This window comes from Cantharellus anzutake, assembly GCF_015039405.1.
Source record: "Cantharellus anzutake strain C23 chromosome Unknown EI90scaffold_64, whole genome shotgun sequence".
Taxonomy (NCBI): domain Eukaryota; kingdom Fungi; phylum Basidiomycota; class Agaricomycetes; order Cantharellales; family Hydnaceae; genus Cantharellus; species Cantharellus anzutake.
In genome coordinates, this window is record NW_024067014.1 from 273,414 (window position 1) to 341,352 (window position 67,939).

General features: G+C 48.6%; 11 protein-coding genes across 11 annotated transcripts; 6 read left to right on the top strand and 5 right to left on the bottom strand.

Moving 5' to 3' along the window:
• Positions 1-1,099: 1,099 nt before the first annotated feature.
• On the top strand, positions 1,100-2,187 carry EI90DRAFT_2935459 (uncharacterized protein; the record flags this gene model as incomplete). The annotated part of the gene is made up of 3 exons (XM_039055140.1): positions 1,100-1,449; positions 1,491-1,737; positions 1,792-2,187. The coding sequence occupies 3 exons, from the start codon at positions 1,100-1,102 to the stop codon at positions 2,185-2,187; spliced, it is 993 nt and encodes a 330-aa protein (XP_038911273.1).
• Positions 2,188-20,539: 18,352 nt separating this feature from the next.
• Positions 20,540-21,989, bottom strand: EI90DRAFT_3130265 (PLC-like phosphodiesterase; the record flags this gene model as incomplete). Its single annotated transcript, XM_039064287.1, has 7 exons — positions 20,540-20,675; positions 20,733-20,787; positions 20,850-21,116; positions 21,226-21,385; positions 21,453-21,667; positions 21,794-21,815; positions 21,873-21,989. 7 exons carry the CDS (start codon positions 21,987-21,989, stop codon positions 20,540-20,542), a joined length of 972 nt encoding a protein of 323 aa, XP_038911274.1.
• Positions 21,990-22,640: 651 nt separating this feature from the next.
• EI90DRAFT_2375177 (FAD binding domain-containing protein) lies at positions 22,641-25,220 on the bottom strand. Its single transcript, XM_039052948.1, has 10 exons — positions 25,021-25,220; positions 24,901-24,966; positions 24,719-24,844; positions 24,567-24,646; positions 24,341-24,508; positions 23,907-24,258; positions 23,778-23,853; positions 23,414-23,727; positions 22,738-23,354; positions 22,641-22,714 (listed from the first exon to the last, which is right to left on the bottom strand). Exons 1-9 carry the CDS (start codon positions 25,082-25,084, stop codon positions 22,774-22,776), a joined length of 1,827 nt encoding a protein of 608 aa, XP_038911275.1. The 5' UTR covers positions 25,085-25,220; the 3' UTR covers positions 22,641-22,714; positions 22,738-22,773.
• A 1,259-nt stretch (positions 25,221-26,479) lies between these two features.
• Positions 26,480-28,983, top strand: EI90DRAFT_3130267 (Pyoverdine/dityrosine biosynthesis protein-domain-containing protein; the record flags this gene model as incomplete). Its single annotated transcript, XM_039064288.1, has 9 exons — positions 26,480-26,835; positions 26,895-26,980; positions 27,069-27,487; positions 27,542-27,667; positions 27,724-28,076; positions 28,136-28,197; positions 28,252-28,652; positions 28,712-28,855; positions 28,918-28,983. The coding sequence occupies 9 exons, from the start codon at positions 26,480-26,482 to the stop codon at positions 28,981-28,983; spliced, it is 2,013 nt and encodes a 670-aa protein (XP_038911276.1).
• A 1,768-nt stretch (positions 28,984-30,751) lies between these two features.
• EI90DRAFT_2375451 (FAD-binding monooxygenase) lies at positions 30,752-32,033 on the bottom strand. The gene is made up of 6 exons (XM_039052949.1): positions 31,729-32,033; positions 31,610-31,675; positions 31,428-31,553; positions 31,277-31,356; positions 31,050-31,217; positions 30,752-30,967 (listed from the first exon to the last, which is right to left on the bottom strand). The coding sequence occupies exons 1-6, from the start codon at positions 31,790-31,792 to the stop codon at positions 30,812-30,814; spliced, it is 660 nt and encodes a 219-aa protein (XP_038911277.1). The 5' UTR covers positions 31,793-32,033; the 3' UTR covers positions 30,752-30,811.
• Positions 32,034-33,286: 1,253 nt separating this feature from the next.
• Positions 33,287-35,618, top strand: EI90DRAFT_3130269 (Pyoverdine/dityrosine biosynthesis protein-domain-containing protein; the record flags this gene model as incomplete). Its single annotated transcript, XM_039064289.1, has 9 exons — positions 33,287-33,474; positions 33,539-33,624; positions 33,683-34,128; positions 34,177-34,302; positions 34,359-34,711; positions 34,771-34,832; positions 34,887-35,250; positions 35,323-35,491; positions 35,553-35,618. 9 exons carry the CDS (start codon positions 33,287-33,289, stop codon positions 35,616-35,618), a joined length of 1,860 nt encoding a protein of 619 aa, XP_038911278.1.
• A 148-nt stretch (positions 35,619-35,766) lies between these two features.
• On the top strand, positions 35,767-37,539 carry EI90DRAFT_2375914 (uncharacterized protein). Its single transcript, XM_039052950.1, has 4 exons — positions 35,767-36,051; positions 36,114-36,902; positions 36,975-37,416; positions 37,474-37,539. The coding sequence occupies exons 1-3, from the start codon at positions 35,947-35,949 to the stop codon at positions 37,386-37,388; spliced, it is 1,308 nt and encodes a 435-aa protein (XP_038911279.1). The 5' UTR covers positions 35,767-35,946; the 3' UTR covers positions 37,389-37,416; positions 37,474-37,539.
• On the top strand, positions 37,261-39,287 carry EI90DRAFT_3076608 (uncharacterized protein). Its single transcript, XM_039061662.1, has 7 exons — positions 37,261-37,384; positions 37,466-37,718; positions 37,791-38,213; positions 38,285-38,501; positions 38,559-38,647; positions 38,712-38,829; positions 38,900-39,287. The coding sequence occupies exons 1-7, from the start codon at positions 37,341-37,343 to the stop codon at positions 39,268-39,270; spliced, it is 1,515 nt and encodes a 504-aa protein (XP_038911280.1). The 5' UTR covers positions 37,261-37,340; the 3' UTR covers positions 39,271-39,287.
• EI90DRAFT_3076610 (uncharacterized protein) lies at positions 39,188-39,917 on the bottom strand (the record flags this gene model as incomplete). Its single annotated transcript, XM_039061663.1, has 1 exon — positions 39,188-39,917. A coding segment is annotated over one exon (243 nt), but the record flags the coding sequence as incomplete, so codon positions are not given.
• Positions 39,918-40,201: 284 nt separating this feature from the next.
• Positions 40,202-44,020, top strand: EI90DRAFT_2977393 (HORMA domain-containing protein). The gene is made up of 17 exons (XM_039055910.1): positions 40,202-40,370; positions 40,439-40,554; positions 40,620-40,735; positions 40,791-40,810; positions 40,859-41,045; positions 41,098-41,149; positions 41,212-41,351; positions 41,405-41,439; positions 41,493-41,892; positions 41,958-42,527; positions 42,583-42,642; positions 42,665-42,668; positions 42,755-42,899; positions 42,965-43,038; positions 43,090-43,140; positions 43,196-43,398; positions 43,448-44,020. The coding sequence occupies exons 1-17, from the start codon at positions 40,261-40,263 to the stop codon at positions 43,778-43,780; spliced, it is 2,616 nt and encodes an 871-aa protein (XP_038911282.1). The 5' UTR covers positions 40,202-40,260; the 3' UTR covers positions 43,781-44,020.
• EI90DRAFT_3146942 (acyl-CoA dehydrogenase NM domain-like protein) lies at positions 43,991-45,932 on the bottom strand (the record flags this gene model as incomplete). The annotated part of the gene is made up of 12 exons (XM_039065481.1): positions 43,991-44,115; positions 44,173-44,266; positions 44,314-44,396; positions 44,457-44,560; positions 44,627-44,717; positions 44,775-44,829; positions 44,897-45,038; positions 45,094-45,337; positions 45,407-45,475; positions 45,549-45,585; positions 45,643-45,726; positions 45,801-45,932. The coding sequence occupies 12 exons, from the start codon at positions 45,930-45,932 to the stop codon at positions 43,991-43,993; spliced, it is 1,260 nt and encodes a 419-aa protein (XP_038911283.1).
• Positions 45,933-67,939: the final 22,007 nt, after the last annotated feature.

Here is a 67,939-nt window from a genome sequence, read left to right on the forward strand (position 1 = left end):
CAGATCTGAGTCGGACTATTTCCAGACCCTCTCAGACATCAACTCTCTCCAAGGCAATGCCAGAGGTGTGAAGTCCAGACTTGCCAATATCCAACAACAGTCCGGTATAAATGGGAACTGCATACTCATGGAACTCCCATCTATCTCAATTACTTGTTCTTTCCCCCATGACTGGATGCATCTCTGCCTAGAAAATCATGCAAAAAATCTCGTTGCACCTTGGCAAGGTAAATATAAAGGTTTGGATGAGGGGAAGGAAAGCTATCAGATTTCCGAAGCTGTCTGGGAAAAAATCAGGCAAGAAACTGTTCAAGCTGGGACACAATACCCTCATCCTTTGGGTGCTGCACCCCAAATATCTGGACAGAAAAGCACAATTTCACAGCTGAAGATTGGGATTTCTGGATGATTCACATAGCACCATACATTCTCAGGGATCAGTTTAACCGCCTCAAGTATTACAAGCATTTCATGAAATTTAACTTGATCCTTAAACAGACAATCCAGTGTTCTTTCATGGAGCAGGATCTGGGGGAGCTTGAGGAAGACATTGTTGAGTATGTGAAAGAATATGAAAGATGAATCCTGTCAGGGCCTGGCCCTCGTTCCACGACGGGCCCAGGGGGGTCCTCCTAGTCGCTGGGGTGTCTAGTCCCAGTCCAAGATCTTCGAACTCACCGAGGGGGCTAGCCCCAGCCTTCACAGGAAATGAGTTGCTGCGCATTTAGGGAGAAGGTAGTTACACTTGCCTTCACAGGAAATGAGTTGAGAAGAAGGGTAACCTTCTCAACCTCCTGTGAAGCCGCTACAAATGGGAGTCGGGAACTATACAGTTTTCGGCTCTTTGCCGACTTTCCATAATTGGCACCCCCCCGTGGGAAGATTCTGGGCGAGCTGCTCACCCAGAAAGTTCCCACGGTTGTGGCTGTGATGGTTTCTGGGCGAGTAACTCGCCCAGAACATTCCCACGGGTCTGCATGCATGCGGGATTGTGGAACAGTGAAGGGAAAAATAGGAGAAAATGGGGGGAGGGTACCTGAGGGTGTGTGGGGTCAGGGGCTGTGCCCTGACAAATCCCTTTTGCTGCTTGAGTTTGTGCATGGAACAATACATTAAGTTTTCTAGCATTTACTACCAATTTTCAGTTCAGCGTTTGCCTGCATGCCCCCTCACTGTCCATGCACTTCTTCATATCCCATACAACATTCGAAACAATGGGCCACCATGTAACAATTGGACCTTTATCATGGAGCATTGGTGTGGCTCGCTTTTACCCAGCATCAAGTCTCAAAAGCAACCTTTTATATGTCTCACACTAAGGCAGTATCACACAGCACAGTTATTTGAGGTTGTAAACCACTACAATGTAACTCAGCTGATGCCACTGAGACATGACATGAATGTCCCTTCATGGCATGAGAAACTATTTTTGAAGTCAGCTTGTGCACTGTTTTTTGATTGTCCAGTCACTTTAGCTAATGTTTTTGCAGATCTTATCTCTTTTTTTTACGCAGGGCTGTCGAACAGAAACATATTCCTGACATGACCATTCAAAAGAAAATCGCTAAACACATGAAGACCTCTTTCGGTGGCTCGATCGGAGCCTGGTTGGACATCCTCCCACAAATAATGGAACACTGGGCAAAAGTTCACATTGGAAATGGGGGTGATCTTATTCAAGGGAGCATTGCACAGATGAGCAGCAAGCAGGGTCTCCACAATGCATCTTTTGTCCATGTGAGTGGCCACAACTTTAGTTCACAGAACTCAAGGGACTATTTTGCTTGAAAGTATGAGCTAAACACCGACTCAAATGCCCACTGTCCACAAGCCAAAGAAGATTTTGTCCGTACCATCTACTATGGGCATCTTGAGTATATCCTTCAGTGCACCCTCCCACCAAACCCAATATCCAAAAATACCAAGCCTGAAACCGTTCTTTTAGGCATCTTGACCACTTGCAACACTCAGCAATGCGATGCGACACTGAGGCTGACTTATTTCAAGACCATGATGTTGTACATCGAAATTGTGGACTTAGCTGCAATCTGCACAGTCATTGGGCGCATTCAAACTGGTACCACAGATCCTTGGTGGGCGATAGTTGATCAAAGTGGTTCCTGGGCTCACACCGTCTTTACAGATGACTTGCTAACTGCAGATGCAGTCCAGCAAGTTGACCTTTAAAAGGAGCAACTTGTGCAACTCTCAGTAACTTGCAAAAAGTGTAATGGTGGTTCATGAACTGTCATGGAAGTCATGACATTTCATGAATGGGCACCAAACTTCATGAAGCAGCATGAAGTGTCATACACAGTCATGCTGGTTCATGACAAACCATCATGAAATTTCATGAGGAGTCATGAACCTGCATGGGGGGTCATGATTGCTCATGACTTAAGTGGTTCTTCCAGGCAGGTTTTGAGTGGTTACATGCCTGTCTATGAAGTGTCATGAAGTGTCCTGAGCCTTCATGGGGCTTCATAAAGGATCATGGACCCTCATGGACCCTCATGGACCTTCATGAATCACTGTGAGTCTTCCCAAGAATCATTGTGATTGATCATAAATTAGGATTCTTGGTACAACAATGACAATTGGGGGCATAATGGTTAATTACATGTTACCCTTAAGTTGAAAGTGATATGAAAGCGTCATACAAGAAAGTCATGAATACCATCTGTCAGAGTGTGCATGTGCAGAGGTGTGGGTGGAAGCAAGTGGTGTGTCTGGAAGTGCTGTTTAGTGTTGGTGGAATGGGATTGCAGCCTCAGCAACTCAAGGGGAGTGCTGTGCCCTGAGCTTGACATCTGGGGGAGATCCCTTATTTGTGGAGCAGGGACTTATGGTGGACTTCAAGTAAACTCGGATGGAGCAGACCTGTTGGAGATAGGGCAAAACTCAGTGGGGACAGACTCAGAGGGGGGAGCCCCCTTTTTGCAGAAGTTGAGACTCTGTCCAGACAGGGGGGGTTGCTCTAGTTGATTTCAGACTAAGGTCCCTCAAAGTATTTACAAGGTATCAATAAGCATGGGAAGGGCCAGTTGGTCCAGTGCAGAAATGAGTGGGGATTGTTAAATTGAATCAAGGACAAGAACCCAGGTAATGGGAAGTGAAGAATGAATAAGTAAACAAATGAGTGGTGAGGGTTATCAGTGTGGGAAGAACAACTGAATGGGACTGACAACCTAGGTGCCAAGATAAAGTGGATCAAGTGCCAATATTGGTGCGTTAGGGTGAATGAATAGATAAATGTATTAGGTACTTAGCAAGAAATGAATCCATCTGTTACCACTCTCTCACTTCCCCACCACCTATCTTTCCCTGTCAGTCCTCTCCATAATTTGTCACTCAGCAGTGCCAATAGTTGACCCCATCCATGATCCCACATCGGCACCTTCTCCCTTCCCATCACCACTCTAACTTTCCTGATCACTTGGCTACATGCTATTCATTTATTTCCGAGCACCCACATGTCCTGTTCCTGCCCATTCACTTAACTTTAGTGGCACCTTTGATCTGTCCCTATATTGACACTTGATCTGTGTCAGGGCACACACCCTGACTAGCCCGGACCCGGACTCATGTCCGGACCTGCTACACTTCCTGTGCACATTCCCGTGCCACATGCTCCATGCACTGCATGCTCTGGCCCTGGATCCTGCCTTCATGTGACTTTGGATATTCCTGGAAGTTTTCCTGATATGGTGGCCACTGTGGGAAGATGAGAAGTTAGCTTCCTTCTCATCTCCTTACCCACAGTAGTTGTGCCCTGGATAGGGCTGGTTACACCAGAGACTGTGGACCATAGGGGAGGGTCATGGGGACCTGGGCGTCCCCTGACAATCTGCTACTATATTGGCACCCAGGTTGTCAGTTCTCTCAGGTTGCCTCCCTACTTTGCCTCTTTGTTTAATTGTTCATTCCACTCTCATTCATTCTCTCACTCTCTGTCTCCTTGGTTCTCATCCCTCATTTAGTTTGTTGTGTTCACCACTCTGCCTCCAGTTCAGGCACCAGACTGACTGGCCCCTCTTCTGTTCTCCCTTTCATATTTATGCATTGTAGATGACTTCATCTTCACTTGAGCCTACATCACTGCAAGGTTCCCTTCACTACACCTGAAATACAGGATAGCCTAGAGTGTGTGGCACAATGCTTCCACTGAGTTGTTGAAACCAACATCCCAACCCCCTGACACCCTGAAATGGAGTAACCTATCAGCTAAGTGATCACTCACACCACCATACTCTGCTCCACTTCCCATGAATACCTGTCAGGGCACACCTGCCTGACCTGGGTCCACCTGGACCCACCTGGCCACACCACACCTGCTCCCCGCTGTCCATCCCTCTCCTTTCTCCCTCCTCCCTCTCTCCCTCTTTCTTTTCTCTCTTTCTTCTCCTTTCTTTATTTCATTCTTCTCATCTCTCTCTTCCTTCTATCTACATGGACCACTTTCCTTTGTATCAATGTACTATTGACCCATCCAGCCCACACACCCCAGATGGCTTCCCGCTGCACCCAGCACACACACACACTCTTGGGATCCCCCACAGGGACACCCGGATGGCTGTGGCTGCCTCCAAGGATGATGTGGCACTTGTCATGTGACTCAAGCCACATGTACATAAATGTACCTGAAGTGGGAACTGAAGAACTTCTTCTCACATTCTCCACTTCAGTCTGAGTGGCCAGGGACTGCTGTCCCCTTCCAGACCTGCCAGTATGCATGCCTGGTTCACACCCTGCGAGGGCCCCTCTGCCGGGCAATACATCCGGACCCCCTCTACCCTGGACACGTCCCTGACAATACCCCCAAACACCATTTCTGACACCAAGCAGCAAAGGTGGCTGGAGGAAAAGCAGAGTTCAGTGCAAGTGCCAACACAAGTCCATGAGTTGGAGGTTGATCAATCAGTGCTGTCACAAATAAGGTCTGTGACATGACATGTTCATAAGTGCTTGTGACATCTCATGCATATTCATGCATGCTGATGACTCACCATACATCTCATGGAGCATTATGAATGTCCATGATGCATCATAGGACATTATAGCATTTTACATGCTCATCACAGAATTCCATCAGCACCACCCTTCTGCTCCTGCCCCTCCCTGCGTCTTTTTGAGCAGTTCTGGATGGACATCTGCAGGCAAAGATCAAAATAAACATATGACACTCCATGACACTCCATGAACTTCCATGGGGCATCATGTCATATTGTGTCACCAGCAGTCATGAACCTTGTCAGCACATGATGGTTCATGATGGTTCATGAAATTTGGTGACAGTTCATGACAATTTGTCACAAACTGTCATGAAATCCAAAATTTTCAATGTAAAAAATGTCTGATTCAATTGAATTGTCATGATGACATGTCATGACTGCTCATGATTTCATGATGCAGGATTACACTTTTGGAGAGTACCTCACAACTCTGCAGATGCACACTTAGGTGGAATCAATTATTTCCATGTTTGAAAGCTTGGCACAGGTGTAGATACTGAACACAAATCATATTCAGCTCCCATATATAAGCACTCGTGGTATGACATGTCTGAGTCTGCATAAGATAAAATCCTGCTTTCTCAGCATCTGGCACCCTCCATGAAATGACGTGATTAAAATCCCACTCCTTTCAGCCACTGCCAAGCCAGATGTGAAATGACATGATAACTGAGAAAATCCTATTCACAAAAATCCTACAGTGGAGGAGGATTTTTCATGAAATCCCGCCCCATTATGTGACAAAATGCCGGAATTATTTTTCTCAGTGCATGACACAATTGCCACATATGAAACAACCAGTACATGCCCTTGTCTCTGCCATAACAAATTCATGTGTGTACGTTCACATTCCTGCCTCTTTGGTAGACTAAAAGTATTAGAATTAAGACTATGTTGTGTTAGACTCAGACTCGAATAAGAGTTCTGAGGGAGAAAGTCTAAGAAATTCCTCCCTTATATACATGACATTCCTGAGTGGCAACGTCTTCATACAAAGGGAGTTTTAAGTTGAATAAGAAAGGGCAAAACGCCCCCAACACCTCATAGCACCCCAGAATAACCACTATGAATAACTGCCACACAACTTCCCAATGTAAACAAAGTTGGTGTTCTAATACGCCCACTCAACGATGATTAACATCGATAACACCCATGTCCTTCATAAATTTGTCATGTTTGGCCAGCACGAGTCCCTTAGTGAGAACGTTGGCCACCTGATCACCTGTTGGAACATAATCGAGCTCGACATCGCCATTACTGATGCATTCATGGATAAAGTGTTGCCTAATGCATATGTGTTTAGTACAAGCGTGGAAGGTGGGATTGGCAGCTAAGGCAAGAGTGCCTTGGTTGTCACCGAGAATAGTGTGTGGGATGGAAGGTGGACTGAGGACATCACCAAGGAATTGTTGTATCCATATGGCCTCTTTAGACACGTGTGTCAATGCCATGTATTCTCCCTCCATACTCAAAAGTGCTTGCTTCTTCAAGCTCCATGAGACAGCGGCTCCTGTGATCTTGAAAACAAATCCAGAAATAGATTGATGATTGCATGGGTTGCCAGCCCAATCGGAGTTGGAGTACCCTGTGAAGTCATTGTTGCATGTTTTACCGTTGTAAACCAACTTGTAGTTCTGTGAGTGATTCAGGTACCGGAAGATGCGGTTGATGGCAACAAGGTGATCCTTTCCAGGATTCACAGAATACTGACTAAGAGCACCCACTGCATATGCAATGTCGGGATGCATACCTAACATGGCATACATTACACTGCTGATACAAGATTGATAATCGCCAATATTGACTTCGGGTGCATCGAGTCGGGGTAGCTTAAAATTGGACGCAATTGGAGTCGAAATAGGGCGAGAATTAGTGAAATTAAAACAAGAGAGGATGTCTTTAACATAGCATGACTGGGAGATATAGATTAAGTGCCGCGGTCAATCGTGAGTGATCTCAAGTCCTAAAAACCAGTTGATCTCACCAAGGTCCTTCATATTGAATGCCTTCATGAGTTGGGCCTTTTTGTGGCTGAGTAGTTTGAGGCTGTTAGACAGAATCATGAGATCATCAATGTAGAGCGCGATGATACAGAAGATCTTCCCCTTCCCATGCTGAACAAACACAGCATGATCAGAGTCACATTGGAGAAACCTGAGTTTCCCAAACTCCTCTTTCGCCTTCTTGTACCAGGCTCTGGAAGCCTGCTTCAGCCCATACAAACTTTTCTCTAACTTCCAAATCTTGTCGTCCTTCCCATAATTGGCGCAGCCCGCTGGTGGCTTCATATAGATAGTGTGTTCTAGGTCGCCATTCAAGAACACGGTTTTAACATCCATCTGATGGACTTCGAGATCGAGCTGTGCAGCAATAGCAAGTAGAATCTGGATTGAGACCCATTTGACAACAGGTGTGAATGTCTCATTGTAGTCGATGTGATAAACTTGACCAAAACCTTTGGCCACAATCCTAGCTTTATAGTGCTGTAGGCGGGCACAGCCGGTACCATGCAAACAAGCCGATTATCGCGATTCTACCACCCACATCAAGCACCCCACTCCCGAAACACATCTACCACTGTTCCAGATACCCCTTCCATGTTTCCCATATTTCTTCCGATTTTTTCAAACCATTCCTGACCATGCACAACCATCAGTTTCCAAATTGGGCAACTGTCACCCGCATATTCCGCCACTTCCTCCATATCTCCATCAATTCTCCACCGATCCGGACGAATTTGGTATCGTTGGAAAGCCCTTGTCAACACGAGTCTAACGATGTTACGAGCGACGGATTTGGTTCAGCGGTTGAGGCGATCGCCATGGTTCTTTATTTCCTTAACAACATCAATATTTCTTTGATATTGCTTTTTTCTTAAGTGTTCCTTGTGGATCTGTTTCCGTCCTAAACCCGTCGGATCATTCGGATTTCCACGTATTTCTTTCATATTTATAGTTACCCTCTTTCCTGTATTTACAAAAAGGACTCCCCCAACAGAGAGAGGTGCTCCCCAACAAGAACATGAAGTTTTAGCAGACATTACCAGCGCCCAGAGTGGCGAATACGAAGCCAAAGAGGCTCAAGACATAGTGCAGGGACAGAGTTCCCATTAGTTTGATTATCAGTGAGATTTACGAGATTATCATTTTTATCACATCGCACCCGGACCATTTCTCCCCCCCCCTTCCTCTTCATCTGAACCTCCCCTGAGCATTCCCAACTCTGTGGCCCCCTCTCTTTCTTGTTAGGGTGGTAGATCCCCTGCCCCCTTACAGTGCTTGATCGTTCCATCAGCCTTTTTCTTTAACACAAATACCCAACAACACCCGACAATCTTACAAACCTCAACCTCATCAGTTTTAACTGGAACGTACATCTGGGTTTCTTTGAGGGATAGTAGTTCATCTTGACAGGCTTCAAGCCATGCATCGGAGTCGGGCCTGTTCATGGCATCATTATAGGTGAGTGGCACTTTGGTTTGTGCTACATGAGCATGTTCGACACCCACTGGTTGGGTGTCTACAGGCTGATTGGCCCGATTGTAGGAAGTGACAAAATACCGGTCATTGTCATCTTGGATTCACATATGCTGTAACAGGGATTTGCTGGTGTACCATAAACAAGCCAAATCCTGCAATTCTACCACCCTTAGCCAATGTTCCCTCCTACACATTTCTTATTTTTCCTGATTTTTCTGACTCCATTTCTGCCTGATGTTTCCCCTTCTTATTGTTCTTTCTTTATTTGTCATTACCAGACTCTTCCGTGATACCGTGACCAGCTGTATAGTTAGCTAGACAGTGAGGAGTAGCAGAATCCACTCCGAGTTAACAAACCTGTGTGTGCAACCACTCCAACCCTCCCCCTCTCTTCTGTCTCGAGTCTAGTGGTGATAGACCCATTACAATGCCGTTCACATGTTGATTGTCAGGGAGCTTCTGGGATGACCTTGTCCTCCGCTGTAGGAGAAATAATATTCAAAGAATAAAACAATGATCTATCAGAATAGTCAACGAACAGGTGACAAGTTCAGACGTTTAACAGATCTCATGATCTTTATGAGACTGGACAGACATTAGATCATTATAAATTATCTACACCCATGTAGCATGAGATTTAATCTACTACAATCATGCCTAGAACTTGGCATAGGTGTAATATTCAAAGAATATATCCCTACAACAAGAAAATAGCACATAGACGGCAGAATAAGAAGGAACATTGGGAAAGAAATGTGAATATCTCGGGAACCAGTAAACCTTTGACTGTAATCTTTTTACCATCTGAAAGGACTGTTTCCTAACTTTATCCACGGTTTTGTTTCATTCTAAAAGCTTCAAAACTGACGGAGATATTGCTCAAATGGCGAAACACCTTATAATTCATATATATTTATTTGCTAATTCTTACAAAAAGTAATGTGACTCAAGGGAAATATATTGGCGCCCGGAAGTCTGGCGGACCGAATACCATATGATAGAGTATTCCCCGGCATGGGCGGACAGTTTTTGATCGCATCAGAAGAGGAGAAAATGCTAAAAAACCGGATCTTGTATATTTTCCCATGATTCATCAAAACTTTTTGATTTTAAGCTCAAATAAATCGGAACAAAGGAATGATTGATGATCTGGATCTCGGATCATAAGCATGAAGTGATTCAGAAGTCCGCGGATCAGTTAATTAATTGGGAAGGCTCTAGAACATTAGTAATGATGCGGCTTCACAAAAAGGGGTCAATTAGAGAACAGTCTAGAAAGTTCCTTTATAGCCGAGTCATTTCTAAAGATAACCGTTCGTAATTAAGGCGGTGTAGAGCATAGCTTTAGCGCTACAAGATCCCGCTAAGATTGGCCCAAAAGACAAAGAAATGAATTACTTATTGCTGAGTCATGTCCTAAGTCCATTATTAAGCTTACACAGCCCAAGCCCCTATATCATTCTAGAACTATCTATAATACAAATGTAGCACATGTAACTAGTGCGAGGCGTGGGAGTAGAGAGGCCTTTGAAAAGCATAAAAGGCCGCCGCTTCTGCCCCCTCTCAAACCTCAGGTAGAAATAAAAGTTTAATTCTCCTCACCAGTGGTTGGTTCATTTGCTCCAAAAGATAAAAGCAAATATTAGTTGTTAGCTAATATAAAACTAACACATCACTCTAAGCGTGAGTTAGGGTCAGTTAGACACAGCTGAACAAAAGTGTCATAGTGAGAATTAGTGAGAATTTGGTGGAGGGACTTCTTAATTGAATAATCTCTCAGCAATATTTGGTTATCACACCACAGGAGAAAAGTGAGCGATCCTGAACCTGCTAGATAACTAGCACGCACTCTAAGCGATAGAAAGAGCAGTTTGGTCACTCCTGTATTGAGTAACATTTATTGCAGAATTATTTTATTAGTAGTTTTCCTTCAGTAAATTATCAGGAAAATCACGTCCTACTGAAAAGTGGTATATCTAGGTGTAATATTGACTAGAAATCATAGTAAAGTCAATATAGAATTTTATCCATAGACGATCTATACGTCAGGTGAGATCGTTGGGGGGTGTTTATTGTTGTTTAGACAGTGAACAATCATATATTTGGCAACCAAAACACGGTCAGTACACAAATCAGCACAAACTCTAATATCGTTATTGGACATAGGAAACTGGTTACATAAGGTGATCCAGCTCCACTCCTTCACCGCATCTTTCCCTAAGAGTTCATCACCCTGTCCACCATCCCCAACTTCCTCCCCACCAAATACCAATCTCCCTGAGGTAATGTGAGAATTCATTTGAGAAATACTCACCACCACTGTCAGTGCGCAGGATTTTTAGTTTCTTCCCTGACTGCTGTTTGGCTTGGGCCAAGAAATCTTTGAATGTTTCGAGCGCATCACTTTTCTTTTTGATCAGGTAGACAGTCAGGTATCAGGAGTGGTCATCAATGAAGGTGATGAAGTACCGATATCTTTCGCGAGTCACAGTTTGGACTTCGCAAACATCAGAGAACACGCATTCAAGAATTTCGTTTGAATGGGTGAGTGTCTGTTTGGGAATGGGGGAACGTGTGTGTCCTGAGGCCTCACATTCTTTGCAGTAGATTGAACCTCCCTTCCCATCTCCAACTACTTCCATACCTGTGGCCATCCTGCTACGGACCATCTTCAGTATTGACTGTGTCAAGATGTGTCCTAAGCAGGCTTGCCAGACATCGAGAGATGCCATCGCTGTTGTTGTTCTAGCAACCAGCATGGTATCAACATTCCTGTCCCCAAGGGATTTGGTGATGAAAGGGGATTCCAATCTGGCCACAATGCAAGGCAATCGGTAGAGACCACCAGAAGCTTTGGCAATACTGAGTAGTTCGTTATTTGGGTTGAGAATTCAGCAATTATTGGTGGAGAACTGTACTTGAGCTCCAACGGATGTCAAATGTGTTACAGATAGGAGGTTAGTGCCGATCTTGGGACAGTAGAGTACATTACTGATGATGACATGGTGATCATCAGTTCCATTGTTTAGGATGACTTCGATTTGCCCCTGGTGTCATATCCCGGAATCCCGACCCCGCTCACTCCCACCACACCACACCTTCCTAACAACTTCACCATCCCCTACACCATAACTCCCCACTCCCCAAGTCACCTTCCTTCTTAACTGTCTCAGCTCCGGCCTGTTTGTAGCACACCAAACCTTGGCCACTCCCATCCTGGAAGCTTGGTCCTGAGTCGGCACATTCAGAGACTCCGGATTTGCTCCGATATCCCGATGGACCTCCAACATCCCATGACATACCCCTAAACCATTCCCCCACCCATTTCATTTATTGGAGTCACCCAACATCCCTCAGATATGTAACTCCACCTTCGGAGCTACCTGCATCCTTCAGTGACCCCACTCACATCATCACTTACTAGTCACCTTCCATTTATAGCACAACTATCCTCTTCTTCCCATTCAGTCAGCTAACCCCCTCTTACCCATTTCTCGTTCCCATTCACCCTCCGGCCTCCTACTCTGCCCTCCTTGACCCAACACCCCAGTTCCCCATTAAGGATATTGTTCGGGACCTTTCGGTACCTCTCAGTATCTTTCAGCACCTTTCAGTGTTTCCTATTATCGTTCAGACTTTGACTAAAGTCCTTTCCTTTCCTCCATATAAATACCTGTAGATTAGAACCTGTAGTTCCCCAGTTCTAATCTCAACTAAAATGTTACCCAAAGTCCCTCTGAAGTGAATCTCGACCCCTTTCTACAAGATACCTCAGACACATGAAATACAAGGACTAACTGAGACGTAACAGAGGCACAGCGCTCCCTCCGAGTCGCTGAGGCCACATCCTTCTTAGAGCCTCTTGTACCATCCAGCAGAACCAGGCCTCCTGGAGAAGCTTCGGTCCACTACCGGAGCTCTCAGATCCCCTCTAGTTGAGCCCCGCCTGCATTTGGACTCATGCATTTTCCCCTACGATCCAGGTTTTTGACACCTGGCCAGTAGCGAAGAGAGTGTGCTTGTCACCTAAGTAGATGGGACAGCATCAGCAAAAGTCCATTATGCTCTGGAGCATCAAGAGTGGCTGGAGCATGTGGGAGACAAAACAGCAGATTGGGCACTCCTGGAGCCAATAGTGTTCTCCTGGGAGGGGGTTCAGGAGTGGCTGGGAGTGGTGAGGAGTATGTAATGTGCCAGGAGCAGTGGGAGGAAAATTTTGGTCTCTAAAAAGTTGAAAAAAAAAATTTAGGGAAAAATCAAAAAAAATTCAGGAACTATAGTGCCTTTAAAGTGCTTTCAGGACATATAATTATTTGCAAAATTGAGGAAGAAATGATGGAGAAAAATGGAAAATACTTTTGGAGACCCAAGAAATAATGAGAACTGAATTGATGGGAAAGTCTGAAAATTGAATAGGAAAGTGAGGGGAAGCCTTGTAAGCATTGTTATTTTCTGCTGTTCTGATTTTTCCTGATTGTTCTTGGTCTCACTCCCAGCTGCTCCTGGACCCTCCCAGGAGCTTTCAGGAGCTTCCAGGAGTATTGAGGAGCAGCTGGGAATGAGACCAAGAAGAATCGGGAAAAATCAGAACAGCAGAAAATAACAATGCTACAAGGCTTCCCCTCACTTTCCTATTCAATTTTCAGACTTTCCCATCAATTCAGTTCTTGGGTCTCCAAAAGTATTTTCCATTAGCTGCTCCTGGACCCTCCCAGGAGCTTCCAGGAGTATCCAGGAGTATCCAGTAGCAGCTGGGAGTGAGACCAAGAACAATCAGGAAAAATTAGAACAGCAGAAAATAACAATGCTACAAGGCTTCCCCTCACTTCCCTATTCAATTTTCAGACTTTCCCATCAATTCAGTTCTCATTATTTCTCGGGTCTCTGAAAGTATTTTCCATTTTTCTCCATCATTTCTTCCTCGATTTTGCAAATAATTATATATCCTGAAAGCACTTCAAAGGCACTACAGTTCCTGAATTTTTTTTGATTTTTTCCCTAATTATTTTTTTCAACTTTTTAGAAGTCCCTATTTTTCAAATTTTCCTCATTTCCCTCTATATCCCCCCCTCATTCTCCCCCTCATTTCCCCCCCTCATTCTCCCCCATTTCCCCCTCCCCCATATTCTGCCAGCCTGAAAGTGATTAAGTTGCCAGATTAATCATATATCAGGCCATAAATTTTGATTGTGTATTGGTGAGTCTCAGTGTCCTTGATATATAGTATAGTGTTTGGTCTAAATGTTAAGCAGTGTTTTGTTGTGTTAGTCTTGTGGTAGGAGGGGATCTTCCCTCTTTTTTTCCTTTTCATTTTCAAATGCTCCAGGAGCTCCCAGAAGCTTCTCACCCCTATACACTTTGAAGCATTTAAATTGTATTTACTGGATATGTTTGTGCACAAAGCAATGCTCCAGGCCCTCCTGGGAGTGCCCTGGAGTACCTAGCCAACTCCGGAGGAAATGGGCTGTTCCTGGACCGGCCATTTCGCACTGAGACGTAAGTTCCTGTCTCCCTTAATGCTGATAATTCTTCCACACAAGCCTCGAGCCATGAACCCGCGTCGTGACAGTCCATCGCCTGTTTGTAAGTCCATGGTATTTCCACATTCGCGTTTAACACCCAACTAACGCCCACTGTTTCAGGGGCTCTCGTCGAACGATTGTAAGAAGAAATGGAGTATCGAGCATTGTCGTCAGGGATGGGGGCACGATGGATACGTCCTGAGCATTGTGGTTCAGGGGGCCTGGATTCAGGTTTAACAGGTATGTCTCCTCCATCTACCTTCTCCTCGTCATCGCTCTCACTTCCCCTTTCCTCTCGATCTTCGTGATCACCATCACCATCACCGTCACCATCTTCATCTCTCATTTCCCTAACCTCTCCTTCATCACTCTTCGCAGGGACAACAACGTGCGTTGGGGAATCTTGTGATTCAACCTCGATCGTCACCCACTCACATTCTCCATCCATTCCCTCAAAGAAGTGAACGTCCCTGGACTCGTGGAGTTTACGAGTCTTGGGATCAAAGACAACAAAGGCCTTCTTGCCTTGCGCCATGCCAAGATGAATTCCAAGAATCAAACGATTATCGAGTTTTCGACGAAGATCACGGTGGATGTGGAGGGTGGCTTTACAGCCAAAGGTACATATCATGGTGACACTTGGCTTATTGCCAGTGTACCGTTCGTAGGGGGAGAGATCGTGAGGAAGTGCAGAGTGGGGGGATACGTTTTTGATTAGTGCCACATGTCGCAGCGCATACGGCCAAGCAGTGCGGTCGACTTTCGACTCGAGCATAGCGATAGTCATGGTGACTAGAGTCTGGTTGACTCTTTCAGCTACGCCATTCTCCTGTGGTGTTCACGGATTTGTACGCTCATGAACGATTCCGATTCCTTTTAGATACGACGAGAACTCATCCGAGAAATATTCGCCACCACCATCAGTATGGAGGATCTTGAGTTTAGACCCTGTCTGGTGTTCCGCTTCGGCAAGATACTCTTTGAATTGGTCGAGCGCATCGGACTTCTTCTTCATCGGGTAAACGGTAAGATAGCGGCTGAAGTCGTCAACGAAGGTGATGAAATACTTAAAACCTTCTCGCGTTACAGTTTTGGTCTCGCATACGTTGGAGAAAACTCTGCCAAGGACTTGATCGGCACGAGTATGAGTTTCGGAGGGGATAGGATTACAATGGTGTGAGGACACCTCGCATTCTGCGCAATATTTTGGTTCGTCCTGCATTTCACTCCCAATCAGATCCATGCCCTTTACCATCCCACTTCTGATCATTTTGAGGATAGATTCCTTCAAGATATGACCAAGGCGTTTGTGCCACACATCCAATGATGCGCTGGCGGTAATCGATCGTGCGATATTGGAGGAGTAGGAGTTGGCGGCGTGGGAGGAGGTGATATAAGCCTTCTCCAAGGCTATGACCGTAACAGGTAATCGGTACAAACCGTTCTCAGCATTGGCAACAGCAATGAGCTGGTCCGCTGAGTCAAAGATCTCACACTTTCCGCTTAGGAACGTTGCATATGCGCCAGATGAATTGAGTTGGATGATGGATAAAAGGTTATGGGCGATCTTCGGGCAATAGAGGATGTTGCGAATGATGGTGTTTCCAGGTGAGTTTCCAGTAAGAAAAGTCACTTTCACCTGTCCAATGCCCGGCGCTAAAATTACCTTTTTGTTACCTAGGACGATTTTTCAAGGAGGATCAAGGGGACGGTAGGAGATGAACCACTCACGATTACCACATAAGTGCATGGTGGCTCCAGAATCGACTATCCACTCAGAGCGTCAACATTCATTACCAGTGAGTGTTGCACTTAGTAAGTCTGAAGCTCCGGTGACTAAGATTTTGTCTTTTTCATCAGGAGAGGTTGCGACTTTGGCCAACTCCTTCGGTGTCATTGACTTTGACTTGCCCTTCCCCCTTCTGCGTCTCGATCTCTTCCCTTCTGACCCTCCACCTTCCGACCAACATTGTTCTATCGTATGACCTAGTGCTCCACACTTAGGATTCGAGCAACGAACCACCGGTTTGGAAGTATTCGTTGTTGAGCCACTCGACTTTTTCTTTTCACGACGGCCAGACTTTCCACCGTTGGTGAACATGGCGGCGATCTCAGGGTCGTTGTTCCTGAGTTTCTCTTCTTGGAGTATGTGTCAGATTAGGCTTGTGGAGGTTACGGTGTTGACATCGTCGACGTGGACGATGACATAGGTCTTAATGGCATGATACGTAGCGGGGAGTGCTTTGGCAAGAGCTATGACAAAGTCACCTTCATCAACCTTCCAGCCCATTTCGGATAGTTGGGCGCGGAGTTGTCGCATTTCATTGATCTGTGGCTCCAGCGGCTTAGAGTCATCCATGTGGAAAGCATACAGATCACCATGGATAATCATGGCATCGTGTGCACCACGACCGTTGTAGTGATTAGAAAGGAGTTTCCATGCTTCGCAAGCATGGGGAGCTTCATCAATTAGCATGATAGGTTCATCACCTATATAGCACTTGATATACGTTAATGCCTTCATATCCTTCTTCAACCAGTCCGTGAGGTCTTGGCCTGTTTGCGTTGGCATGGCAACGCCGCCTGTTGACGTGTCTTGCACGACCTCCCAAACCTCTCCTATCTGAAGTATCGACTTCATCCTAGATGCCCACGTACGGTAATTCTTGCCCTCATTGTCTAAGACTTTAATGGGGAACCGGGAGCTGTCTGGGGAGATGGTTGTTGTTGAGGAACTAGCGGCTGCACTAGTGGTTGCAGTGGTGTTGGACATTGGGAAGGAAGGGGATATGGAGTTCACAAGGTAGGACGAAGTTCAGAGTGAATGGGGCTCATAACCTATAAGACGAAATGTCGGACTAGCGATGTTGTCGCTCAGTCCGCTATGCGTGAACTGAGGAGAAGTCATAAGGTCCAAAAATTGGTGTTTTATAGTCAGGCGCTATCAATGTGCACTGACTTTAGTAACAACTGATCCAAAAAAGGGAAACAAAGTAGATCTTAGCGCCGCAAGACTCAACATCAACAATGTGAGTTGGCCTCAGCGTATGCTTGTATCCCAAGAAATTTAACAGTCAACCCACATTATCTTTGCACAGTTGTGTTTATCGACAAGGGAAAGAGGTGTGTCATCAAGAGTAAGTCCTATTTGTGTTAGCGCAGTGTCATTCTTCTTATCCCACTCTATAGCGGCAGGATTGAGTGTTTTCGTGTCATTTTCGCCAACATCAGGAGTAGGGGGAATATGAGTGGAGGGACAGATGGAGGATAATGAATGAGGGTTGACAACTCCCCAAAGTCCTCGATCTTTGAGGACCATTTGGCAATGCACGGACCACATACGATAGTTACGACCATCATTATTTAGCTTTTCTATGCAGTAAAGACTTTTGGAAGAAGTATCGGTGGAAGTGGTAGCGGCCATGTCTAGTCTCATAACCTATTAGAATTAAGACTATGTCGCGTTAGACTCAGACTCGAATAAGAGTTCTGAGGGAGAAAGTCTAAGAAATTCCTCCCTTATATACACGACATTCCTGAGTGGCAACATCTTCGTACAAAGGGAGTTTTAAGTTGAATAAGAAAGGGCAAAACGCCCCCAACGCCTCATAGCGCCCCAGAATAACCGCTACGAATAACCGCCACACAACTTCCCGATGTAAACAAAGTTGGTGTTCTAATAAAAAGACCATTGCGGTAAGGCCGGTGACAAAACTAGCACGTTCCTGTGACGATCGTTCTATCAATCAACGCTTAAGACAACTTCATTCTCAGCTATCTTGTTTAGAGCATCCACCATGTGGCATTCATCTTTCGTCAGTGAGGCAGTCCCATAGACTCAATATCCTGTCTCATTGCCGTTCGAACTCTGGACTTGAGCTTGAGGAGAATTATTCTGGCACTTACACATGCAGCCAATATTGTCATCTGGAGCACCGGCGAGCTAGCGTTGGTGTAGAAACCGCATCCCCATGCATACAGAATTAACACATCATATCAATATGGGCATCGACAGCATGGATTCCGATCCTCGTCCACAGTTATGTAGTACCGCCCATCGATCGAGCACTATGGTTCATCAGTGCAATATCCAAATACAGTATACTTGTACTTCGCCAAGTCAGAATGGGTAGAAGAATCATATGAGTATATCCCCGCGTCCTCTGGAGCCGATCTTCATAGGAATAAATGGAGATCAGTATGACCAACTTCTCTGGAGGGCATTCCAAAGACCATGCGCTCAGATTGTAGGCCTCTTACTCTTAACGTTGCCGACACCAGAAAAGTAACAGTCGCGATCTGGGTTTCCGCGACCCACGCAGTAGCTTTGATTCCCCGAAGGTGAAGTCAAATATTATCTATCGTTCACGCGCTCACGCGAGGCCAACGCTTGGCGAGAAGCGGTGATAGTCTTGCATCCGTCTCGCCAGGCTGACATCGCGTACTATGCAAGTACCAGGAATAATGCCCCAACACGCCTCGCCGGTTACGGAAAACGTCATAAGTACTCGGTATCAAAGTTTCATGTTTTGATCGATCAACACCATACCACTTGGGACAGTTGCTCTCGGTCCTTTAGACAACCAGTATGCACACACGATCCACCCGATGGGATACTAGCTCGCGATCGCTAGATTCCTCTGGCACAGCGCAATCCAAATGCACTCCATGCGCTTGCAGTCGAGGACAAGTACGTATTGGATCACTAGATGATCGGGTGCCACCGGAAGCAAACAGGAGTTCGTTGCGGGGGTGGCGCAAGGATATGATGCAAAGCACTAGCTCCAAAAAACCAACACGATGTCTATGCTTACAAAGATTAGCGCCGCTGATTAACCCTTCGCACCAATGTCATAACTGTATAAATAACGAGTGATGTCACAACGCGGCGCGGATTCCCTGTGCGTTCATATACTTTATTTGAGCCCTTGTTGCTTTTGGCAGCTTTCATGAGATGAAAGAACGTGCGCAATGACACACCATTGACTTTATCATTCCCATAACGTTCCCCTATACCAAGCTAGGCTTCTAGAGCCAGTCAGCTGTCAAAGTCATCATGACCCTAGCTTGGCCCTTACACCCTTTGTTCACCCTATGATGGTTTATTACTTCCCTTCCGCACGCGGTGGCCCCGGGGACATCAGCTGAGATATGCTGCGCAGCACCAGTACTAGTCACAGCGTGGTAGAATTAAGGGTTGCTCACGTGACGATTAACCATTCCCCACCCGCGACCCCAGTTGCGTCACAAACGTGCTAAGTGCAATATCCAAGCATCACGAGTTAGTTCCCTGAATCCTGAACGTCCTCACGCTACAGCATCATGTGCAATTTCCATTATACTCAAACCCTTGTCAAGTTCACGGGGCTTTCCCAGTTTCCCCGCACTACTTGCTATTCACGTTCCGAACACTCTAGCATGATCACATCAAATATGGTCTGCTATAGATCCCTGACCTGACTTTGAGCGGAATTAATGAAGTGATAACGATGTCTTCGACTTGATTATTACTTTGCATCCACAACATTGATTGTCGTATCGATAGCCGGAAACGATTAAGGAAGGGCGGGGCATCTTCTGATTAGATTTTAAGGGTGGGTATATACGTAGATTACAACAAGTCTATAAACAAATTAAAAGTAGGTGTAAGCTACCAGTGCTGCCCCAAAACAATCTAACCATCCATCTGATCTATCGGTCCATCCAGAATCGAATTCAAACCAATTAGAGAACCTGCTGTACTAAACTGGTTTAAGTGTCAACACAGAGAAGAAACGTCCTAGGGCCCCCTACGCTCTACTCCATCATGCATGTAACTGAAAGACCGGAACAGGAAAACGTTTTGAACGGGAGGAGGGCATCTGTGTTCGCGTCCGCGTCCGCGATGCGTGGACACACATCCTGTTGCGCGGACGTCACGCAAGCATCATGGTGCAGAACCTCGTTGTCAACGCACGGCATCAGCAACAATCCCTGCACCATTGCGAATGCATGCCGCACGCGAGCCACTTGTAACATCCAATCTCCGTGTACAACGCGCGAGCGATTAATCCCACGATCCTTGTTGGTCAGACCCAACGAAATAAACACCCCCTAGTACTATAACGAAACAAGGGTATTACTACGTATGGGAGTAACACGAGGGAGAAAAACGGAGAAATTCCAACGAAAACGTTCGGCCGAGGGGGAAGAACGATCGTGGAAAATCCGTGCGAGAGTTATGTGAGGGCCGAGAAGAGAGTTACGGGTTATGGTTTGTTGACGTTCGAAGCTCGGAGGTTTCGGATCGAGGTTGTCGTTACGTTGTTGCCGTGTAGGCATTTGGTAACGGTAATCCACAGGCAAAAGAAAACATGAACATCAGGAAGAGAGTTGGAAAGCAGAAGTCAGAGGGAAAATGATTTGTTCTACATAATGAGAAACGACTTGAACGTCTTTTTTTTTCAATTAACTTCCCTTCTACCAACGAAGCAAAGTAGGAGGGGTTCGTTACGCCACTAAATGAGGGAAAACGGGCGAAAACTCTTCACTCCTGCTTCGAAATTAAAGTTCTGCGTGGTGGAGTAATGCTGTTACTGAGATAGGGCTTGAGTGGTCCTCCAAGACGCTCGAGTGTCCTCCATTTTATTAAACGGTAAACGTAATGGGCAAAGGTGTAATATCTAGTACCCGCACTCGTTCAGGTTCTGAGAATGAGAAAAGGAACAGAAGGGACGTACGTCCAGTTTTTCCAGGCGAACCAAGGATCGATAGGTTGCAATGTATGGTTCGATTCTAAATCCGACCTCTGTTAGCCCAAAAAATCCCATGGGGAAAGCCCGACGACAGGCACAAACCTTCCATTTCTTTCCTAAACGCCAAATACTCGATGGGCTTGTCCGTCATGACAACATTCACACCCCACCCTGCACTCTCAACCCACTCCTCCTGTCGATTCAACGTCCAGGTATAGACTTCTTTCTTCGCATCCTTGCACTGTCTAAGGAAGGATTGACCGGTGGACGTAGCAAGAATTGGATATGCGATCGAAAATGCGTGACAGTTATCCCAGAAGGTAGGGTTCGACGCGAGGGTAATCTCTATTCCGATGTAGCATCGCTTCACTGGTTTTGCGAATAAGTTTTCCAAGGGTTCGATGTGAGAGTGGGAACGAAGTCAGCATGAGCACGTGGGAGGAATTCTACAATTGAATGGTCCAATTTAGGTACGTACGCTGTGGAAGGTTTCTGACTGCATGTTGCATGAAAGCGGGATGCCAAATACCAAGGACGATGCGTGGGCCGATATTCTGTTCCCAGTCGACATAACGGGAGAAAGTCTTGCGCATGAGAGTGAAAAGCCTCTCTGGCGGATTATTGGCTTTGAGATCAAGCTTGAAAAAAAAAGCAGTTGAACGCCTGTTTTGGAAATAATCATTTTTGATAGGATGAAAAACTCACATGCAAAGTGATGTGCCGGTTTTCGGGCTTGACAAGCCACTCGATAGTTTCGTCAAAGGTTGGAAGTTGCTGTTCGGGCAACTTGTTCGTTTTCAGAAACTCGATGTTTCCCTTGTAAGGTTGCGCATTGATACTTCCTTTTCCTCCTTGAGTCGTTCTCCCAAGCTCAGGGTCGTGGAACATCAGGAGGTAATCATCTGATGTGATGTGCACGTCTGTTGTTGTTTGAGACAACCACAAGGGAGAGGGAGCCGGTTCACACCGGAATGGCAAGACGGAACAAGCGGGTAGTTAGGGCCGGTGTAAGAAAAAATTCTCAAGGCAATGTTTCAGATACGCACCAGTCTCAATGCCGTCCGCGCCCTAGTATGCGTAGGATCTGTTGAGAAAGAGAGGAGGAAGAGAATATATCGAGCATACCGCTCGGGCAGCAGATTCGAACGATGCCAGAGTATTCTCGGGGAAATCGGCCTTTATCGTACGAAAACGGAGATGACGTCGGGATTTGGCGGTTACAGTGAGTGATGTGAAGGACATCAGAGACACAATTTGAACGAATTGCGACGCGTAGCAGGAAGTAAAAGGAATGCCACCAGCAGTTAGCAAAAACCCTTTAACGGTGAAGGAAAAGTTAAAAGGCGAGGAACACGTACGCTCGCGCCTCTATGGCCCCAGCAGAGTGGAAGTTTGGGCTGTGCGACGACCATGTTTACGTTTCGATGGGGTGTGAATGCTGAAGCGCGACGAGGAAGATGATAATGAAGAAAGAGATTCTGAAAAGTGAGAAGGGGGAGAAAAAGGCTAGGAGTGAGAGGAATATAAGGGAAATGGGCGCGTGCCAAAGAAATCATTTATGCAGTCATAAATTGAAGGTGAATGATCGGCTTTATATATACATACTGGAGTTGGCCGAATATATTGTGTCCATCGATGATTGATGATGCTTTGGCGCAAGGGCGGCTTGTGAATATATGGGGCGGCAACAAGTACATGCGGGAGTCGCCCGAGGAATATTAGTTTTGCACAGCAATGGACCTAGGCGCCCCCTTACGAGCAAGCGAGGGCTTGCGCAAGTTGGCGGGCAAGGTTGTGAAACACATGGCAGCCATTAAGGCAGGTTACCAGCCTCTATTAGTAGAGAGGCAGCCATCTCGATCACCGAATGCCTATTACGGCCATCCTCGTGATCTGGCGCAGCGTCTAATTAAATTGATTAAATTACCAAAATATTTACGTTGCAATGACCGTCAAAGATTCCAGGTCTATTCCAATAGAGGGTGGTAACCTCACAGTGCTCAAGCCTTTTGTCCGGAACCCCGCTTTATAGCCCGGCAAAATACCCGCTTACCCCCTCAAACGACCACGCGGTTGTGCCCACAGCCTCGGCAAACCCAACATACGAATCAGGCCGAAGAATGACGACCAACCCCTCTTTACCTTCGGCACCTATCTCGTCTAGCCCCATCGCGTCAGCATAAAGCGCCCGTCCAGACACTGTGCCTATCTTGGAGTCGGGTATTGGCGTATCGACATAATGGACGATTGGCAACGAATCTGCCCCGGTAGCGGCGGTATCGAATGGGCGTTGAGGGATGGATGGTGATGAGGAATGTATGATGCGTATCCTCACTATGGGCTTGAGCGGTCCCGGAATCACCTCCATCAGGGATGAAATAATGCGCGTCGCGCCAACAATTTCGGATGAAGGGAAGAACACAAGGATATCAAATCTCCCGTCGTAATCTAATTCAGTATACAATCTCGTTGGCTTGCTGTCAACAGTGAGTGGCGTAAGGTGGAAGTCGAATCCGCGGTAGCCAACCAGAGGGGCACCATACTCTGGCGAGATGAATGCGCTGGATGCCAGGGCAGCGGTCTGGTCTGCATAGGAAATCCCCATCCCTGTTATAAAAAGTAAGCAATAGGGTTTATCAATTTAGTTCCATGGACTCATTGCAAACCTGTGATGAATCTCGAATTTAGTTTGACAAGTCCAACGTAGTAGTTTGAATGATCCCATAACTGGTGCAGCTGTTCTTCGTCGGGTGTGACATCACGTTGGGCCCCAATAACCAGCTGTCTCTGTTGCGAATATTTGGTGGCCCTCACGAGAGCTCCGGCGGTCTCAATCACAGTTTTGGCAACGGGTCGGCGTTCATTCTCGTAAGACTTGAGAACATTTTCGGAACCGGCACGCTTCGCATGCAAATTGATTTTCCATATGAGATTGAACGCGTCGGAAAGACCAGTATTAAGTCCCTGACCACCATTAACACTGCAGGAACGGAATGAGTTCAACGGAGAAAGAAGCAATCCGTGACCTACGAATGGACGTGACATGCATCGCCAGCGAGAAAGACCCTTTGGCGGATCGAGAACTTCGACGCTAGGCGCTCGCGAACTGGAAGCGAGCGCTCAGTGTACAGCCTCCGAAATATATTTACTGTAACTCACCAGTGAACTGACTGTTCCATTCCAGATCCACGAACTTGAAGGGATGAGGCGCCACGGCTCTCCGGATCTTCTCGATTGCCTCCTCGACTTCAAACACCTTGCGATCCATTCGCACATAGTACCTATCAATCTTGCCCTCGCGAGGTATTCTCGCTACGTCGCTTGTATCCACTTGGAAGTTGATAATTTCTGATTCACGAGGGAACGTTGTATCGACTTCGCCATCGAGAACGGCCCACGTCATCTCGGTGTCATCACCGATAGGCTCGAAGATAAAATGCTCAGGGAAAGACTTGCGAACCAGGGAATGGGATCCATCTGCTCCGATGAGATACTTTGCTCGTACCAAGGACTGTTGGTGTAGATTCGGCGCAATGCGAGCGGCCATGTAAATGAAATTATAAACCGGAACGCATGGAGCTGCTGCCACCGACCTCTATTCCTGTTTTTGACAGAAGTTTGGCCCATGTTAGTCGAGCGCTTGGACCGTCATCAAGCCCCACTTCAAGCACGGTGACGCCACGCTCAACGGGTCTCCCAACTGCTGTGAGATTCCTGTCAAGAATTTCCTCGAGGTAAGGTTGACCAAGCATGAGAAAGTGCTAAAATGGCCCAAGTCTGAATTTGAATTAGACGAAACATCAAATACAGGCAGCTCACTTGGTGCTCAGACCCTCGAAGCGCTTTCCACCATGCATTCTGCCTAGAAGTAAATTCGCCATTCTTCCACGTGGAGCTCGCTGATTACACAACAAGGCAATAGAGGGAATTGAGGATCGACATATGGCAAGCTAACCGGCAGGACAACCTACTGCTACAGTGGAGACCCTTGGCGTGCAATTCCTCGAATATGCCATAACCAAGCAGTTCAAGTAGTTGCAAAGTCCGAGCATTCATAGCATCCGCTCGACCCAATTTGAGAGGGCCATCAGACTTGTCTGTGTGTTGTTGCGGATGATTATTAGCGAAACGGTATTGAGATAGTTGCGCTCACCGACTGTTACGCAAGACAAACCAACCTTGTGAGCAAGGAGAGCAGATGCCAGGCCAACGGGGCCAGCTTGAGGGAAAAGACGTTACTCCTTGAACCGGTCAGAGGGATAGCAATACAAACCTCCAATAACAAGAACATCTACCTCAATAACGGTAGTCCGTGAATGGCGGTTAAGGTCAATCATCCTTCTCGTCCGGGCCCTCGAGCAGCCGAGCTCATGTCTTATAACTCTGAATGTTCACGATAAATTGTACGAGCAATTCAATCCTCGGACGATGCTGAAAGCTGAGCTATCGACATGCACTGAAAGGACACTTAATGATTCGGAAGAGTATGAGTCCTAATGACAGGAGCTCGAGATCCAGCCGGAGCGGGTCTTCGGATTATTATGAATAACCTTGATGATTCATGATAGCAGTGAGGGGATTTCGGAAAGCACGGACCATTGCGCATGCAGTCAGGATGCAGTTGGATAGTGAACTGTGAGTAGAACGAGCGCTTGAGTCCGTACACTGATGGTTAGGTGCGAAGGACATGGAGTGCGACGGGAAATCAGCCGTTTGGTCACTCCGAGTGTGTGTGACGTCGCGGGCAGCCAGATGCCGAGTGGGAGCGCTTGGGCATGAAGCAGTAATGGATTGGCAAGAAGCAAATTCATATGCTATACATGAGCATGGTTCTCGTCCTTGATGGACGGACGCCCCTAAAGAGAGGCTGGTCACCTGCCTAGGACGGACGCGCCTAGCGGGGACGGGATCGACTTTACAGCGAAGAACTCACAACACATCATATTCATTTTGCTTGAGATGTCGAAAAGAAGCTCCGCACCCATTCAGTTCGGCCAACTCCGACCGAGTGTCAAATTCACGCTCACTCTTTTGGAAAGTGATCCCAAACACTTGAAGGTCCTCCACTAAGTATTCAGGTTACAGGCTCCTGCCCCGGTTGCCCCCTTTGCTATTCATGTACTCTGACCCTATCCTCCAATCTTGACTCTGCCAGCGCACTGCCACGCCACACAAAACAGCTGATGCCCATACAATGGGCTAAGTAATCCATATTGCGATTGCACCAGCTGGCTCCCTTTCGGATAATGACACTTTGCTCCGGTTCCCTCTGCCTCTGTGATGAATGAGGACACAAAACATGATAACCCAGGAATTTTAACGTTTGTCCAAGCCACGGCTAGAGTGAATATGTATCCCTCTTGACCAAGCGTCTGGCGTTTGTTATAATAGGAGAGCTATCGGCGTCCATTGGATGGAAATAAACCAATTGCACTTCAATCGAAAAAGGTGGGAGAGCAGGTCGTCGCCGTGATAAACGGTGTTACCGTCACTTTTCCAAATTAAGTAGTCAACGTCTGGCTTCATCTCCATGTTCCAGTCAAATCCCGAATCATGTTTGGCCCCGTTTCCTTACGAGCTGAATGGATCATACAATGAGACGAACATGTATCAAAGCGGCTCTCCCTGATGAGATGGTCCGCTCAAGTGCCAAACGGAAAAGTATTATTTCCTGACTAGTATATATCCCTCGTCGAAGGGATTGGATTTGGGGCACTATAGGATATTCCCCAATGATTCCATCCACCGTTACATCCCACTCGGCTACCCTCAATGTTCCACCCAAACCAAGCATCCCACTTGCAGCTCAAGTTTCTAAGAAACTCTTAGCTCCCTCCGCACCCCGTCCTCAAACCACTCCCCAACTTGTGGATGCACTTGTCGCTAGAATTGTTGATTACATGCTCTTCAGCAAGGACGATCTGTTCGAAACTTCTGGGCGAGCGTTTCTTACGGAACGAGTCCGTTGGCATGTGGATCGTAACATTCAGATTCAGCTGGCCTTGCCTGCGTTTCCATTCAAAAGCCCCAGCAAGGATAAAGTCCTTGGTACTCTTCCTGATATGGCAGAAGAGATCGTTCTCCGCAGGTGAGTAGCATTTATTCAATAAGCTCTGAGTGCCCGTTTGGCTAATTTGGAGCCTCCAGATTGGAAGACCTTTGCCGATCGCTTGAAGATCTATATCCACCTGGTGCACAGCTCCACATCGTATCGGACGGCATTGTATATGGAGGTGCGTAAGATGTTCTTCCACACTTCGGGTTCTTGTGGATTTGTGGACCTTTGCTGAGGGTACCCATCTGCATTTCCCCGTTCTGCAGAACTCCTAAGGGTCCCAGAAACGACTGTCTATCAATATAATGCTGCGCTACGTTCGCTTGTCTCTTCTCTTGCTCTCACGCACATCTCCTTCGTCCGTGTGCGCGATCTACTTCAAGAGGGTTTCAATGCAACTACATATTCTCGCCATGACATTCCCGAGGAGGAGTACGTCCTCTCTTCTCGCGCAACCCGCGAGGCTTTCCTCGCAACCGAAATCGGCAGTTATGACGTCCAGAAACAGATTAGCAATGATGAAGGCGCGTTAAGGACCTATCGAGGATACTTAAAATTTCTGAAGGCGGATTTGAGTGGGGTTCATTTGCATTGCGATAAGGCTGACTGCAAAAAGACCCTCTCTAAGCGAGGGCGGGAGTGTGCAATCAGTGCCATCGCTAAGGCAATGATGCGGAATGGCGCCGTAAGTCGCATTGCTTATGTGTTTGTGCCGCCTTTCTGATTCTACGTAACACAGCTGTTTTCCGCTATTGTTGCGAAGGCTTTCCCCGATGCCGTTCGACTCAGCATTCATCCTCACCAAAATGCTGGTCCTAAGTTCGCCCTCAAAGTTTTCCCGAATGTTGATCTCGTTTGCACTCCGGTAAATCATTATGCTCCACCTTCTGTCCGCGTGCGCGCTCACCTCATAACTTGTAGTGGCACAATGTTGTGGTCGAAAACGCAGATGGCTCCATCACTATTGCGCATCGGCACACAGTCGATACTTCAAAGTGTGCTCTTATCTACCGGCATGGTCGCCCCTATCATTTCCGTGAGATTGACGATGACATGGACTGGGGGAATTCGAATATTTCTTTCGAAAAGCTGCATCCATTTGGGATGAAGGTCATTGCGACTGAAGTTGATGGAAAGAAGTGGCGATGGAAAGACGTCCCCATGGCCAAAGTCAGGAGGCTTACAGGGAAGCATTCACTTTTGATATTCAAGGGTTTTGAAGGCGTTGATAAAACCGACTACACTGTGAAAGCGAGGGAGATGGGGGAGATAGCGTGAGTCGTTCCCGTTTTGCTTATCTTGGCTGCTGAGTTATATCTCAATTTTTTTCAAGGCCCTGGGTTTTTGGCGAAGTTCTCGAAGTGAAGGAAAATCCTAATTTCGATTTGAACAACGGTATCATCGTGTGATCTTCGCTTTTGAGGGACAATGCATAATGATCATTTCTAGTTCTCACATCGGAGGCGATGCCAATGCATTTTGACGGCATTTTCAAGACGAAGCGGCTTGCTGATGGAACAGTTGTTCCGGATCCTCCAACCTTCCAAATGTTCCAATGTCTCGAGGCACCCCTATCATACACTGGGGCCAAGGACTCACCCTTGGATATTGGTGGCCGCACCCTGTTCGCTAATACGGCGAACATCTTTGCCGAATCGCTTTCCCACTCACCATATGCAGCTGATGTGAAGAGCCGTATGTGGACCATATTTACGCCTCCCAATAAGAATTATGGTGGAGACGAGATCAAGGTGCCATTGCTGCAGAAAAACCCCTTGACGGGTCATCAGGTCTTGTCGTGGCATGAACCATGGCGAGTATATCTTATTAGCGTCACTCTTCACCTCGCAGTTTGTTGATTCCCTTGATGTTGCCTTTCCGCAGGCCCCAAGAGATCACTGCCTTCAAGCTGGCGGCTGTGAACATCATTGGTGTATCACCCGAGCGCTCCACGGAAATTAGCAACCGTGTCACTGAGCTGTTATATGACCGCCGATATTGCTACGAGCATACGTGGGAGCGAGGCGATTTTCTAATTGCTGACAATGTTGAGGTGCGGAAGGGATGGTTTGTCCTGATGTTGGTGGGGACTGACCATCTTCTCTTCCTTCACAGCTGATACACGCTCGCACTGCTTTCAAGCCTGGCAAGCGAGAGCTATGGAGAATCCATGTTAATTAACTGTTAACTTCCTAGACCCAAATGGAAATTTACCACCCTACGAGCAATAGATTGTGTTTTCCATTGCTGTATGTAACCCCCAGGTGAATTGAATTTGGTTTGTCCCGGAATCACGTGGTACATGTATCTTTCGGGAAACGGAGTTAGCCGAAGATATTGAACTCTAATCGTTTGCTCACTTCATTCTGATTCTATCTCTACCTGGACTTCTACTCAGTCCTTTGGGATAACCCTGAATTTCATCTAGCTGAGCAATGCTTGCGACTCTGTAAGCAACGTCGTGGGGTAACGAACTAGCAACGAACTGTGGCCGCTGTCCTCTCGTGGACACTGGAGAACGCGTCAACAAGCAGTGACGGTGCCTCTCAGTAGGGCCGGATCAAGTACCAAGCACGGCAGGGAGTTAGCCTGAAGAGAGATTGGTACCAGCAAGTGGCAACCCACCGGTGTCATGTTTTTTTCATACGTCAGAACAGGCGCAGAGCTAAATGCTCAGCGTTGGTTTGCCTTCCAATAGAGGACCTGCCTTCACGTCTCATGGCTTAACGCGAAACTCGAGGAAATTCTGTAGCACAGTGCATGGGACGGTGCAAACGTCGGTCACCTCTTAAAAAAAAGTGTCTCGAATTGAACAGGCGGCTCACGATTAGGACAGACCCCCGGTCTTATCGTTCCTTCGCATCAATGAATATATCAGCTCTCGAAGCATGAGGCGAGAGTGTATCACAATTCTCCATAACAATAGCCTATTGCTTATATTCACCTTTTCATGCACCCTAGCGCGGCTGCAGGCGCGAATATTCGCGCGATTTATGTAGTCTCTTAGAGACTCCATTTCCATGCTTTCAGTTATTAGTGATCTGTTCGCCCTTGGGCCGTCTCGCTCTGTTTCCATTGCGCCCGCATCGAAAAGATGAACATGATGCAAATGTAAAATCCTCAACTTGAGCATTACGTATGACTGTAATGGATTCTGACGACCAGTGGGGAAGCGAACATGCTTAATGAAGAGTCGGCACCGATAATATCACAAGTTTCTGGGGAATTCCTCCAATCATTACTTCCAACCTAAATGTGAGCCTGGACCTCGCTCAAGGGGGCCGGCCGGTTTGCGGCGTTCTAAAGAGGACCAACCGCAAGGCATTGTTGCAGACCGACACATGTTCGTCTGCAACAATTCTTTGGTAGCTGTTTGCCCGCAGAGTTGGTCTCCCCATCTGGTGCTAAATTGACACAGAATCCACATCGCGGTTGGGGGGTTTATTTGGTTATTTATGAATCACATCCAACATCATCTCGCCGTTGATATCTTTTCTTTGCTGGATAATGGGTTTCCCCCCAACAACACTCCCGGAGGACCACTAGCAGCGAAAAGGCTCGTATTAAGGCGCAAGCAATGCATTATAAGCCCTTCCTGAGGATCGTTTTTCTGGACTTATATTATGGACCGCTCAAACCTTAGGAGTCGACATATCCGTAGCTCTTTGCACCGTAGCAGCTACAAAATGTACACCAAGTCCCCAACCTCGTCTAACAGCTTCCCGAAAATTCTTTCCGCATCACAGCCGCAAAGCTACCACCACAGACTTCGAGAGTTTTTTTTTTCCTTCAGGCACTATGATACCGCATATCACTTGAAACGTTCGTGCTAACGCTAGTCGCTTCAGCAGGTGGTTCACTTCCACGACACAATCGCCTTATATGAACAAACCAGTACATGCCCGCGTCTCCGCAATAACTGCGATCCACATAGTACCTATCAATCTTGCCCTCGCGAGGCATTCTTGCTACGTCGCTTGTATCCACTTGGAAGTTGATAATTTCTGATTCACGAGGGAGTTGTATCGACTTCGCCATCGAGAACGGCCCACGTCATCTCGGTGCCATCACCGATAGGCTCGAGGATAAAATGCTCAGGGAAAGACTTGCGAACTAGGGAATGGGATCCATCTGCTCCGATGAGATACTTTGCTCGTACCAAGGACTGTTGGTGTAGATTCGGTGCAATGCGAGTGACCATGTAAATGCAATTATAAACCGGAACGCATGGAGCTGGTGCCACCGACCTCTATTCCTGTTTTTGACAAAAGCTTGGCCCATGTTAGTCGAGCGCTTGGATCGTCATCAAGCCCCACTTCAAGCACAGTGACGCCACGCTCAACGGGTTTCCCAACTGCTGTGAGATTCCTGTCAAGAATTTCCTCGAGGTAAGGTTGACCAAGCACGAGAAGGTGCTAAAAATGTCTTCAGTCTAAATTTGAATTAGACGAAACATCGAATACAGGCAGCTCACTTTGTGCTCAGATCCTTGAAGCGCTTTCCACCATGCGTTCTGCCTGGAGGTGAATTCGCCATTCTTCCACGTGGGGCTCGCTGATTACACACCAAGGCAATAGAGGGAATTGAGGATCGACATATGGATGGTAACCGGCAGGACAACCTACTGCTACAGTGGAGACCCTTGGCGTGCAATTCCTCGAATATGCCATAACCAAGCAGTTCAAGTAGTTGCAAAGTCCGAGCATTCATAGCATCCGCTCGACCCGATTTGAGAGGGCCATCAGACTTGTCTGTGTGTTGTTGCGGATGATTATTAGCGACACGGTATTGAGATAGTTGCGCTCACTGACTGTTACGCAAGACAAGCCAACCTTGTGAGCCAGGAGAGCAGATGCCAGGCCAACGGGGCCGGCTTGAGGGAAAGACATTATTCCTTGAACCGGTCAGAGGGATAGCAATACAAACCTCCAATGACAAGAACATCTACCTCGACAGCGGTAGTCCGTGAATGAGGGGCAAGGCCAATCATCCTTCTCGTCCGGGCCCTCGAGCATCCGAGCTCATGTCTTATAACTATGAATGCTCACCACAAATTGTGCGAAAAATTCAATCCTTGGACGATGCTGAAAGCTGGGCTATCGACATGCACTGAAAGGACAATTGATGATTCAGAAGAGTATGAGTCCTAATGACAGGAGCTCGAGATCCAGCCGTAGCGAGTCTTCGCAATCCAAGGGATTATTGTGAATAACCTTGATAGCCTTTCGGAAAGCACGGCCATTGGGCATGCAGTCAAGATGCGGTGGGATAGTGAACTGTGAGTAGAACGAGCGCTTGAGTCGGTACACTGATGGTTAGGCGCGAAGGACAGAGTGTGACCGGAAATCAGCCGTTTGGTCACTCTGAGTGTGTGTCGCGGGCAGCCAGATGCCAAGTGAGAGCGCTTGGGCATGAAGCAGTGATCGATTGGCAAGAAGCGAATTCCAAACATGAGCATGATTCTCATCCTTGATGGACGGACGCGCCCAGCAGGGACGGGACCGACTTTGCAACGAAGAACTCATATTCATTTTGCTTGAGATGTTGAAAGAAGCTCCGCACCCATTCGGTTCGGCCAACTCCGACCGAGTGTCGAATTCGCTCACTCTTTTGGAAAGTGATCCCAAGCACTTACCAAGCACTGAGGGTCCTTCACTATTCAGGTTACAACCTCCTGCCCCGATTGTCCCTTCCGCTGCTCATGTGCTCTCCAATCTTGACTCTGCCAGTGCAACTGCCACGCCACACACGATAAGTAGCTGATGCCCATACAATGGGCCGAGCAGTCTATATTGCGATTGAACCAGCCCGGCTCCCTTTCGGATAACGACACTTTGCTCCTGGTCCCCTCTGCCTCTGTGATGAATGAGAACACGAAAAATGATAATTCTCTAGGAATGAAGGACCATTTTAACGTTTGTCCAGGTCACAGGTGGTGACTATGTGTCCCTCTTGAACAAGCGTCTGGCGTTTATTATAATAGGAGAGTTACTGGCGTTGTAACTGCCCATTGCATGGAAATCAACCCATTCGAAAAAGGCATAAGAGCAGGTCGTTGCCGTGATAAACGGTGCTCACCGATTCTTCCAAATCAAGTAGTCGACGTCTGGCTTCATCTCCCTGTTCCAGTCAAAATCTCGAATCATGTTTGACCCTGTTTCCTTGCGGGCTGACTGGATTACACAATGGGATGAACATGTATCACAGCGGCTCTCCCTGATGAGATGGTCGGCTCCAAACGGAAAAGTATCATTTCCTGACTAGTTTTTATATCCTCGTCGAAGGGATCAAATATGGTCCAGTTTGGGGCACTCTAGGATATTACCCAATGATCCGATCCCACTCGGCTACCCTCAATGTTCCACCCGCGCCAAGTATCCCACTTGCAGCTCAAGTTACTAAGAAGTTCTTAGCTCCCTCCATACCCCGTCCTTAAACCACTCCCCAACTTGTGGATGCACTTGTCGCTAGAATTGTTGATTACATGCTCTTCAGCAAGGGCGATCTGTTCGAAACTTCTGGGCGAGCGTTTCTTGCGGAACGAGTCCGTTGGCATGTGGATCGTAACATTCAGATTCAGCTGGCCTTGCCTGCGTTTCCATTCAAAAGCCCCAGCAAGGATAAAGTTCTTGGTGCTCTTCCTGACATGGCAGAAGAGATCGTTCTCCGCAGGTGGGTGGCATTCGTCCGGTGAGCTCTATTAGTGTTTCCCGTTTGGTTAATTTGGAGCCTCCAGATTGGAAGACCTTTGCCGATCGCTCGAGGATCTATATCCACCTGGTGCACAGCTCCACATCGTATCGGACGGCATTATATACGGAGGTGCGTAAGATGTTCTTCCACACCTCGGGTTCTTGTGGATTTATGGACCTTTGCTGAGGGCACCCATCTGCATTTCCCCGTTCTGCAGAACTCCTAAGGGTCCCAGAAATGACTATTTACCGATATAACACTGCGCTATGCCCGCTTGTCTCTTCTCTTGCTCTCACGCACATCTCCTTAGTCCGCGTGCGTGACTTGCTTCAAGAGGGTTTCAATGCAGCTACATCTTCTCGCCATGACATTCCCGAGGAGGAGTACGCCCTCTCTTCTCGCGCAACCCGCGAGGCTTTCCTCGCAACCGAAATCGGCAGGTATGACGTCCAGAAACAGATTAGCAATGAAGGCGCGTTAAGGACCTATCGAGGATACTTGAAATTTTTGAAGGCGGATTTGAGTGGCGTGCATTTGCATTGCGATAAGGCTAACTGTAAAGAGACTCTCTCTAAGCGAGGGCGAGAGAGAGCAATCAGTGCCATCGCTAAGGCAATGATGCGGAATGGCGCCGTAAGTCACTATGTGTTTGTTCCGCTTCTCTGACTCTACATAACACAGCTGTTTTCCGCTATTGTTGCGAAGGCTTTTCCCGATGCCGTTCGACTCAGCATTCATCCTCACCAAAATGCTGGTCCTGAGTTCGCCCTCAAAGTTTTCTTGAATGTTGATATCGTTTGCACGCCGGTAAATCATCATGCTCCACCTTCTGTCCGCGTGCGTGCTCACTTCATAACTTGTAGTGGCACAATGTCGTCGTCGAAAACGCAGATGGCTCCATCACCGTTGCGCATCGGCACACAGTCGATACTTCAAAGTGTGCTCTTATCTACCGGCATGGTCGCCCCTATCATTTCCGTGAGATTGACGATGACATGGACTGGGGGAATTCGAATATTTCCTTCGAGAGACTGCATCCATTTGGGATGAAGGTCATTGCGACTGAAGTTGATGGAAAGAAGTGGCGATGGAAAGACGTTCCCATGGCCAAAGTCAGGAGGCTTGCGGGGAAGCATTCACTTTTGATATTCAAGGGTTTTGAAGGCGTTGATAAAACCGACTACATTGCGAAGGCGAGGGAGATGGGGGAGGTAACGTGAGTCGTTCTCGTTTTGCTTATTTTGGCTGGTGGGTTGTATCTCAATTTTTTTCCAGACCCTGGGTTTTTGGCGAAGTTCTCGAAGTGAAGGAAAATCCTCATTTCGATTTGAACAACGGTATCATCGTGTGGTCTTCACTTTCGAGGGACAATGCATAATGTTCATTTCTAGTTCTCACATCGGAGGCGATGCCAATGCATTTTGACGGCACTTTCAAAACGAGGCGGCTTGCTGATGGAACTGTTGTTCCGGATCCTCCAACCTTCCAAATGTTCCAATGTCTCGAGGCACCCCTATCACACACTGGGGCCAAGGACTCAGCCTCAGATATTGGTGGCCGCACCCTGTTCGCTAATACGGCGAACATCTTTGCCGAATCGCTTTCCCACTCACCGTATGCAGCTGATGTGAAGAGCCGTATGTGGACAGTGTTTACGCCTGCCAATAAGAATTTTGGCGGAGACGAGATCAAGGTGCCATTGTTGCAGAAAAACTCCTTGACGGGTCATCAGGTCTTGTCGTGGCATGAACCATGGTGAGTATATCTTGTTAACGTCACTCTTCATTCTCGCAGTTTGTTGATTCCCTTGATGTTGCCTTTCCGCAGGCCCCAAGAGATCACTGCCTTCAAGCCGACGGCTGTGAACATCATTGGCGTATCACCTGAGCGCTCCACGGAAATTAGCAACCGTGTCACTGAGCTGTTGTATGACCGTCGATATTGCTACGAGCATACATGGGAGCGAGGCGATTTTCTAATTGCTGACAATGTTGAGGTGCGGAAGGGATGGTTTGTCCTGATGCTGGTGGGACTGACCATCTTCTCTTCCTTCACAGCTGATACACGCTCGCACTGCTTTCAAGCCTGGCAAGCGAGAGCTATGGAGAATCCATGTTAATTAACTGTTAACTTCCTAGACCCAAATGGAAATTTACCACCCTGCAAGCACTAGATTGCGTATCCTGTCTTTTTGATTGCTGTATGCATCGGTTGGGAGCAATTCAATTTGGTCAAATCGAGTCTTCGAGAATCCCGTGATGCAGAAGACATGTAACTTCGGGCAACGGAGTTAGCCGAAGATATTGGACCTAGCGTCCCTAATCGTGCTCACTTCTCTATCTCTACCTGGACTTCTACTCAGTCCTTTGGGATAACCCTAGATTTTACCTAGCTAAGCGATACTTGCGACTTTGTAGGCAACATCGTGGGGTAACGAACTAGCAACGAACTATGGCCGCCGTCCCCGCGTGGACTCTGGAGAACGCGTCAACAAGCAGTGACAGCGCCTCTTCAGATAGCCATACCCCAATGATCCTTGGGGTGAGTGAAAGAGGTGTGAGTAACGCGAAAATTCTGGCCGCTGTGTTTCTATGTCGCGTCCATGTTATTTTGTACAGCGATCAGGTGTCCCAAGAAGGTGGGCTGCGGCAAATGTGGACCGCAAGCGATATCGGGATTCTCCTTCCGATGAGGAAGAGGATGTCACGGTTGAGAAAGATCTTAGCCAGAGTCGGAGTAAGATACGTACGATGAAGTCAAGGATGAAAGCGAGGAAGACTGTTACTTCCTCGTCACGAAGTCTCAAGCCCCTCACTCCTTCAGATCGCCCAGTGGATAGCACGTCTGTACCTGCTGCTCATGTTGGCGACTATAACCTTAGCAAGAAGCAATCGTCGTTTACCCCCAAGAAAAAATCAAGAGTCACCGCTAGCAACACAACTGCGACTCCAACCAGTAGTGTCTCCGTAGCATCCGTCACTTTTGATATTCATAATGATATTAATGTGGAAATTCCGCCGGCCATTTATCAACCAGCCAAATCAAACCCCCCATCCACTAATAAACCCCCAAGTAATCGCTCCCTTTGCGAACAAGCATCCATTCCCACCAATTCCCCCACCCCTTCTTCTTCCCCTTTGTCTTCCCCTCCTTCCATCACTACTACCCCCCTTCGACAACAACAACTAGCTGCCTATTCGCCTTGTCCGGTGACTCCCATGCATTCCTTCATGCCCTCATTATCTCAACGAAGTAATCTTCCTTCAGAGCTCCTTAGCTCGCCCTCTCCCCCTCCTACGGACGAAGCCGTGGCTTCTTTCCTACCTGAAATCGCTCAACTCATTTGGGTTAGAATATCCAACGATGGTGAAATCAGCGAAGATGGAGAACTGTGGTGGCCTGCTCAGGTAAGAGTCTACCCCGCCACATTCATTCTCTCATATGATCCTACGGGAGCATTTATATACTATTGTGCCTAGGTAATCGCGTTAAAACCGGATCTCAAAGTCAGCCTCTGCGGATTCCATTCGACGGGGGATCGAACGACATTGAAAATCACTTCTGCGATAGCGACGACGTCTCAAGTACTTGTTACGTTAAGTAATGCCTTAAGAAGGGATAAAACGCTCAAGGAGTTCTTGCCACCGAATCATTTGCGGAAATATAGGAAAAAGTTGGAAGGGGCTGTGAAAGAGTGGCTCGACGACGAGGATTTATATTATCGTATTTTTGGCGAAGAAGAGGAAACAGGGGAAACAGAAGGGCAAGAGGAGGATGTGGACGTTGATAGTGAAGCTGATGAACTTCAGGATGATCCGCTTTATTTAGAGGAGTGGAAAAAGGCCATGACGAGGCATGAGGAGCAGCATAGGATGGCAGCAGAGTCGTGGTGAGATTCGGTTTCAATCCTCCAACCGTGGGGTAATATCAGGCTGTATCAACATTCATGTTCTTTTCGGGGCTAATGTAGCCCCGCAGGTACCCTTGTTCTTTACCGACGTGGAGTATACCGATCGGACTGGTGGCCTGGTGAAATTCTCGGTGTCGCTGAATTTAAACCCATTCCACAAGCGAAGAAGCGAAAAGGATTAGTTTCTGCTCTTTGTGCGCTTGAGGTTCTCCCCGCTCACTCATTCAAGATTATGAATTTTGAAGGGAAGCACCTTACAGCTACCAAGGAGTACTTTTATACCATGTTCGAAAATGGATTCTATGAGGTGCCGGTGAGTTGCTTCGGAACACAGTCTATCTTCGGGTCTCTGATGATTCTTATTTCTTTCCTTTTTATATTTCAGCTGGGCAGGATTAAACCAGTCATGCGTCGTGGATCCCAACATCCCTCTTCGCAACCTCCTCGGGAACCAACCTTCCCAGCGCCAACCTATGGGACCTTTGATGGTACTCCAATCTCTCATCTCCTTCCTTACGTGCTTCCCATCATGAAACTCATCATCAAAGATCTATATATGCCTATTCGAGAGAACGTCGATGACTGGTATCAAGATCCTGGGTCAAGGGCGTTACGTGGAAAGCAAGTGCGATATGGGATGTTTGAAAGACGCGGGGAAACGGAAGTCCTGGTGGATGAAATTGCGAGGATTCTTTTGGGGGTGGGGAAGGCGCGAGAAGATCTTCTCTGTGAGGATGCTGGGGGTAGTGGAAGTGGAGATGAAGATAGTAGTAATGACGACAAGATCCTAGGGAAACAGACTGGTGAAGTGAGTTTGAGCGTTCTGGTATTGTTGTTCTTCGTTCATGTTTTAAGAAGCATTCGGCTGAATGGTCACAGGAGGATAAGAGGCAAGGAGAACCAGCAGCACCCTCTTCCTCTCTGGCTGCCGTTTGGACGCAACCCTCCAGTGAGTCATATGATGAGTCTCATCAGAGCAGTCGTACCTGTATCGACGGATTGTCGACTGTGAGTATGGAGGTTGATGTTGGAGTGAATGATGATGGAATGACCCCTGATTCTGTGGTGGGGACATGCCCATCGTTGGTACCGGGAGGTATGAGCGGCCCACATTTATCTGTAGCGATAACTTAACGGACAACGGTTTATTTAGAACGGACTACTGCTTCTAGCCTGCCAAACACATCGCGGATTATCGGATCGCTTAGATACGAGCAATTGACGGATGTTGCTAGACACCAGGTGCGTGATGAAGATCCCTTGAACACGTATGGTCCTTAAGCACTTGTTTGCTGGCGTGTTTCAGTTTGTAGTGGATATCGTTGTGAAAGAAGTCATTATACAGTTGTACCTCTGGCGTGAGAACATCCGTACGTCACTTCAAACCTTGAACGATGACGAGGAGAATTCTCTTCGGGAGCAAGGTATCGCTCTTCGGGACACGAAGGTTCCGTTTGATTTATATACACAAGCTAAGGCTATCCGCGAAATAAGGAACGCTACTAAAGCACCTCTGGTTCCCAATGGAGACGCCGGACTTCTGCCTGGTACCAGCGGGTCTTTGGCCGAAGGGAGATCGTCTCGGATTTTACGGAAAAGGAATTGACTCACACTTTCTCCTACGTCACGAGTGTTATACGCAAATGCTTGGTGTTGGCCTGCCATATTTCTTTATTTTCTCATGCGTATTTTTACTCTATCAGCTAGGGACATGCTTTGATTGGACAATGTCCGGGCGCAACCCATTCTTGTGCAACTCTATCTGTTTCTGTTTGGCGTTCTGGATCCCAATCGTATTCCTTTCACCTTCACTGAGCCAGAATCGCGCGTTTCTTCGTTCGATACAAATGGTTTCCAACGCATGAAGTACTCCAAAAACGAGTAGACACTATTACACAGGCAGCTGAAGCAAATTGATATTCGGAATACGGAAAAGGAAGAACGACAACATGCAAGCCTCCCTGGGTATTCGGAAGGGACGTATGGTTCTTGAGTGGTCAGTGGATGCGGAGGAAAGACCTATTCTCCATGAAGGTTACACATGAGTAGGTGGATGTTGGCGAGGATGTGCTGGATGAAATTTGATTCCAGTTCTTCAATTGGCAAAACGAAAGCGGTTTTAGGTCATGAACACTGTATGTATAGAAGGACCCGAGTGCATGCGGGGCACTGGTCGTCTTGAATGCGCTGTAACTCTGTCAGTATTTGTGCCATATCTTGAGCTGAAATGGTGTGACGACGTCTGGCTTAACTAGGACGGGTTGCTTGATTAGTTGGCGTGAGCATCAATATTTGATCTAGGAGGGTCGCAGTCGTAGATGGGAACGGCAAAGGACGACGGAAGTTCGCGGGGTTTCCAGCACAAGGTGATCCGGCTCAGTGGGGTCGAGGATGGATAGTCGGGGCGTTCCGAGACGACAATCCGCATGAGTGAACAGATGGTTATAAGGGTCAAAAAAACTTCGCGGTTAATTGGAATGATCAATCCGATTTTGTGACGCAGCTTTAAATCCTGCCGAAGGAGGAAATATAGAGTGAACCAACATTATTTAGAAACCCAACCCAGGCAATCGCTCCACAGGTACATCACCGCGCGTGAATCCTTCACGTCAGGCGCTTGGGTGGCCTTCTACAACTATGTTGTTGATGTAGTAACACTGGTGGAGGCCCGACTCGATATTTCGCTCAACTCGATCCCACAGTTTTGGAAGGTGGCAACGGAGGATTCTCTTGCTCTTGTGTGTGCCAAATATTATCCAGCTTGTTGAGTGATCGGGGATGGCGCTTTTTTCCCACGCCGAACTTGCAAATATTTAATTCTCCACCGTCGAGAATAGAACTGTCTGCTATTCACAATGCAAGCCCAGTCTATCGCACAGGATCAAAAGGTCGTCACAGCGGCACAGTCCCTAGCTGCTGTCAAGACGCTTGTCACTGCTGGTTTTGGGTGTATGACGTTTTTACGGTGTGTGCCACTTTCATTCATCAGCCAGCGTCGAAGTGTGAATCACGGCTTCAAATGAACGTGTTTAGGGGTTTGTTGCCAGATGAAAATTTTGAGGACGCGAGACTTTCTTCAACTGGAACGTCATTGGACGGAGACCCTGAGCCCTCTGCCCAGAGGAACGTGAGCGGGGTGAGGATAAAGAGTATGGCGCCGCTGTCCTTTAAATCGCGTGTCAAACGCGCAATTTGATACCATATACCAATATAGCTGTAAAGAGGGGATATACTAGCGAAGGGGATCAGATGCTCGATTACTTGGAGAAGGGTGTGTTCGACGCGTTGGAGAAGCAGTACCTTCAGAGTTTCGTCTTTGCAATCTATCTAGTAAGTAACTCCGTCCCAGGATCCTATGTAGCTCGCATGTTTCATTCGGTTCAAGGACAAAAATGATCCTTCAAAGTATGTCCTAATTTCGGTCTGCGGCCTTCTCGAACTGAAAATGTTCAGTATCGTCGAAGCGTGGACCTTCAATTTCCGGTATCATAAGATCGAAGGGACGAATGTCACGGTTCCAGTGTTTTCGTTGGATAAGGCAATGGCGGGGATATCGCTCGCCGGCAATTCCGATCCGGTGATGTCAGCGTCGCTGAAAGGGAGGCACATTACTCTTGGGGAGGTTAAGCGAAGCGTAAAGGTGGCCCTTACTCGCTATCTCCAGTCTTGCCTCATTTAGCCCTCAATCACAGAACCTTATCCGTGGCTTGATTACGGCGAGCCAAGGGCTGGAAGTACTGCCGCGTAAGTAGTATTTGAAGTTATCAGGCTTTCCAAACACTTCCAACATTGCTTCCTACTTCCAGTCCGCCGTCATGCAACTTTCAAAATTTACTACAACAACGGCACACCTCAGAATTATGAGCCCCCCTTCTTTGTTCCTGCAGATCCAGCTTCATCCAGTTTTGTTTTCACTACACACAACCCGTCCGAATCTCCCGACAAGGTGAGTTAACTCATCGCGCCTGGCCCCGCATAGGATTACCTTTCAATGACTAGATTCGTCTCGGCACCCTCGACACTCCTTACCATAGGTATAGTACTTAGTTTAGTTTCTCGTACAAAATACTAATGAACAACATTTTAGCGTCACTCTTGATATCGCCTCGATAGTTTCTCTAATTCCCAACAGCGAGGATAATACTGCGCAGTTCTCGGGTTTGTCTCCAGGCCATAGTCCGCCAGCGACATTTGCGGATGGCTCGCGCATGCGACAACGGGCAGCCGAGGTCCAGATCGAGGATGCCAGGCACAGGCATATCGTCTGGGATGCGGATGCGCCTGCTCGTCCTAAGAGTCCTCCCGATGAAGGGTCTGTCAGAGCACTGGATTCAGATATTGAAGTTGACGAAGACCGAGATGCTCCTCTCGGTGTTCGAGGGTCCGATGGCAGCATTCAGCCACTGTCGACTGCCATTACAGTCAAGAAGTCTAGGAGAAATGACGAGCGCGAGTTTAACTTTAGCTCACAGACCTCTGATAAGATTGTATGTCGGTTTTTCATCGCCATCGGTCCCGTGTCGTTCATTCCATGTTTCGGATCGTGTTCCAGGTGCTATCACCTCGACGCGATGGGACTCCTACAGAAATAAACGCATCACAGGCGGGATCCCTCGTGACCTCTCCAATCCCAGAAACCGTCAAAGCAGGCAATCCGCTTCTGCAAAAGGAAACGAATCTAAGTGATATTACAAATGGTGTCGACACGCAGTATCTTAAGCAAGTTATGAAGAAAGGAAAACATCGTGGCCGTGGTTTGGAATTGAACCGAGCCACGGCATCTGAAGGCTCGGACCCAACTTTCACACATGATTCCATTGCTTCTGACCTTTTGCGTGCTAATCCCTTTGAGGCCACACGATGTATTGAAGAAGACCCGATTTTCTCTTCTGCTGAATCCGAGCTTACCGAGCTCAGTAGTCAGGATGCTGGTGGGGAAGATGAAATTATAGAGGATCCAGGCACTCCAAGAGCGCGCGCCCTCGCACTAAACGTCTCTGATAGCCAGATAACTATTGAAGACAGCCAGATGGAAACGCCAGTGTCTAATAGGGGCACAACACAGGTTCAATCAGGTGTGGACCCTAGTGGTTTGACGGCTGACTGTGATTGTGGAAGCAAAGTCGGCCTCTTCGATATTGATCAAGAACCTCTCATTAATTCGTTGGGCTGCATAGACGTCGGAAGTCGACTGGATCCTGTGCGATTCATGCGGAAGGTGGCTTCACATATGGTGTGTCGGTCACCCCACGCGGTCGCATGGCTGACAATACTAACGATCCTTAATACGCAAGGTGTATGGGGTAAGTGTGCGGTACCTGGCACGGGGGTGACGCTTAAAGAAAGCCAGGTATCATAATGACAGAGACCAGAGAATTTCCAACTGCTTTCGCTGCTTCCCGTGCGAGCTTCGTGAAGATCCGAATTCTAGCCTACTCGACGAAAACCAAGTTGACGCCACTATCTCCTCTTGGAAGGCTTTAGCTCTGTTCAGGTATAGTGGTCGTTGTCCCACGAGCACAACACATCGAGTATGGGTCGTTCTGCTTCCGTTCCCAGACGTTGTCTTCAAGCAGTTCGCGAAAGCGGTGAGACGAGGCCGGAAACGTCGCTCGCCTTGAAGAAACGATTAGGCACGTGTCATGGGATATTTCATTCGTCGCCTGAGCTCACGTTGTTTTTAGGTGTCAACGCTCAGGTGGCTGGCCAAGTTTGGAAACGACTCGAGACTGAAGGTAACATTTTGCAACTCTGTGCACTGATGGGGAAGAAACCTGCAAATCTTGCTAGGATTTATCTGTTCTCTTCAAGATCTTGAAGATCTGCTCGACAGGCTCGGGGCCTCGCCGCCAAAGGCTAGACCAAAAAGCAAAAGAGGCCGCCCCACCATCAAGCGTGTCCCAGTTCTAACCAAGGATGTAAATGCCGCCTTCGAACGATACTTCGACCCAAGAGGCGAACTCGAAATGAAGGCGATTGGACTTGATACATTGGTACGTAACGCACATGGTGAACTCCAATGGCAACTGGACACCTGGGTAGAGAGGAAAGCTACGTGACCGGAAACGCCCTGCTCAAGCCGCTTCCAAAATGACTTCCAACACCACTCACGGCAGCAAGGACGGGGACTCACATCTGAGTGACGACGAAAATAATCAAGATGCAGATATGGGATCTCCAACCCAATCTCAAACACACCCGGGCGATCATATGGAACTTCACGCATCCCAAGGAATCAAAAGGAAGTCCAAAGAATCAGACTCTGCCGGAGAGCTTCCTGTGTGCGACGTTTCGAACGAAAGTATTCTTGAACGAGACCGTAAGCGACTCAAAGTTTCGATGGCGACCCATGCACTGGATCTTGAAGAATATTAAAGTCCCATGAAGCGCCATCGTTTTTTCTTTCCGCCATCTCGGCAAAGTTTTGTCCATGACTAACCATCGTCTTGCTGCTCTCCCTGTCAAACGCTTCTATCAATGTTTCCTTAGGAAATAAACGCACTACCAATCATGTGTGCTAATTGTATCACAATGCGAATAACATTGCCCAGTACCCATTCAACTTGTGTGGTAGGATCTTAACTTTTATTGGTCCTTTATTCCGTAGTCCGAGTTGAACTCCCGGCCTATTAACATTCGTCTGATCTCTTGTGTCCCGGCTCCTACACAGTATAACCGGGCATCCCGTAGTATTCTCCCGGTGGGGTAATCTGAAAATTGCCAAGATTAATGGAAAAATGTGAATAGCAAAATGAACAGCTGCAGACCATTGATATATCCATTGCCGCCCAAGGATTGCATTGCATCTATGGCAACTTCAACGGAGCGATCACTAGAGTAGAGAATAGCCCCTGCACAATCCTGGAAGAGGAAGTGAGGAATGGATAAGTCTGAGAAAAATGCCATACCCGACGGCTGATGTTTCCAGCATCGCATGCTCTGCCAACCGCATACACGTAAGCTCTGCTCGCACTCAGCTTAGTATACATATCTGAAGGGATTTCGAAATCATGAGCAATTGATCCTAGGTCTGGTCAAGACAGGATCATACCCGCAATCTTGCCCTGCATGAGCTGGAAAGTCCCTACAGCCTTGTTGAATTGCTTTCGCTCATGCACGTAGTCGAGTGTTATGTCGAAGGCAGCTTGCATGAGTCTAAGCGATCGAGGCGAGCCAAATTAGTCATTCGCGCTCCTCAAGAATGCGACACCTTTGACACACCCAAGTGGACCGCCGCTCAGAACGAGACGCTCAAGGTCAAGGCCACTCATGAGCACGGCCGCACCTCCGTTCAATTTGCCCAATACGCTCTCTTGACGCGTAAAAAGCTTAAGCATGAGCGACTCGAAATGCAATTCATGGAACTTGCCTTCTGGAACCTCGCAGTTTTCAAAGACCAGCTCACAAGTATCACTTCCTCTCATCTACACACGCCAGATTCAACAAGTTGGAAAGACAAAAAAGCCTATAACCTAAAAATGTATTCCTCACCCCAAACTTATCGAGTTTTTGATGCGTTGAGAATCCAGGGAAGTCTTTCTCAATAATGAATGCTGTTATCCCCTTTGAACCCTTCTCAGGTTCTGTTTTGGCGTAAACAACAAGTGTATCTGCTATCGGCCCATTCGTAATCCTACCCTCCTTTTCAGCCAAAAAAAAATCAGGTTATAGTGTCGAGGATAACTTACCAAAATTTATTCCCATTGAGCACCCATCGTCCCTCCTGTCTCTCGGCTTTTAGCTGCATACTGACCACATCGCTGCCGCTTCCGGTTTCACTCATTGCCAGTGCACCAACTTTACGTCCTGAGACGAGATCTGGCAGATATTTCTGTTTTTGGGCGGGAGTCCCATGCCGGTGAATTTGGTTCACACAAAGATTGGAATGGGCGCCATATGAGAGGGCCACAGACCCGGATGCTCGAGATATCTCTTAATTAAAGTGGAAGGGAAAGCTGAGAGATAAGCGCGAGACGGCGGGAAATAAGGGAAGGAACGAACCCTCCATAACGAGAGTGTGTTGCAGATAACCGGAGTTAATCCCACCATATTCCTCGGATATGGTAATTCCTGTTTTCAGAGTGTCGAAATAGTCATAAAAACGGGCTAAAGTGTGGATCGTTAAGATTTGAGCAAAATTCACCGAGCAAGCCCATGTCGCCAAACTTCCTCCATAAATCCTAGCAACTTAAAGCCTTGAGGCAGTTGCGATTGGAGATGAAATGACTGCTATCTACCATTGGAAAATTATTTGTCTTGTCAATCTCGGACGCTCGAGGGGCAATTTCCTTCTGTGCGAAATCAGACACAGCAGCCTGGAACTGACGTCCCGCAAATTGGAGGCATCATTTAGCAATCCCAGAATGGTGTCTCACCACACCCCCCATGGTCGCACCTCTATTTGTTCATCTGTCAACCCGTCTAGCACAGTGCGCTGGGTGCTTGCGAACCTCGAAAGTGGTGGGAACAGGCATCCGCGCACAGTGTGGAGGCTAGCTCTCAGTGATGTGGTTTTGAGTATAGACATAAAGCGAGCAGTCGTAGTGAGTGAGTGTGGATAGTGTGAGTGAACCCGTCAAGTAGGCAGGACTCCAGCCTCTATGACTTCGTAATACTGTACTAGCACGACCAACAACCGGTAACGCAGTAAACCTAAAACATTCCCAAGTACATCCCGCAAAATCACGTGTTTGACGAATATGAAAATGATGATGTTTTTTTGAATCCGCCAATTACAACATTGTGACATGAAGGAAATGAATAAGATGCAAGCGTGAAGACACACGGGCAGGTGCCCATGCACCTTAAGGGAAGGGAAAAGAAAGTTGCATACAGTAAGAAGAAAATAGTGGATGAAGATGGCTGAGGTCAGAATAACTATTCATATAGATGAATTGGTTCAAGATTCCTACAGTTTGGGATGGAACTTTCCCACACCATTTTCACTCAACAACCGGATTAGAAACACGACTTCAAATTAAAATCCTACTATAAAATGTACCCAAGAAACAGCTTTCTTTGAAGTTTCAGAAAAATGGTGGGTGGCCAATCTCCCAAAAAAAAAAAGTTGAAATTTATGGGGGAACCGCTGTGCAATTATGATTGTAGAGATCATAATAAATTAAATTCTTGTGGCTAAGAGTCGTAGATACTCATTTTAATACATCTATGTGACTTGTACTTCTGCACGGCATATTCTGCCTGTGCCCCAGTTAATCCGTTCCTTGTTTGAACTTTCATCAGCAAAAGTCTGTTATGCTCCGGAGCATCAAGAGTGGCTGGAGCATGGGGGAGACAAAACTGTTGGAATAACCATCAGGGATGGAGTAACCTCCCTGGCATAACGGGCGAGTAGTGTATGGATGCACGCTAGAGGTCCTGGGTTCGATACCGGGCTTGTCCATTTTATGTCATTTGTCCAGTCACCTGGTTTACCTCAGTTGGATTCATGGCATGAGTCTATAGCGCTAGCAGTGTTGAATTTCTTCAAAAACAACAGATTGGGCACTCCTGGAGCCAATAGTGTTCTCCTGGGAGGGGGTTCAGGAGCAGCTGGGAGTGGTGAGGAGTATGCAATGTACCAGGAGCAGTGGGAGGAAAATGTTGGTCTCTAAAAAGTTGAAAAAAAAAATTTAGGGAAAAAATCAAAAAAAAATTCAGGAACTATAGTGTCTTTAAAGTGCTTTCAGGACATATAATTATTTGTGAAATTGAGGAAGAAATGATGGAGAAAAATGGAAAATACTTTTGGAGACCCAAGAAATAATGAGTACTGAATTGATGGGAAAGTCTGAAAATTGAATAGGAAAGTGAGGGGAATGTCAAAAACCTGGATCGTAGGGGTAAATGCGTGAGTCCGAATGCAGGTGGGGCTCAACTAGAGGGGGGTCTGAGAGCTCCAGTGGTGGACCGAAGCTTCTCCAGGAAGCCTGGTTCTGCTGGATGGTACAAGAGGCTCTAAGAAGGACGCAGCCTCAGCGACTCGGAGGGAGCGCTGTGCCTCCGTTATGTCTCAGTTAGTCCTTGTATTTCTTATGTCTGAGGTATCTTGTAGAATGGAACGGGATTCACTCAGAGGGACTTTGGGTAGCATTTTAGTCAAGATTAGAACTGAGGAACTACAGGTTCTAACCTACAGGTATTTTATAAAGGGGAATTGAAAGGACTTAGTCAAAGTCCGAATGACAATGGGACAACACCGAAAGGTACCGAATGATACTGAGAGGTACCGAAAGGTCCCGAACAATATCTTTAACGGGGAACCGAGGTGTCAGACCATGGAGGGTGGAGTAAGAGGCCGGAAACTGAATGGGAACGAGAAATGGGTAAGGGGGGGTTAGCCGACTGAATGGTAAGAAGAAGAGAGTCGTGCTAAAAATGGAAGGTGACTAATAAGTGATGACGTGAGTGAGATCACCGAAGGATGTGGGTAACTCCGAAAGCGGAGTTGCGTATCCGAAGGATATTGGGTGACTCAAATAAATGAAATGGGTGGAGAAATGGTTTAAGGGTGTGTCACGGGATGTCAGAGGTCCATCAGGGTATCGGAGCAAATCCGGAGTCTCTGAATGTTCCGACTCAGGACCGAGGTTCCAGGATGGGAGTGGCCAAGGTTCGGTGTGCCGCAACCAGACCGGAGCTGAGACAGTCAGGAGGGAAGGTGACTTGGGGAGCGGGGAGGCGTGGTGTAGGGGATGGTGAAGTTGTTAGGAAGGTGTGATGTGGTGGGAGTGCACAGGGTCGGTATTCTGGGATATGACAGGGAAGCCTTGTAGCATTGTCATTTTCTGCTGTTCTGATTTTTCCTGATTGTTCTTGGTCTCACTCCCAGCTGCTCCTGGACCCTCCCAGGAGCTTCCAGGAGTATCTGGGAGTGAGACCAAGAACAATCAGGAAAAATCAGAACAGCAGAAAATAACAATGCTACAAGGCTTCCCCTCACTTTCCTATTCAATTTTCAGACTTTCCCATCAATTCAGTTCTCATTATTTCTCAGGTCTCTGAAAGTATTTTCCATTTTCTCCATCATTTCTTCCTCAATTTTGCAAATAATCATATATCCTGAAAGCACTTCAAAGGCACTTGTCAGGGGACAACTCCTGGGTCCCCATGACCCTCCCCTATGGCCCACAGCCTCAAGTCTGGCCAGCCCTATCCAGGGCACAATCCTACTGTGGGTCAGAGATGAGAAGGAAGTTAACTTCTCATCTTCCCACAGTGGCCACAATACATTGAAAACTTCCAGAGATATCCGGAAGTCACATGAGACCTGAGACCCAAGGTCCGGGCCATCCGGCCACACTGAACGTCTGGCACAGGGCGTGTGTGTTAGACACTGGTCCAGGTCGGCACCGAGGATCGCCGTTGCGGGCCGCTATAGGCCGCGATGGCCATGATGCCGCAAACAAGGCCCAAGGGTAGGGCATTTGGCCTCAGCGACTCTAAAGGAGCGCTGTGCCCCCTAGCTGTCTCTTGGCCCTCATTTCAGACTTACTGGGGTTGCCTTGTTGGGGTCAGGACTTAGAGGTCATGGTCAAATCGATATTAGAGCTAAGGTACAATAAAGTAAAACAAGAATAAGGAGTGGGGTTGGCCACATAGCGGCCAGCAATGACCGAGGGTCAAAACAAACAATAACAGATAAATAAAGGAAGGAGCATAGGGCTGCGATAGCGGCACTGGACTCGGAGTTGGGCGTGGGAATGGTAGTGGCCCTGTAGGGGCCAAGTGGGTGGGGTAGAGGAGTCGTGCTTGGCATGGTGCTGGAGGTGGACTCAGGGTGGGGAGGTTGGTGTGGCAGCAGGGGAGTCGGTCTAGCATTGGGGAACCATGGGCAAGCGGGGAGTGAGCGGGGAGTCCTCAAGGAGAATAGGGATGAGGGTTGGGGCTCGCGTAGTGGGAATGGGCTCAGGCGGCATCGGGACGGGTGGCTAATGGGCCGGAATGCACGGCCGTGTGTCAGAGACCAGGTTTGAGATGAAGGAAAGTCTCCGTGGCAGAGGGCTTCGGCTTCAGCAACTTATGCCAAGAGCGCTGTGCCTAGTAACACGTCTGTGCCCTAACTTACTAACTGGCAACCAGAACTGAAGGGGGGTTAACTCTAGTCGATTTTATTACTGAAGTGTAACCTATGTACAAGTTGGATATATATATGGTTACAGCGAAGATGGGTCCGCAAATGGCGGAGCCGAACAGAGCAGAGCTAACAGGGTTAAACATTAGCCGACTGAATATTACCGACGAGTTGGGTCGCGGGGTTAACGGAAAGGCAGGCGATAACCCAGAAACGGAAAGGAGGGATAGGCCCGAAGGTGGGCTCTGCAGGGCAGGCAAGTGTATTGCCCAGCGGAGGCAGGAGTGCGCTAGCGGATGTCGGAGCTGTCCGGAAGTCTTTGGGGCTCCGTACTTAGGGAGGCATAGGTAATAAATTGAAAGGAGGGGGTGGTGACCATCGAGGGGTACTGAGGGGATTGCGGAATATGGGAGCTCCGAGGTTAGTGAAGAAGGAGTGGAGGTAGAGCGGAGGGATCGGAGGGACTGGAAGTCGATGGCCAGGGATGGATATGACACTGTGACAGTGTGTGGGAAGTGCAACAGCCAGGTGCGGTCACAGGTGCAGGTGCAAGTGCGGGTGTGGATGTGGGTATGGTCTAGGTCAGGGTGTATGCCCTGACAGCACTACAGTTCCTGATTTTTTTTGATTTTTCCCTAATTATTTTTTTCAACTTTTTAGAAGTCCCTATTTTTCAAATTTTCCTCATTTCCCTCTATATTCCCCCCTCATTCCCCCCTCATTCCCCCTCATTTCCCCCCTCATTCTCCCCCTCATTCTCCCCCATTTCCCCCCCCCCCCCCATATTCTGCAAGCCTGAAAGTGATTAAGTTGCCAGATTAATCATATATCAGGCCACAAATTTTGATTGTGTATTGGTGAGTCTCAGTGCCCTTAATATATAGTATAGTGTTTGATCCAAATGTTAAGCAGTGTCTTGTTGTGTTAGTCTTGTGGTAGGAGGTATTCATTGGGAATCTTCCCTCTTTTTTCCTTTTCATTTTCAAATGCTCCAGGAGCTCCCAGAAGCTTCTCACCCCTATACACTTTGAAGCATTTAAATTGTATTTACTGGATATGTTTGTGCACAAAGCAATGCTCCATGCCCTCCTGGGAGTGCCCTGGAGTACCTGGCCAATCTCCTCTCGATTCTCCCAGTGCTCTCCATACTCTGGAGCACTCAGGAGCATAACAATTTTTTGCTGATGTTGTAAGTGAGAAGTAAACTTATAATAGAGAACTTCCTATGCACTCATAGGCATTGTCATGACTGACAAATCCTGGGGCTCCATCAGCAGCGAACCAATGCTGATAGGCAAATCTGCCAACCTGAAACCCATCCCAACCAGCCCCCAACCCAAACTCTGGCCCCCTGCCTTATTGTGCGAGACTTGGCCAACAATCAGAACCTAGACCCTGCCAGCATTCTGACCTTACCTCCAGTTCCCGAGCCCTTGGCGCTGTAATGGGTCTATCGCCTAGACTCGAGACAGAGAGAAGGGGGAGGGTGGTAGTGTGCACAGGTGTGGTTCGTGGGGCCGGGTTTTGGTTTGTGGGTGCTACTGAGTCTGCAAAAACCTCAAACAAACACTCACCTACATCTCTCTTGGACGTCAAGGCTGAGTATTATGATGAGAGGGGTCTTAGACGTGAGCAACTAGCTCAGAGGGGGTGTTAGGGTCGTGGATGGCATCTTTGCCACTTGGATGTAACTTCTGCTTGTCCCTTCACGGGTCTATTCAGTACTAACTTGTTATGTACAATCTATTTTATATGAGTTGGAAATGGAATGAATGGAATGGGGGAATGTAAACAGGCCGTTAGGCAACCATAAATAAGGAATTTCCAATTGGGAACAAAGAAACAATAAAAGAAATATGAATGAATGGGGAATATATCATAACGGGTCCGAAATGGAAATTGTGAAGGTTAACTCCGCAACACTTCACCACAGCGCCCGCCTATCCTCCCGTCAGCAATCTCCTCGTCTCCAGCTTTCCAACGAGCCCTTATTCATCCCAATTGGTGCAGTACTTCTTGAGATGTGGCCATTGACAGGTGCTGTCACATGCTGAACCATCCAGGTATGGGATTGCCATTCTGGGAAATGCTCCGGGGGTTAAGAAGGAAGGTATAGCATCACTATCCGGTAGAAGAACGGCTGGGTTGTATGTGTGGTTATGGAGATGTAGAGAGGGGGTGAAATTGGCAGCATGGTTGGGCATGGGAATTTTGCTTGGGGTTGTCGGGAATGATGGGGAAAACATGGAAAAATAAGGAGTGAGTGTATGGAGTGTTGGATAGTGATAGAATGAGCATCGGGAGTGTCAGAGGGTATGTGGTGTATGTTGGTGGCCAAATTCCGCAGAATCCGACTTTTTGCGGTGCACAGAGTTGTCCCCACAACAGTGCTCCTGGCATTCAGTCCCTCCAGTTCCTATGCCTGCCTTGTCTCCATCTGAACCACACTCATTGCTTCCCACTATGTGGTCACAGCCATGCCCCGCTTCCGTGCATTCTGCACCCTCTGGCCACTTCTGGTTGCCCTCGACACCTCTGGTCAGGTCAACACTCCCACTCCCCTCTGTACCTCTGTTGGCCTTCATGCTGTCCTTGTGTGACAGTACTGACAGATCAACCTCTGTTCACGGACTTGTGTTGGCACCGCACCGACCCTGCTTATTTGCAGACTTGTATCAGTGCTGCTCGCTGACCTCCACATTTGTCCTCTGGCCATTTTTGTCACTCGGCAGCATACCATTCATTCGCTTAACTTGCCAATATTGGCACTTGATCCGTGTGCTGATGCACTTCTTATTACCTGTCAATATTGGCACTTGATCTGCTTTTGCTTTAGTTCATTGCCTCCCATTTCTGTCACATCCGTACATACCTGATCCCGATCTGACTCCTGGACCCCCATCTTCACCACCTCTGGAGTCCTACCCTACCGCCGTCTGTTCCGATATTCACCTTTGGACCTGACACCACTCCTCCTCTTACCCCTCATGCCACCTCCACCCTTCCATCCTTCTCCTACCCTATCTCCATCCGCTCTGATACTCACCTCAGACCGAACATCACTCCTCTTGCCACCCTCCTCCTCTTACTCCTCACGACACCTCCATGTCAGGGCACACCCGCCTGACCCAGGTCCACCCGGACCCACCCACCCACACCACACCTGCTCCCCGCTGTCCATCCCTCTCCTTCCTCCCTCCTCCCTCTCTCCCTCTTCCTTCTCTCTCTTTCTTCTCCTTTCTTTATTTCATTCTCCTCATCTTTCTCTTCCTGTTTATTCCTTCTATCTACATGGACCACTTTCCTTTGTATCAATGTACTATTGACCCATCCAGCCCACACACCCCAGACAGCTTCCCACTGTGCCCAGCACACATGCATGCAGTGGACGCTCTCAGGATCCCCCACGGGGACACCTGGATGGCCGCGGCTGTCTCCGAGGATGATGTGGCACTCATCATGTGACTCAAGTCGCATGTACATAAATGTGTCTGAAGTGGGAACCAAAGAAGTAACCTTCTTCTCACATTCTCCACTTCAGTCTGAGTGGCCAGGGACTGCTGTCCCTTTCCGGACCTGCCAGTATGCATGCCCGGTTCACACCCCGCAAGGGCCCCTCTGCTGGGCGATACATCTGGACCCCCTCTACCCCGGACGCATCCCTGACACTCCACCCTTCCATCACTCTCCTACCCTTCTCCCATCCGCTCTGATACTCACCTTCGGACCTGACACCTTTCCTCTCCTCCACTCCTCTCCCCATTCCTCTCTTCTCTCTCCTTCCTCTGACCCTCTCCTGCCAACCCTCCACCAAGTTACGACCTTCTGCTGCTGTCCCTTGCCCTGTACTTGGACACCGCTCATACCTTTGCTCTGAGATTTCTGTCATAGTTCCGACCTTGGACTTTGACTCCACCTTGGCTTAAGTCCATTGCATTGGTGACCTCATACTACATAAACACCATTGCCAATATTCCTCGGACTTCCAACCCTGCCTCCGTAACCTCCGTAAGCTCCATAACCTCCAAGCTCCACAGATCATACTCGGCACTTTTGCCATCTGTAATGTATCTTTCACGTTTTCCCCTCATCCTTATTTGGACTGCTGCTTCTTCCCATTCTAGCCAGTTAGTCATCATCCCACTTCACCCATCCTCCTGCCCCTCTGGGCTTCGCCCTCCCTATCCCCTTTTGGATGTACCACAGGTTCTGACCTATGACCTTCGGTACCACTCCGCTTTTGTCTTCCCTTTGTCCCATTCGGATGCCTTTGTTCCGATTCGGACCCTCCTTGTTTCCTTGTGCTTTTGCCCTCTCCATTATATACTGGCGCTTGTACATACTCATTTTAGGCCCTTAGTCTAAAATTGACCTGAAATGCCCCCTAGAGACTTCCTGCTCACTGCCTCTGAAATTAAGGACCAAATGGACAAACAGCAATGGCACAGTGCTCCGCATGAGTCACTGAGGCCAAGGTCCCTCCTTGCTAAGTCTCTGGTTCCCCTCTGGAATTGTCTGCCCTTGCCCAGTTCTAACAATTTCCCAGGCTCTTGTCCTTCATTCAGTTTGACAATCCCTGCTTATTGCCGTGCCGGACTGACTGGCCCTTCTGTGTCCCTCCTGCCTATTTATATCCTGTAAATATTTTTGGGGACCTCAGTCTGAAATCAACTAGAGTACCCCCCCTGTTCTGGTCTGAGTCCCTCCTTCTGCAAAGGGGGCTTCCCCCCCTCTGAGTCCGTGCTCACAGAGTCTGCACTCCTCCTACAGGTCTGCTCCACCCGCAGGTCTTGTTTGAAGTCCACTGGAAGTGTCAATCTGTAAATACAGGATCTTCCCCAAATGTCAAGCTCAGGGCACAGCGCTCCACTTGAGTCGCTGAGGCCACGATCCCACTTTGCTAGCCTTGAACAGCGCTTCTGGACGTGCTGCATATTTCTGCCCACATATCCACGCATGCATGCTCCAACAGACTTCTGCCAACACCTCTGACCCCAACTCAGACAGAAACCAATCCGTCTTCAGTCCATCTTTAGCCTGTCTTCCAACAGTGTTCCCAACTCTGACAGGCATCCATATATCGCTGTAAGGTCGGTGTGGGTTCCGACCTGGGTGACTCCTCAGTCCTCTGGCTGTCAAGATCGTAGGCTGTATCGAGCTTAGATTTGACAGGGGTGAGGGTAAAGAGTAAAGAACCCTTTACTTGAGCCCGAGCCATACAAATGTAAATACAGTTGTTTACATTGTATACAAAGAATAAAGAAAGCGCGCTTTGCATGCATCACTGCTCTACCACCCATCCCTTACAATCGCCAAGTCTTCTGGAAGTAACAGTGCAAGCGGGGAAGAATGGGCTGAAGAGCTGCAGGGGCACACAGACCTCTGAACCTGAGCAGACCACCCTCACACACACACACAGGTAATGAAAGGGGAGGAGCAAAACCACAGCATTGACAGACTCACTGGTGGACCTTCCTACTACTAGGTCCAAAAACTTAAACTTCCATGAAAAACCAACTAAACCAACTGGTGGATTCCCTAGGGCCAAGGCATCCTGCCTTCTAAATGTCGCCCTAAACCTGACTGAACTTGTTCACACACTCCCAGATGTGGTACTGTCGGACTGGCACTAAAGTGGGAAGGAGGAGAAGATCTCTTATCATACTAAATACATGCTTGTATATAACCGAAGCTAATGTCCGAGCAATCCGACGGTGTTAGGGACGGATAGAAATGGACAGAACAACACAGAACAAAGAAAACAACAGAAAACATGATAAATATATGGGTGCGGCCACACAATCGATAGAATTCGACGATCTCCACAACGGCTGCACCAAATCTCCCGATACTGGACTTGTTCGACCCGTCTCGACGGCAGCTTTCTAACGATATAAAATGTGTCTGGATCGGAGAAGAACTGGGGGAGATATGGTGAAAATACCATGAAAGCGGCCTGATATGGAAACTAAGTGGCCATAACCTGGTCTGGAAAAATATCGAAAAATACAGAGATGATGGGGGGAGTGCAACGGGCTTTGGGGGGATGGGGGATTGTGTGTTGGGTCCCAGGTAACGTCTGTAGACCGTTATATGGTGCCATTTGGGTACTACCAGCTTGTCCCTCCTACAATGGTGTATTGTGATGAGGTCGCATCCATCTAAACATGCAGGGACAAGTTGTTTTGCCATATGGAACTTACCATCTGCTGCAGCCCTATACCCTGTAAATGAGAGTAATGCATATGTCAGATTGAAACCTGGTGATATAGTGAGATAAGACGAGTATGGTATTTTGCATAGCCCCACACCATCTCTATCAGATTAAGTTCACAGTGAAATTTAGGAAGGAAGAAGCAGAGGTGGCCACATTGTTCCACATAGTGCTGGATGAGCGGCTTTTCGTTTTGAAAATCAGACTGGCAAGAGAGCACACAGCTCATACAGCACCAGTCAGATGCAGGTATTGGTTCACAGAGTGCTGAGTCCAGTGCTCCATCTGGCCCTTCAGCATCTTCTTGTCCTGCAGTGTAAGGTCGGTGTGGGTTCTGACCTGGGTGACTCCTCAGTCCTCTGGCTGTCAAGATTGTAGGCTGTATTGAGCTTAGATTTGACAGGGGTGAGGGTAAAGAGTGAAGAACCCTTTAAGCCATACATATGTAAATACAGTTGTTTTACATTGTATGCAACAAGAATAAAGATGAATAAAGACACAGCTGCTCCACCATCCATTCCTTACATGCAGCCTCAGCTGCAGCCAATCATGTGGCCACATCTTTAGCTGCTTGTGACATTTGGCAATGTGTCAGGGCACGGCCTAACCGGCTACCCTGACTCCCTATGCCGGAAAGTGTCAGGGCACACCCGCTTGACCCGCCTCCACCCGGACCCACCTCACCCGGTACCCCTTCTCCCACCCTGCACCCTTCCTTCATATCCCTTCCCCCTCTATCCCTCTCCCACTTCTATTTCTATTTCTATTTCACATGGACGACCTTTCCCTTATATCTATGTATTATTGACCCACCTGCGATGCGCACACGACATGCCTAGCCCTGGACGACCCCGGACAGCTCTAGGGCGCAACCCAGTGTGCGTGCGTGCAGCATACGCCCTCGGGATCCCCCACGGGGACACCCGGGTGACTGCGGCTGTATGTGGGGTGACATGGCGGACCTCATGTGACCCAAGCTGCATGTATATAAACACACCTGGGGTGGGAACTGAAGAAGTAACCTTCTTCTCAACATTCCCACTTCAGTCTAAGTGGCCAGGGATCGCTGTCCCGCATCGGGCCTGCCAGTACGCATGCCCAATCTACCCCCTGTGAGGTCCTCAGCACCGGATGCTATGCCCGGACTGCCTTGACCCCGGACGCGTCCCTGACAGCAGAAGAAGGTTTCAACTATGCTTCCTCTACCTCCTCCCCTGCCATGGTGTCAGAAGAACAGTATGATGACCTGTTGGCTTGGTTTGAAGAACTACAGGCCATTGTCAAAAGTCACACCTTGAACCAGGCCGCACCTGCACCCGCCCCCATACCTGCTCCTGCCCCCCCACCTGCACCAACACCCACGCCCAGACCCAAGGGCCCCAAGGTTGCCCCTCCTACCCCCTTCTTGGGAGCCAGCGAGGGTCTTGACTGCTTCAAAGCTGAATGTGGTATCTACTTCCACGTCCATGTGGCCAAGTTCCCCAGCGCCCTCTCGCAGATCCTCTTCGTGCTCTCCTATATGAAGGGAGGGACCGCAGGAGTGTGGGCCACACAACGCACCATCACGTTGCTGACGGCCAGCTCGCCCGCACTCACCATGGACGAGTTCAACACAGAACTCGATGCCATGTTCCAGGATCCAAACCGGGAAGCCACAGCCCGGCAGAAACTGGCAAACATCCGACAAGGGAGTGACTCCGTGGATAAGGTCATCCAGGAGTTTGAGATACTGGGACCCACCTTGCGGTTGGGTGACGTTGGGCTAGTCGACCGCTTCGAGCAAGCAATCAATGCCCAGCTCCACGAGAGCATTTACTGCCTCTGCCCCATGCCCACCACCTGGGCTGAATGGAAACGCGAGGCCACCCTCCTAGATAACCAATGGCGATGTTTCCAGGCAACGCAGCCCCACACGCCCCTGTCCAGACCCCCACTCCCGCTGGGACGACCCCTGCCAACTACCACCCCCTCTCATGCACGCCCCACGCCCACACCTGTACCCCTACCCCCAACTCCTACAGCCCACCCCACGAGTGGAGCGGGCCTGCAGCCAATGGACCTTGATCGCTCAAGAATCGACCAGAGGAGGAATGGGCTGTGTTACAACTGTAATGCCCCAGGGCACGTTGCCCAGGAGTGCCAGCACCCCAAGGTCCATCAAGTACGACGCCTCCACCCTGAAGACCTCCAGGCGCTGATGGAAGGACTGAGGAGCCAGTTGACAGGAGAGCCAGAGACAGAGCAGAGAGGGCCAGAGGAGGGTCCCCTGTCAGGGCCCGGCCTCTGTCCGGGGGCGGCCCTACCTCAGAGCTGGATACTTGCGGTGTCCCAGGCAGCCAGGTGCTGGATCCTATCCCAAGCTCCTCAAACTCACTAAGCGGGGATTGAGTTGAGAAGAAGGGTAAGTTTCCCTATTCCCCGCTTGGCTGCTATAAAAGGAAATGTACTGTACAGTTCGTAACGTGACTATGGGTAGAAGCCGAGCATGTTCCCGCGATGCGGAAAAGGTGTCACATGGGTTAAGGTGAGTTGCTCGCCTTGACCCACGTGATTTTTCCCACAGGTTCGCATGCAGGCTGTAGTTGTGAGAGGTGTGTAAAGATGGGAGGATCAGGGAAGTGGGGGGAGGTCAGGGAAGGTGGTTCTGGGGGTTGTATGGTCAGGTGTGGTTGCCCTGACTGAGTGGTGTCCGAGTATGAGGTACGGGACAGTGGCGGAAGGTCGTAACTTGGCAGAAGGTTGGCAGAAGAGGGCCAGAGGGAAGAGAGAGGAAAGAGGAAAGGGGAGAGGAGTGGAGGAGAGGAAAGGTGTCAGGTCCGAAGGTGAGTATCAGAGCAGATGGATGAAGGGTAGGGGAATGACGGAAGGGTGGAGGTGTTGTGAGGAGGAAGAGGAGGAGTGGGAGGAAGAGTAGGAGGAGGGTGGCGAGAGGAGTGGTGTTCAGCCCGAGGTGAGTATCGGAGTGGGCGGAGATAGGACAGGAGAAGGATGGAGGAGTGGAGGTGGCATGAGGGGTGAGAGGGGGTGTGGTGTCAGGACCGAAGGTGAATATCGGAACGGACAGCGGTAGGGCAGGACTCCGGAGGTGGTGAAGAAGGAGGTCCAGGAGTCGGGTTGGGATCGGTTATGCATGGATATGACACTCTCCTTATTTCAATCTTCCCATTACTCTCCTCCTGTTTATCCCTTCTATTTACATGGACCACCTTTCCTTGTATCACTGTACTGTTAACCCATCCGGCCCAGACACCTGGATGGCTTCCCACTGTGCCCAGCACATGCACCTGCAGCAGATGCTCTTGGGATCCCCCATGGGGACACCCAGGTGGCTGTGGCTGCCTCTGAGGATGACGTGGCATCCATCATGTGACCTAAGCCACATGTACATAAATGTACCTGAAGTGGGAACCAAAGAAGTAACCTTCTTCTCACCTTTTCCACTTCAGGTAAGTAGTGTAGTCTTCTTCTTTAATAACAATTCACCTTTTCCACTTCAGTCTGAGTGGCCAGGGACAGCTGTCCCATACTGGGCCTGCCAGTATGCATGCCCGATCCACCCCCCACAAGGTCCTCAGTGCCAGGCACTATACCTGGACCACCTCGACCCCGGATGTGTCCCTGACAGCAGAAGAAGGTTTCAACTTCATCCCCTCCACCTCTCCTCCCTCCCCTGCCATGGTGACAGAACAGCAATATGACAACCTGCTAGCCCAGTTTCAAGAGCTGCAGGCCATTGTCGAGAGCCATGCCCTGAACCAACCTGTGCCTGCACCCACCCCTGCACCCGCCCCCCTGCCCACGCCTGCACATGCACCTGCGCCCAGACCCAAAGGGCCCAAGGTCGCCCCCCCCACCCCTTTTTCTTGGGAGCCAGCGAGGATCTTGACTGCTTCAAAGCCGAATGTGGGATCTACTTCTTCCACATCCAGGCGGCCGAGTTCCCTAGTGCCCTCTTGCAGATCCTCTTTGTGTTATCGTACATGAAAGGGGGACTGCGGGAGCGTGGGCCACGCAATGAACCATCATGTTGCTGACAGCTGGCTCCCCCGCACTCACCATGGATGAGTTCAACACGGAACTTGATGCCATATTCCAGGACCCGAACTGGGAAGCTACAGCCTGGCAGAAGTTGGCAAACATCCGACAGGGGAGTGACTCCATGGATAAGGTCATCCAGGAGTTTGAGATACTAGGACCTGCCTCACAGCTGGGGGATGTTGGGCTAGTCAACCACTTCAAGCAAGCAATTAATGCCTGGCTCCATGAAAGTATCTACCACCTCCACCCCATGCCCACCACTTGGGCCGAATGGAAATGCGAAGCCACCCTCCTCAAGAACCAGTGGAGACACTTCCAAGCGACCCAGCCTCGTGCTACCCCACCTAGACCCTTACTCCCACTTGGACGACCCCTGCCCGCTACAACTCCCTCTCTCACATGCCCTGTGCCTGCACCCCCATGACCCCCATGACCGTCACCTGTTAGAACTGTCGGATTCGGATGACTCCGGAGTGGAATCGGAGACTTAGCATGGAAGGACCTTGGCCTCAGCGACTCAGGCAGAGCGCTGTGCCATTGCTGGTTGTCCTGGGGGTCCCTAATTTCGGATCTAGCAGAGGGAAAGTCTCTTGGGGGAATTCAAGTTGATTTCGGACTGAGGTTACAAGTTACTATGTACATTGTATATAAGGAGGGGTCCGGAATCAAAAGGAGCGAGGGTACTCCGAAAGGAGACAAAGGGAGCTGGAAAGAGGAACAACACCGAGGGTCAAGGGTTTGACTCAATGGTGTTTCCCAAAGGAGGAGTGAAGGACCAAGGCCCAAGGAGGAAGGAAGGAGGATGGGAGTGGGGAATGGCCAGCTGACTGAATAGAAAGGAAGCAGCAGCCCAAATAGGAATGAGGGAGTATAGTAGGACAATGCAATAGTTGCAAGGTCCGACATAAGTCCGGAAAGTCCGAACTCGGAAGTTAAACTCCGGAATATTGGCAAATGTAATTAAATGGAATGAGCTAACCAATACAATGGGTATAAGCGGAGGTGGGGTCAAAGTCCGAGGTCGGAGCTAAGACCGGAGGTTCTGGAGATGGAGACACAAACAGGATTCCGGAGCGGAGGTCCGGAGTCGGGAGCATAGGTGTGGTGTACTCGTCTGGAAGGTGTCGAGGTTGGGGTCGGACCCGGAATGTTCCGGAGTCGGACCGAAGGTGGTGTTGGAGCCGGAGGTGGGATAACCTCTTGGGAGTCGGCAAGGAGAAGGTGACGGAAGGGAAGTAGGGCTCCGGAAGTCAGGTTTGGAGTTCCGGGAGCCCAGAGCGGAGGTCAGGATTGTATGGATATGACATCACCTGTACCTCTACCCCCGACTCCAGCAGCCTGCCCCATGAGTGGGACAGGCCTGCAACCAATGGACCTCGATCACTCAAGAGTCGACCAGAGGCGGAACAGACTCTGTTACAACTGTAACGCCCCAGGGCACATCGCACAGGACTGCCCCCACCCCAAGGTCCACCAGGTATGACGTCTCCACCCTGAGGACCTTTGAGTGCTGATGGAAGGACTGAGAAGGCAGTTAACTGAGGGACCAGAGATGGAAGAGAAGGAGCCAGAGGCAGAACCCCAAGGGGATTTTCAGGTGAGGGATGCATCCCAGCCACCCGTAGTGGATAACCCATGTAAATACTGCAGTATGTGCAAGCCAGCACCAATGCCAAAATTCCACCAAGTTATCGCAAAGAAAAAGAGGAAGATCGCATCCTCAGCATGCAGATGCAAGAGAGACCCAGAGGTAGCACCCGAAGTGGCAGTAGCCCTGCCCGCTATCTATGTCCTCTCCAAACAATCCCCCAGATCACTCAACCTCACCGTGAAGCTGACTACCCTGGCCTCCCTGGCCTCTGTGTCTGTGTCTGCCCTCCTGGACTCAGGAGCCACTGGGAACTTTGTGAGCCCTGAGTTCATCTGGAAGCACAAGCTCAAGACGACCCTGCTCCCACAGCCCATCCCCATCTGCAATGTCGATGGGACCCCAAACAAAAACGGAGCTATAACTGAAGAACTAGAGGCTCTCTTGATGTTCAGACGGCACACAGAGTGGGCCCGTTTCGCTGTCATGAACCTCGGATGGCAGTCCCTCATCATAGGGCACTCGTGGCTGCCCCACCACAACCCGGAAGTGGACTGGGCATGACAGAAAGTCATCATGTCCCACTGTCCATTGTCCTGCCAGCTACCATGGGTGTCAGACGATCAGAACCCTGAGCTAGAGCCTGGAGATGGGATTTATGTGGCAATCATCCCCCCAGGATGGGGCCATGACCTGAGGGCAACCACGACACCCTCCCAGCAGATGGCCCAGGAAGCTCGCAAGCTGGATGCAGAACCCACATCGTTCAAAGAGCTGGTACCAGGCCACTACCAAGACTTCTGGGATGTGTTCTCAAAGGAGGCCTTCGACTGATTGCCCCCCAGAAGCCCTGGGACCATGCCATAGACCTGGTGCTGGATGCTAAGCTGCCCTGTGGAAAGACCTTCCCCCTCTCCTGCCTGGAGCAGAAGGAGCTGGACGAGTTCCTATGCGAGGACTTACAGAATGGATGCATTTGACCATCCAAGTCCCCAATGGGGGCCCCAGTCTTCTTTGTTAAGAAGAAGGACGGGTCACTACGCTTGGTCCAGGACTACCGGAAGCTGAACAAGATCAAGGTAAAGAACTCATACCTGCTCCCACTCATCTCGGACGTCCTCGCTCGCCTCTGCAAGGCTAAGTACTTCTCAGCCCTGGATCTACACTGGGGGTTCAACAATGTCCAGATTAAGGATGGTGATGAGTGGAAGGCAGCATTTGCAACCAACCGAGGGCTGTTTGAGCCTATGGTGATGTTCTTCAGCCTATGCAACTCCCCTGCAACCTTCCAGACGATGATGAACAACATCCTCCAGGACTTCATCGACCAAGAGGTCGTCATCTGCTATATGGATGACATCCTCATCTTCACTGCCACCCTAGAAGAGCACCGGAAGGTCGTCTGGGAGGTCCTTGAGACATTGCAGAGGAGGAAACTCTTTCTAAAGCCTGAGAAGTGCAAGTTCGAGCGGATGAGGATCGAATACCTTGGCCTGGTCATTTCTGAGGGCAATGTTGCAATGGACCCAGTGAAGATCCGTGGAGTCCTCAACTGGCCAACCCCAACCAAGGTGAAAGAGGTACAATCTTTTTTAGAATTCATGAATTTCTACCATCAGTTTATTAAGGACTTCTCTGAGAAAGCACGACCCCTCCACTCATTGACCTGGAAGGCCCAAGCCTGGAGCTGGGGCCTGGATGAGGACCAGGCCTTCCATGCCCTCAAAGAAGCTGTCACCTCTGCCCTCGTCCTCTCCTTCCCCATGGACTCCGGCCGCTTCAGGCTCGAGTGTGATGCCTCCAACTTCGCGGCCGGTGCAGTCCTCTCCCAGCTTCAGTTGGATGGAGAGTTCCACCTGGTAGTGTTCATGTCCAAGAGCTTTATGGATGTGGAGCGGAACTATGAGGTGTATGACAAAGAAATGCTTGTGATCATCCGGGCCCTCAAAGAGTGGTGACACTTCCTAGAAGGCATTGAGGAAGAGGTCGAGATCTACACTGACCACCGGAACTTGGGGTACTTCTGCATGGCCCAAAGACTGAACCGATGTCAGGCCCGGTGGTCCCTCTTCCTCTCCTGCTTCCACTTCTCCCTCATCCACCACCCAGGAAGGCTCATGGGGGAGCCAGACACACTCTCCTGCTGCGCAGACCACCCAAAGGGAAAGGATGACAATGAGGGGCTGACACTCCTCCAACCAGCCTGGTTCAAAGCCTGGGCAACAGAAGCGGTCTCAGTGGAGGGTGAAGAGGCAGGTATCCTAGAGAGGATATGTGAAGCGAAGGATCATGATGAGAAGGTGGTGAAGGCCATGTGAGAATTGGGGGAGGGGATGCTGAGGTCAGATGAATGGGAGAAGCAAGGAGAGCTAGTCCTCTACAGGGGTAGGGTGTACGTCCCAAAAGACCCGCAACCCTGCCATGATCTGGTGTGGCTACACCATGACTCATGGGCGATGGGGCACCCAGGGTGATGGAAGACCCTGGAGCTCGTCTCCTGTGACTACTGGTGGCCCCGGATGGCAGAGTATGTTGGGCAATACGTATGCAGATGCGACACCTGCAACCGTGTCAAATCCTTCCCCATATGGAAGGTTGGGAAGCTCACCCCAAACAAAGTCCCCACCCATTGCTGGCAGGTAATTTTGGTGGACATGGTAGGGGAGCTCCCAGAGTTGAAAGGCTATAATGCCATCCTGGTCGTAGTAGACCACCTATCCAAACATATCCATGCAGTCCCCACTGTAACATCAGTGGACTCAGCAGGTATTGCACGGCTCTTCTTAGAGCACATCTTGAAACACCACAGGCTCCCTGAGGAGATCCTCAGTGACAGGGGAAGTTGTTGGAGAACAGTGCACAAGCGAGTTTGTACAGCCACATTCCCACAGCCGAGCAAGGAACTCGTCTGGCTGGCCACCTAATATTTTTCACTTTTGTATTTATTTCGGACTACTCCGCTCCCAAACTACATGGGAATTTCCGTTCATTCAATTCCTTTTTCCCTCAGTTCTCTTTCGCATATTTGCTTGAGACTGAGGTTAGTAACATCAGAGACTCGTACCCAGCCATCTCCGCTACGTGGACGCGCTTGTTGTATTAGAATTCAGTTGTAAAGTCACGTTCAAGAACAAAAAGTGTATTACAATACAGAAGTCACATGCAACGGTGTTGTGGGGACAACTCCGTGTACCGCAAAAAGTCGGATTCTGCGGAATTTGGTCACTAACACGCAGTACATATCCGCTGACGCTCCCGATACTCATTCTATCACTATCCAACACTCCATACACTCATTCCATATTTTTCCATATTTTCCCCATCATTCCTGACAGCCCCAAGCCAAATTCCCACGCCCAACCACGCCGCCAATTTCACCCCCTCTCCACATCTCAAGAACCACTGCACCAATTGGGACGAATAAGGGCTCATTGGAAAGCTGGAGACGAGGAGGTTGCTGACAGGAGGATAGGCGGGCGCTGTGGCGAAGTGTTGTGGAGATAACTTTCACAATTCCCATTTCGGACCCGTTGTCACATTTTCCCCATTCATTCATATTTCTTTTATTGTTTCTTTGTTCCCAATTGGATATTCATCATTTACGGTTGCCTAACGGCCCGTTTACATTCCCCCAGTCCATTCATTTCATTTCCAACTCATATAAAATAGATAACAGCTTGTACATAACAAGTTAGTACTGAATAGACCCGTGAAGGGACAAGCAGAAGTTGCATCCAAGTGGCAAAGATGCCATCCACGACCCTAACGCCCCCTCTGAGCTAGTTGCTCACGTCTAAGACCCCTCACATCATAATACTCAGCCTTGACGTCCAAGAGAGATGTAGGTGAGTGTTTGTTTGAGGTTTTTGCAGACTCAGTAGCACCCACGGACCAAAACCCGGCCCAATGAACCACACCCGTGCACACTACCACCCTCCCCCTTCTCTCTGTCTCGAGTCTAGGTGATAGACCCATTACAATGGACATAAACACAAGTCTGATCACCTACTCCGGAAACCAACTCGCGACACTTCGCTCCGACGACTGGTGCAAAATGGCAGTGGCAGTACCACTCGGCAATTGCCGAGTTCAACACAACAGAAAGAGATTGCGGACACATGAAGTTCCCACGAAAACATAAGTCGCACAATGGATCTTTTGGTGTTAACCCATAGCGCTTGGGGAGCACCTTGAGGGCTGTGAAATTAACACCTGGGCATGGGCAGAAACTCAACCCTTATATATTACTTTGATCCTAAAATATAGTTCATGCAAGTATAGGTGGCACAGCGTGAGTTGACAATATAACCTTTTTGGCTGCGTATGTTCGATTCTCACTTGGTACAACTTTTTTGTGTTCTCCTGTGGAATAGTTGTAAAATTTGTGCACACTAAAGAGCAAGGAATGAGAAAAAACAAAGTTTTACCGGCTGAGAATCGAACATATGCAGCCAAAAAAGATTATATCCCTAGCTCACGCTGTGCCACCTATACTACTGAGCATGAACTATATTTTAGGATCAAAGTAATATATAAGGGTTGATTTTCCGCCCATGCCCAGGTGTTAATTTCACAGCCCTCAAGGTGCTCCCCAAGCACTATGGGTTGGGTTGGGTACAAGTCCGCATGGGTTAACACCAAAAGATCCATTGTGTGACTTATGTTTTTGTGGGAACTTCACATGTCCGCAATCTCTTTCTGTCGTGTCGAACTCGGCAATTGCTGAGTGGTACTACCACTGCCATTTTGCACCAGTCATCGGAGCGAAGTGTCGCGAGTTGGTTTCCGGAGTAGGTGATCGGACTTATGTTTATGTCCGTCGCATGTGACTTCTGTATTGTAATACACTTTTTGTTCTTGAACGTGACTTTACAACTGAATTCTAATACAACAACTTAGTCGAGATTTTGCACATCCATGTAGTGGAGACGGCTGGGTATGAGTCTGGTAACATCACATTCTTTAGTTTGATCCTAAACTTATATTCTGTATATTACCTTTAGTTGCCACGCTTTACTAGGTAATATAATAACAGTTCTCTTTTGCATATTTGCTTGAGACTGAGTTGCCATGCTTTACTAGCAATTCAATCTGCACTCAGAAGTGCCTTCTTCTTGTGCTTCTCAAGAGAACTTGCAGACCTCCTGGGAGTCAAGCTAACCCCTTTGACACCCTACCACCCCCAGATGGATGGACAGACAGAGTGGATCAACCAGGAAATTGAGGCCTACCTCCGGGTATTTGTCAACCACCACCAAGATGACTGGGCGGACTGGCTCCTGTTAGCAGAGTTTGCCTACAACAACCATGTCCACTCTTCCACCCACTGAACCCCCTTTGAACTAGACACCAGGCAGCACCCCAGGATGGGGACAGAACCCACATGCACGTCTGAGGTAGAGGCTGCCAACGCCTTCTCATCAAGGATGATGAAGATGCAAGAGGAAGCAAAGGCAGCACTGGAGCATGTGGCAGACGAGATGGCCTGCTACTATGGCCAGGGCCATGAGACAGCCCCCGAATACCGGGAGGGTGACCAAGTATGGCTCAACACCCAGAACTACACAACTGACTGCCTAACCAAAAAGCTGGACCATAAGTGGCTAGGCCCCTTCAAAATCATCAAGGTTGTCTCCCCCACTGCCCTCAAACTCCAACTCACCGCACGATGTAGGGGTGGTGGTCACAGACACCCCAGAACAGGCGATATATCGGGTCTCACATAGTGTTGCCGGAACTCGACTTTTTGTTGACTCCAACTCACTCCCAATTAGCTTTGGGTAAAGCCGAAGCCAAGTCAAGTTCAACTGCGACTCGACTTCAACTTGACTCAACTTGGTTTTGAACCAATTGGAGTCGATGGGAAATTCAGAAACAGCGATGGGGTAGAACATTGTATTTACATATTAAACTAAGAATTCTTGCCTGCAAGCAGAGCCAGAAGCAGCTGGTGCCTCTCCTGCCCTGCAACCTCCGTGAGACTAAGACAAGTATCATTATTATGAAGGTCGGCACTTGTGACTTTCCACAAGGCCAACCAGTCCAAACAGGCGTTCTTGAATGAGAACTTAAGCATTTGCAGAGGTTCAATCATCTTCGGCTGTAATCGATTACGGCACTTAGTGAGGGTCTCTGAAGAAGAAGAAAATACACGCTCGCTGGGGACGGCTGTTGCCTGGATTGGGAGATAGCTCATAGCTACTTTAAAGAAAGTAGGGAATTCATTCTGATGAGCCTGTGCAAGCGTCCGATGTTAAGATTAAATCACACCATTGTCAGAACCGTGCGAAGGTTCACTGAGGGTAGCCGTAGGCGACCGAGCATTGCCCGCTAGTGGTAAAGGCGTCCTACACCCGACCGAGCTTTAGCGAGGGATAAACCCCACCAATCTCGAGGCCGAGGCTACTTAGGCGAGTGAGCCGGGATTTCCGCTTCAACGACTCTAGGAGGAGCGTTGCACCTCATTCTCGACGCGGTCCCGATACTTCAGAAGGTCAGAGGTCTCACGGGGACAGAGGTAAGCTTTAGGGGGTAATTCTAGTTGATTTCGAACTACAGTACAAGCATTAGTTACAAGCTGTATATAAGCGCTAGGGAACTGAATAGGGAATAAGTCGCCAG

What these genes read in the sequence shown, in the direction of transcription:
- EI90DRAFT_2977393 (XM_039055910.1), top strand. Translation starts at nt 40,261, where the DNA reads ATGCAAGCCCAGTCTATCGCACAGGATCAAAAGGTCGTCACAGCGGCA. An exon ending in CACAGACCTCTGATAAGATT is followed by an intron (nt 41,893 to 41,957) that starts GTATGTCGGTTT and finishes ATCGTGTTCCAG; the next exon opens with GTGCTATCACCTCGACGCGA. An exon ending in AAGGCTTTAGCTCTGTTCAG is followed by an intron (nt 42,900 to 42,964) that starts GTATAGTGGTCG and finishes TTCCGTTCCCAG; the next exon opens with ACGTTGTCTTCAAGCAGTTC.
- EI90DRAFT_2375451 (XM_039052949.1), bottom strand. Translation starts at nt 31,792, where the DNA reads ATGATTGGCCTTGCCCCTCATTCACGGACTACCGCTGTCGAGGTAGAT. An exon ending in AGATGTTCTTGTCATTGGAG is followed by an intron (nt 31,676 to 31,728) that starts GTTTGTATTGCT and finishes CTTTCCCTCAAG; the next exon opens with CCGGCCCCGTTGGCCTGGCA. An exon ending in TGTCAAAAACAGGAATAGAG is followed by an intron (nt 30,968 to 31,049) that starts GTCGGTGGCACC and finishes CTACACCAACAG; the next exon opens with TCCTTGGTACGAGCAAAGTA.
- EI90DRAFT_2375914 (XM_039052950.1), top strand. Translation starts at nt 35,947, where the DNA reads ATGGCCGCCGTCCCCGCGTGGACTCTGGAGAACGCGTCAACAAGCAGT. An exon ending in TTGGGGTGAGTGAAAGAGGT is followed by an intron (nt 36,052 to 36,113) that starts GTGAGTAACGCG and finishes TATTTTGTACAG; the next exon opens with CGATCAGGTGTCCCAAGAAG. An exon ending in AACTGTGGTGGCCTGCTCAG is followed by an intron (nt 36,903 to 36,974) that starts GTAAGAGTCTAC and finishes TATTGTGCCTAG; the next exon opens with GTAATCGCGTTAAAACCGGA.
- EI90DRAFT_2375177 (XM_039052948.1), bottom strand. Translation starts at nt 25,084, where the DNA reads ATGATTGACCTTAACCGCCATTCACGGACTACCGTTATTGAGGTAGAT. An exon ending in TTTGTCTTGCGTAACAGTCG is followed by an intron (nt 24,845 to 24,900) that starts GTGAGCGCAACT and finishes AACAACACACAG; the next exon opens with ACAAGTCTGATGGCCCTCTC. An exon ending in GATGCATGTCACGTCCATTC is followed by an intron (nt 23,728 to 23,777) that starts GTAGGTCACGGA and finishes CCGTTCCTGCAG; the next exon opens with TGTTAATGGTGGTCAGGGAC.
- EI90DRAFT_3076608 (XM_039061662.1), top strand. Translation starts at nt 37,341, where the DNA reads ATGACGAGGCATGAGGAGCAGCATAGGATGGCAGCAGAGTCGTG. An exon ending in ATGGATTCTATGAGGTGCCG is followed by an intron (nt 37,719 to 37,790) that starts GTGAGTTGCTTC and finishes TTTATATTTCAG; the next exon opens with CTGGGCAGGATTAAACCAGT. An exon ending in CGGATGTTGCTAGACACCAG is followed by an intron (nt 38,648 to 38,711) that starts GTGCGTGATGAA and finishes GGCGTGTTTCAG; the next exon opens with TTTGTAGTGGATATCGTTGT.